The sequence below is a fragment of the Zosterops lateralis genome (assembly GCF_965231275.1).
Source record: "Zosterops lateralis genome assembly, chromosome: 16".
NCBI classification, from domain to species: Eukaryota; Metazoa; Chordata; class Aves; order Passeriformes; family Zosteropidae; genus Zosterops; species Zosterops lateralis.
The window spans coordinates 14,247,073-14,316,509 of record NC_139776.1 but is presented as its reverse complement, the minus strand read 5'-3'; the positions used below and the strand labels follow the sequence as shown (position 1 = coordinate 14,316,509).

General features: G+C 52.7%; 4 protein-coding genes across 5 annotated transcripts in view; 3 read left to right on the top strand and 1 right to left on the bottom strand.

Annotated features, from left to right (window-relative positions):
* SRSF6 (serine and arginine rich splicing factor 6) overlaps positions 1–53 on the top strand; it is a 4,681-nt gene extending 4,628 nt beyond the window's left edge. Inside the window, exon 6 of the mRNA XM_083873422.1 lies at positions 1–53. This exon is cut by the window's left edge and continues 1,452 nt beyond it. The gene's annotated coding sequence lies outside the window, so the exon portion shown is untranslated.
* A 13,549-nt stretch (positions 54–13,602) lies between these two features.
* L3MBTL1 (L3MBTL histone methyl-lysine binding protein 1) lies at positions 13,603–30,093 on the top strand (the record flags this gene model as incomplete). Of its 2 annotated transcripts, none has more annotated exons than XM_083873568.1 (21): positions 13,603–13,738; positions 15,803–16,026; positions 16,719–16,863; positions 17,001–17,139; positions 17,776–17,899; positions 18,499–18,586; positions 20,625–20,716; positions 21,327–21,431; positions 22,176–22,311; positions 22,774–22,865; positions 23,906–24,057; positions 24,143–24,219; positions 24,601–24,686; positions 25,240–25,350; positions 25,601–25,715; positions 25,973–26,072; positions 26,981–27,178; positions 27,468–27,514; positions 28,202–28,359; positions 28,986–29,048; positions 29,959–30,093. In XM_083873568.1, the coding sequence occupies 21 exons, from the start codon at positions 13,603–13,605 to the stop codon at positions 30,091–30,093; spliced, it is 2,523 nt and encodes an 840-aa protein (XP_083729694.1). The 2 variants fall into 2 exon arrangements, with proteins under 2 accessions (XP_083729694.1, XP_083729693.1); XM_083873567.1 differs by having other exon boundaries at positions 18,499–18,607; positions 22,765–22,865.
* Positions 30,094–34,996: 4,903 nt separating this feature from the next.
* On the bottom strand, positions 34,997–37,188 carry LOC310915977 (osteoclast-associated immunoglobulin-like receptor; the record flags this gene model as incomplete). Its single annotated transcript, XM_083873200.1, has 5 exons — positions 36,916–37,188; positions 36,790–36,825; positions 36,325–36,594; positions 35,813–36,094; positions 34,997–35,202 (listed from the first exon to the last, which is right to left on the bottom strand). Exons 1-5 carry the CDS (start codon positions 36,947–36,949, stop codon positions 34,997–34,999), a joined length of 828 nt encoding a protein of 275 aa, XP_083729326.1. The 5' UTR covers positions 36,950–37,188.
* A 5,232-nt stretch (positions 37,189–42,420) lies between these two features.
* LOC310916087 (sacsin-like) lies at positions 42,421–57,460 on the top strand (the record flags this gene model as incomplete). The annotated part of the gene is made up of 7 exons (XM_083873373.1): positions 42,421–42,443; positions 43,771–43,858; positions 44,045–44,147; positions 44,405–44,551; positions 44,922–46,254; positions 46,495–46,583; positions 47,063–57,460. 7 exons carry the CDS (start codon positions 42,421–42,423, stop codon positions 57,118–57,120), a joined length of 11,841 nt encoding a protein of 3,946 aa, XP_083729499.1. The 3' UTR covers positions 57,121–57,460.
* Between the last annotated feature and the right edge of the window lie 11,977 nt (positions 57,461–69,437).

Genomic DNA, 69,437 nt, shown 5'->3' with positions numbered 1-69,437 from the left:
CTCTTTATACAACGTGTAGTTTGACTTGTATAAAATTAAATTGGTGATTCAAACTCTTGTGTTCATTGCAGTGAAATGGGATTCTTGGTGTGCCTTGTGCTGGGGAAATCACAACTTGCCCTGCTTTTATGGGGAAAACTTCTTTGGCTTAGTGAGAGACTTGGTAGCTGTTTGTGTCCCAGTGTGTCACCTTGTCCTTTCTGCTGGGTGTGACAGCTGTACCTCTGGTCCCAAGTTACACACCTGCCCAGAGGAATTGGGTCAGCATGGGGCACGTGTGAAATGTGATTTGATACCAACTTGTCTATCCTGAAATTCCTTTAATGCTATAAACAATGCTCCTGAAATCCAGTTTCTCACCATTTCCTGATCATCTCTGAAAAGCTGCACTTTGCCTCTTGCAGGTGAGTATCCATGCTGGTGGCAGAGAGGTCCTAGGAAGAGTGGTCAGTTCTGAGCTCACGTTCCTGGAACCCGAACTGAAGTGGTTCCATGCCTAGTGTTGCCATAAGATCAGGTTATCTGCCTGGGTGCTGCAGTGTTATCTGCACCTAACCCTGGTGGTAATTTGTGATAAGGAGTGTTTGAGTTAAACTGGAGCTTTTTGCTGAGGGTGGTGTATTTTAGTATGAGTAGAAAAACTTAGAGTGTTGCAGGGTTGAATTTACTGCAGGATCTCAGATGGGAGGGGAGTACTTGGGGCTTCCTACAGAATTCAGACTGGGCAAAAAAAACCAGCTAAGTTTGTGTTTACAGCCTAAGATACACTTGAGTTAAACTGCTTTGGTTATACTTATGATCATGGAGTAGGTCAGACTTCAGAGGGAACTGCTCCTCTGTAAACTTTGCAGAGAACTCTGCTAAAATACATACCACACTCTTCTCAGGAGAAGGATTGAGCTTAGAGCTCAGCAGGTTGAAAAGTACACGTGTATTCCCAGTATGTGTCTGTGTGATACCAAGATTTTGACCATTACTTTTTTGCAGATACAATCCCTTCTTTCTAAAGCTGACCCCAATGCCAGCCCGAGGATGTCGTGGCCGCCCAGGCTGTGGGCACCCAGCAATGGGCAGCAATGCAGAATGATGGCTCCTAACCAGCTACACTCAGCTTTCTGAGCTGAGATTGCTGTGACAGTGTTTGTGTTCTGAGTCCTTATTCATGAATTACAGGGTGAGGCCAGATTGCATTTAACCAATTTACCTGTAACTCCTTTAAATATCCAGATTTCTTTCTGTGTTACCAAAGCCACATTGCCTGTCTCCTTTGGCTGGTGCCCTTCAATGTGCAAATGAAGCAGGGATTTCTTGGCATGACTCATCCTTCTGGATGGGTTTCCTCTGGAAAGCCAGGAGGATTTTGATAGTGCCAGATCCTGAGCCAGGCAGTGAAGTGAATGGCTTGTGATGGTGCTGTAAGGAACCAGCAAAACCCAAACACCCTCAACGTTCCATCTCTGTTAGCAGCACTTTCTGTGGGAGTGGAACACTGAGGTTGGTGTGTGTTCCTCATCACAAATGTGATTATTCCTGAGATCCCTTCTGGATGTGATGAAAGGGGTTGGATAAATCCCCATACAAGGGTAAAAGGCTACAGGACCTTCATGCTGGCTGCATGTGCTTTGCTTTGCCTTGCCTGCATTAGGAGCAATAGTTTGATGGGAAAATCACCTGGCATTGTCATAACTCGGTTTTTAACCTAACCCTGGAAACAACCTTTTGGGTATGTGTTTCAGAATTGGGCTACCTGATTTGTTTTGTTGGGTTTTTTGTGGATTTTTGGGGGATCTGGGTTGGTTGGTGGGGTTTTTTTTTTGTTTGTTTGTTTGGGGTTTTTTTGCATTTGGTATAATCAATATAAATTTGTCTTTTTAAAGACAAAAGAGAAACTTGCCTTCTCATCAAATGTGGGATGCAGGATTGACAAAATCAAAATGTCCTGTAGCAAATTGTGAAAGGTAAATCACCATTACCACTAGAAGTGAAATTTAGAATCTGGGACTGTATTTGCAGTCTGGTCCTGGCCTTTTCCTATATTTGAAAAAAAACATCCCTCCACATGTTTTAGTTTTTGACATAAATGCAAGCTTTGTCCTTAAATCATAGAATCACAGGCTGGTTTGGGCTGTAGGGACCTTAAAGATCATCCAGTCCCACCCACCACCATGGGCAGGGACACCAGCCCCCAGACCAGGTTGCTCCAAGCCTCCTCCAGCCTGGTCTTAGATACTTCCAGAGATGGGGCAGCCACAGTCTATTTAATTCACTTTTTATTTGATCCTACGTCAGGAAGGGTTGTGTTGCTCTGAGGAATAGCACAACTTCTGTGTCTGATGTACACTAAAATAAGTCTCTCACCTTGCAATATCACTGCTTGGAGAAGAGCTGAGGGACCCGAGTTAGTGACCCTTGTTTTTCCTACTATAACATTTCTACCTCTAAATTCCATGGTTTCAGACTCTGTTTACAATTGAGAGATGACTCTATCCCAATCCTGATTGTAGCTACTGTTAGATGAGCAATGGGGAGGGGCATTTAAAACAAGTCTTGGATTTCTTCTTCGCACATGAAATAACTTGAACTATTTCCAGTTTTTACTGAAGTCTAGTTTAGGTTGGCACTCTAACAGCCACAGAACAATTTCATACATCAAAGAGCAAAAGCTGAGAAAGCAGGAACTTGGCTGAGGAGCCTGGAAATCCCAACAAATAGCTGAGGTGCTGAGAATGTCTTTGAGAGGTGATGCAAACTCTGGGATCTTTTGAAAGATGCATCACTTGGATGCAGTTGGTGATAAAGTTCCTGCAACACCCTCAGTAACCTTTGCTGTGCCCTGGCTTTGTCAGGGCTGTTTAAAGCAAAGAGGAACATGTTACTTTTAAAGGTGAGAAGGACAATTAATACAAATACTGCTCTGTGTAGTGGCAGCAGTTTGGGAATTTTATCTATGTGTCCTTAGGATCATAATGGTTGCTTTTACACTTGATCAGCCCTTTCCACCCCTCTTTTTTTGCAGTTAGATGAAAAAGATGAAATAGCAGAATGTAAACTCAACTCTCACAGCTCCCTCACACGTTATTAGTTCGCTAAATGTGTGTGTAGGTGTCAGAGGGGAAGTTTCAGCTGTTTCATAATCCAGTAAAAATTTGCAATAAACTAACTGCTCTGAAGTGGCTCATGAACTTCCACCCTTTTAGCAACATCTGTCTTTACCAGGCTGGGTTGGAAGCACATAAGTGTGTTCCTGTGGGAGAAGGAATGGCAGAGCAGTTGATATGATCCACACCATGGAAGAAATGCTGACCACAGGAAGATGTCTGCAGATAAAATGCATGACTCAGGCTGTAGTTCACAGCAGCTTGTATGAGGACTCAAGTTTTGGGCATGATTCTGGGTGATTCTCTAACTCAAGGGCAACATCCTCTTGTTCACAGAAAGTGGCTTTTTCAGGGTTGTCTAATTTAGAAAATCTTAAACACTGTTTTTATTCATTTTAGAAGCAGACACTTAAGTCTTGCTCCAGTATGTCTCCTTTGGGTAAGAACTAAGTACAGTGATTTCAGTCCAAGGGACCAAAAACAGTGGAGGGAAAGCTGTAGATGACACCAGGGCTGGATGTGACAGCCTGTGCTAGTGTGTGGATGGAGTCGGGGAGTTATAGATTTATTACTGGTGTGTGCGGCTCCTGGAACAGGATCATCCTGTAAATGGAATAAGAAGTTAGTGCTGTTAAGCCAGCAGGTGTTCAGTGGCCTGGTGTCACCACAGTGCACAACTGCACCCAGGTGAGCTGCTGGGGGCAGAATGGGGTAAAGTGCGAAATGCTTTCCCCTGCACAGCTCTTGTGCTCCTTGTTCTGCTCAGCATCAGTACAAGGGGAAAATTACACAGCACAGTCCCTTGTTATCACAGTGGTGATAGGGATGCTGTGCAATTTACCTGGGGAGTGCTACAGCAGCTCCTGGTCTGCTCAGCTGTGGTTCAAACATGGATTAAGTGCTGACAGTAATGGGAGACACAAGAAAAGTATTTCTGAAAGAGCCTCTCCAATTACCTTTTCTGGGTCTATTTGCTGACAATTAAAACCAGTTACTCTGTGACACTGAAAGTGTAATCCACCGCTTGTCATCACTCAGGTGTCAGCTGTGTACATATGGCAGCCCAGACCAGAACTGTTCTGTGGTTCACACACAACATCGCCCTAGAAAGCATGAAACTGATACACAGCCTTGCAGTGACCTTCCCACTGTGGATGGCAGCAGCTTCCTCTTGCTTCATGTTTTATGAGGTCTCTGTCAGGCTTTTGGGACATGACTGTGGGTGAGGACAGGAGTGATAGGCACTACCATGTGTGCATGCTGCCATCCTGTGAATAGCAGGATGTTTTGGGGACGAATCCCAGCCGAGCAAGTCCAAGAGCAGCGCAGCCCTGCACACGTTTAGTCTCATGGGATTCCATTGCAGAATAAATTAAATCATAAAAGTATTACAAAGAGCTAAGCTTAAGTAAACAAAAGTTCACAGAATCCCAGATAGCTCAAGCTGGAAGTGTTCCGTAAGGATCATTGATTCCAAAACTCTGGTCCTGGCAGGACCACCTAAAATTCAACCATAGGGACTGAGTATTGTGCAGACACTCCCTGAACTTGGTGCTGTGACCACTTCCCTGGGGAGCCTGTTCCAGGCACTGAGTAGCCTCTGAGTGAGGAGCTTTTTCCTAATGTCCCATCAGAACTTCCCCTGAGGCAGCTTCATTCCATCTCCGCGGGTCCCATTTCTGGTCCCAGCAGGGGAAGATCAGCACTTGCCCCTAGGAGGAAGGTGCGGACAGCAATGGGGTCACCCCTCAGCCTTCTCTCCTCCCAGCTGAACGGGCCAAGTGGCCTCAGCTGCTCCTGCCAAGTCCTGCCCTGAGGACCTTTCACCACCCTGGTCCCCTCTCCTGGACACAGCTGCAGCCCTCAGATGTCCTTTGTGTGCTGAGAGGCCCAAACTGTCCCCAGCACTGGAAGTGAGGCTGCCCCAGTGCAGAGCAGAGCAGGACAGTCACTCCCCGATGTCCCCCAGGGCAGGGCTGGCCCTTGAGGCTGCCAAGGCACTGCTGGCTCCTGTTCCACTTGCCCTCAGGCAAAAGCCCCTGAGCCCCTTCCTCAGGACAGCTCCCCAGCCCCCGAGGTATAAGTTCAGATCCTTGCCCACAGAGATGGAAGTTGAGGCACAGAGAGGGAAATGGTCTGATGTTACATCAGCCAGAGGCTTCACTGGGAAGACAGGGCTGTTTCCTCTTTTTATATCTAATGTAGCTGTTCCCTAGGAATTCATCATTCTGAATTCCTGATTGTTTTTTACAGCAAGCTCAGCCAGGAACAGGGAACTGATGGGCTACTTTTGAAGTGACTGAATTTCACTCTGCTCCTGATTCAAATCTGTTTGACCTTCCCTCTGCAGCACAAAAGGATTGATATGAGAAAATCTTTTTCTACACTGGAGTTTTATTTGAAAATGAGGAAGAAGGCAGTAGCAGCAGAGGAAATATATTGTTACTTCCCCCCTGATTTGCACAATCTGTTGCTTCATCAGAGTCTGACTTAATATTTTTAATATGGTAAAAATTTTGGAGTATAAAACTCAATGTGGCAAGGAACTTGCAGATACACTAAAACTGTGAGGTTGTTCCTACAGTCTTCAAAGTGAGCAGGAACAGTCGGTGCCCTGGGCTCAGAGCAGCCAGAGCTGGCTATCAGGGTGAGCAGGCAGTCACCTCTCTCCAGTCCGCCCAAAACATATCAAGGATTCTTCTCAGAGACTTTTTGTACATTTGGCCCTTGTGCTTCCAGCCTCAGCTCCTTCCACTCTCACTTTCTGCAGGTTAGTGGGACAGACCTAGTGTGTCTGAAGACACTTCTTGTGTGGCCACAGAATACTGAAGGGTGGGCAGGTGAGCAACCCTGGGTTTGACCAGAGCCGTGTGTCCATCCTGCATTTCTTCTACAGGACCAGTCAGAGTCATCCTTTCACTTCCCAGGGATCTTGGGGATGTCTCTGGTCCCTCTTTGGGCCTGAGGTTGGAATGCTGGGGAGGTACCAAAACCAGACCAGGTCTGGGGAGCTGCTATGGTCTCCAGGGTGCCTTGGCTGCTGTGGGGGACACATCCCCATTGGTGTTGTCTGATTCCTCTCGGAGGGGTGTTTGGTTAATCACACAGTCTTAGAATGGTTTGATTGAGGGACCATAAAGGCTCATCTCATTCCACCCCTGGCAGGGACACCTTCCACTATCCCAGGTTGCTCCAAGCCCCATCCAGTCTGGCATTGGACACTTCCAGGGATCCAGGGGCAGCCACAGCTTCTCTGGGCAACCTGTGCCAGGGTTTCCTCATGCTCCCTGGGAACAATTCCTTCCCAATATCCCATCTATCCCTGCCCTCTGGCTGTGGGAAGCCATTCACTGTGTCCATCCCATGTCCCCAGTCCCTGTACAGCTCTCCTGGAGCCCCTTTAGGCACTGGCAGGGGCTCTGAACTCTCCCTGAAGCCTTCTCGTCTCCGGGTGAGCACCCCCAGCTCTCCCAGCCTGGCTCCAGAGCAGAGGGGCTCCAGCCCATCCATAGCACCCGTGCCTTAGTGCAGGAGCACGCTGTGGGTCTGTGCTGCCCCGTCCCGTCTAAGCCTGGCCCCGCGGCCCGGGGATGCCCGGCCGGTCCGGGGGCTCCCGGAGTTGCCATGACGACGCGCCCTTTCCCCGCAACCCCCCGAAAAGCTGCGGCGGGGTGAGCGCGGCCCTGCGGATGCGGCCCCGCGCGTTTCCACGGCGACGGCGCGGCTGAGCCGCCCCCTCCCCGCGCTCCCCGCGCACACTCGGACCGGCCCCGCGCCCCTCCCGCTCCGCGCCCCCCGCACCCCGGGCCGGGCCGGGCAGCGCCGCCGGGGCTCGGAGCAGCGCCCGCCCGGGTGCAGGTAAGGAGCGCGGCCGGGCGGCGCCGGCCCGGGCTCGCCGCGTCCCCGCCCGGCATCGCCGCATCCCGGTGCCCGCACGGGCGAGGCCCCGGCCGGGCGAACGGGGCCGGGCCCGGCGGCGGTGGGGAGAAGCGCCGACATTCCCGTGCCCGCGGCGGGGCCGAGCCGCGGAGGGGCCGGGGCTGCCCCGGAGGCGGCGGGGCCGGGACTGCGGGAGCCCCTCGCCGGCTCTGCCCGGGCCGCCGCACCCGCGCTGACCCCGAACGTCGCCGCGCTGCCGGCCCGGGCCGGGCTCGCGTCCCGCCGGCGCTGCGAGCTGCGAGGCGCTGCCCGGCCCCGTCCACAGGGACTCCGCCGCCCCGGCTGCCCCCGGGGAGCCGCTCCGGGGCGCGCCGAGCCTGGGAGCGCCCTGCGCCGGGGACGCTCGGCCGTGTTTCTTCGGGTGTTTCTCAAACACCGGGTGAGCAGGTGCTGTCCCGGAGCCTGCAGAGACGCCGCTGCAGCCCTGGACAGGGCCCTGCAGCGTGCGGGGCTTTAGTTCAGCCTAGCAGTGCACAAACAGCCCGGGCTGTGGACAGGGTGTTCCGCATGGTCCAGGACAGGTCCTGGATTGATTTCTTTACTAGTTATAAAAGAAAATAAAACACTGGACAGTTAGAAGTGTTTTGAGGTCAGTTATCCATCCTCTGTAGATGTTTCCATCTGCTTATAAGTGTGGAAAAATCTCCGAAGTGTGCAGGTCGGGATGGTGAGCAGGGCTGGAGGTCTCAGGGGGCAGTGGGAGGTGGCTGTGGCTGTCCCTGTGGTGCCCGTCAGAAGGGCCCGGGATTCAGGCTGCCTGCTGGCCTTGGCTCTCAGCTTGGGTGGTGACACCTTGACCCCTTTGGAGTGGCACATGGGATTGCTGGCAAGTGCTTGTCCTCCCCACCTGTGGGTCTAAGCCAATCCACAAGCCCAAAATCTGGTCCTGGTGACAGTGAAACCCCTGGGACAGCAGGTGACACCTAGCCTGAGTGTCTCTGCTTTGTCTGTGTCTGAACGTACAGCTGAAGGTGGTTTGCTGCTTTATTGCCCTTCTCCCTCTGATCTCCATTTTCACAGAATCTATTTGCTCTTTCAAAATGTGTAACATGAACAGCCTCTTACTGAACAGAAGGACATTTCATCTGGTTTTGAGATGTTGATAAATACCGTGGCCCACTCCAAACCTCACCATGCTGCACAAGAACCCAGGAGCAGAACTTTGTGGCCCCTGGTTTGTTCCAGAGGAGGCATTTGCTTGTGGCTTTGGAGCAGCAGTCAGATTTGGAAGGGAAGTGTGTGATTGTGCTTCTCCACTGGGCCACGTGCCTGTGCCAAGGGTGTTCCTGAGTGTTCCTGTGTGTATACAAAGCAAGTATTTCTGCAGTGCCATTAGTCTCCTAAACACCTGCCCTGGGCAATGCCAGAAGACAGGGGAAGATCCAAGGGAGCAGCTCTCAGCCCCGGAGGCCTCTGTTGTGCTCTGGTGTGCCTCTTGCAATTTTAGCAAGATCCCAGCTGGTGATCTTTCTTAAAGGCTCAATTTTGCCACTGGAGTTAATTAAAAGTCCATATCTCAGCTGATGGCAAGGATGGGGAAGTTCTCTGTTATGGCTGATGAAATTCCTGAAAAAAAATTTATAGAATCTCAGGCTGGATGAGGCTGGAGGCACCTCTGGAGGTCACCTTGCCCAGCCCCTGCTCCATCAGAGCCACCCAGAGCCAGCTGCCCAGGATGTGTCTAGGTGGCTTTTGAGTCCCTCCAGGAATGGAGACTTCACCACCTCCCTGGGCACCTGCACCAGAGCTCAGCCACCCTCCCAGTGCAGAAGTGTCTCCTGAGCTCGGAGGGCCCCTCCTGTGTATCACTTTGTGCCCGTGGCCCCTGGGGCTGTCCCTGGCCCTGTCCCCTCTGCAGCCTCCCCCCAGGTATTTATCCCCAGGGATGAGATGCCCTGAGCCTGCTCTGCTCTAGGCTGGGCAGTCCCAGCTCTCTCAGCCTCTCCTCATTGCAGAGATGCTCCAGTGCCTCCATCACCTTCATGGCCCTGTGCTGGACTCTGCCCAGTCTGTCCCTGTCTCCTGTACTGGGCAGCCCAGCACTCCAGGGCTGGCCTCACTGGTGTGGAGCAGAGGGGAAGGATCCCCTCCCTTCACCGGCTGTGTCACAGCTCCCAGTGCAGCCCAGGACGCTGTTCTGTGTTGCTCCAGGAGCACATTGCTAGCCCATGGGCATCCTGGTGTCCAGCAGGATCTTTCCTCCCAGCTGGGCAGCCCCCAGCATGTACCGGTGCAGGTTTTAGGAATATTTAAAATTCAGAGAGGCCACAAAGTGAATGCCCATTAATATTGTTTGAATTAGACTACTTTAGGCCAGTTCTGTGATGACCACAAACACCTCTTTTGAGCAGATCGTGCTGTATAAAGCACCACTGGGGCTGTGCAGTGGCTCCATGCTGGGAGCTCCTTTTCTCCATGCTTCTCTGTGGCCTGTTGCATGCAGCATGTTCCTCCTCTTCCCAAGGAGCAGATCATTCCCTGCCTCTGCCGTGCTTTGGTGAGAGGCTGAGTGTGAGGGTGTGTGTGAGGCTGTGGCAGAGCTGGAGGCTCCTGTGTACAGCAGCCCTAGAGATGCTCTGCAAGCCCCAGGGTCACTGCTCCAGAACGTGGCTGTGCCAACACCTAGTGATCCTGCTGGCTGAGCTAAACCTCTGTAGGCAGCAAGAGCCAGTGATCCTGGTTGCCTTAAAGTATGTGTTTTGTGGCCAGTGTGTGCTCAGGCTGGTGTCCCCAGCTCTCAGGTGCTCAGGATAGTCGGGCTCTGCACTGTGCTGGGTGAGGGGCTGTGCAGGGACCCCTTCTCTGTGTTTGTGCTTTGTTTCCTGAACCTGAAGATTTGTGTCTGACAGAGACACTGATCCTGCTGTCAGAACTGGTTGGAGTAGACTGATGGAGTCTGGCTGCAGACAGACTCCATGTGCACAGCCCTACCCTTACACAGCACAGGATTCCAGGAGCAAAGCAGGAGGGAGCAGAGCACTACCAGATGAGAATTGTCTGGAAAAATTCTGCCTTCCAGCCAGCACATTGTGGTGTTCTCTGGAGGGACCACGTGTATGTGTGTGCAGACAGGATTTCTTGGGGTGGTTTTCCTCCTTCCTGGCTTTTCCAGCCAGGGATCCTTGGCTGTCCCTCAGCAGAAGGCAGAAATGAGAAGTGGATGTGAGGAGTCCTTGTGGAATGGATGGGCAGCTGGCTGAAGAGTGGGGCTCACCTGCACCCTCTGTAAGATGTGGAGTTACGCCCAATACCAAGAAAAATGGAGAACTCAAGGCCTCACTGTTAAGGCCAAAACAGCTGAAACAGCTGCAGCTCCACTGTTGCTCTTTTAAAAGCTGGCTGGGGAGGGGTGGAGGGGGGTTTGAAGGCTGCTGAGCAGCCTGATTCTGCTTTGTCTGGGTGGGCAGAGCTTTATCAGATGTCACTGGGACATGTGTAGGCCAGAAGCTAAACAACAGCTTAAAAAAAAAAAAAAAAAAAAAAAAAAAAAAAAAAAAAAAAAAAAAAAAGCTTTTGTTCAATATCTCAGGCAATGAGCAGAACAAAGCATAGACTATCCCGAGCACAAGGATCCTGGTCCAACTCCTGGCCCTGCACAAACACTCCAGCAATCCCACCCCCTGCCTGAGAGCATTGTCCAAATGCTCCTGGAGCTCTCCAAGTCCTGAGGAGCCTGTTCAATGCCTGACCACCCTCTGGGGTTAAAACCTTTTCCTAACATACAAGGAAAATTGTGAGTTTGGCTTGCTAATTGTTGCGCTTATTTGCAGATTTTCATCCTGGTAGGTGGGATAAAGACCAGGCTGGGTAAAGCCCTGGGCAACCTGGTGTGATCCCAACCTGCTGGGAGCAGAAGGGTGAATTACAGGCCTCTCAAGGGTCCTGAGTTATCCTGTGATTATATGGGTGACTCCAGGGCTTACAGGAGACGCCCTGAAGGGATCTCTGGGGCAGTGGTACCTGCCTGGGCTCTGGCTCCAGGGGCTGATGCCACCAGAGTTCTCTGAGCTGTGAGTATCCCCTCCATGACATCTTTTCTGCTCCCAGGGAGGGTTATCCAAAGTGCCTTTCTCCTGCTGTGACAGGGGTGCTAGGGCAGGTCACAGCTGTGGCTCAGCCCCTTTTTCTCATGTGGCACTTCTGACCTGAGATACTTCACAGCAGGTTTTATATATGTTTTCCAGGGGGTTTTATGTTGGGATTTTAAAAACTATGAGCTGCAAACAACATCCGCAATCCTGTTTCTCAGTCCTCCGGGTGAGGATGGAGCTCTGCAGCCCAGGTATTTTGTCATGCCCACACCTGTGGGGCCCTAGTCCAGGAGCTGGGGGGTTATCCCAGGAATCCCGAGTTAAGAGTTTAACAGTGTGTGCTATGGTTAATGTGAGCAGTGTTGGTGGTAAATTGTTGTCTGATGCCATGGAAGCCCCTGACAAGAGGTGGGAGAGCCCTGGGAGCTGCTGAGTTTCAGCTGTGGCAAGAGTGTGCTTACAAGTTCACACCAACAGTGTTCTTGCTGCTCATGTATGGCCTTGAAATAGTTTTGGGCTTGGAATAAAACTTGTCCTCCATGTATGCTCAAAGGCAGGAGTTAGGACAAGGAGTTAGGGAAAGGTTTCCACCAGCAAAGCAGTTGTTTCAGCCAGAGGTGCTAGGGAAAGCACTCACACTGCTGGTGAGGGATGTATGAGGGGACAGGAGGCACAGTTTGTGGTAGAATGATGGCCCTGGTAAGGTTGTAGAGGACCTATATGATCACTGAGTCCAACAGTAGAGCAGGGCCGTGGGCTGGATGGGCTCCTCTGCCCAACCCTCTGAGCTCAGCTGCCCCAGTGCTGGGACATGCCCTTGGCTGCAGTGGGGCCTTTCCCAGGAAGCTGCTAGAGGAGGGGTTGTCTGGAGATTAAGGCCTAAATCTCAGTTGTTTAGCTTTTCCAGTTTAAAGACCAGCACCACAGTGTGTAATCCAAATTCATTCTGTTCACCCTGAACTCACAGGAGAACCAGTGTCCACAGCATCAGCCTAGCCCCCCAAAGATTTGGAGAGTGAACCACAATCACAGAATATCTCAAGCTGGAAGGGACACATAAGGACCATCAAGTCCAATTCCCTGCTCCTGGCATCCAAAACTAAACCATAGTGTTGACTACTGCTTGGCATTTCCTGTGCAAATATTTGCTTTTGTGTTTACATCAGAGAATGTGAGAAATTTGGGTGGAGCATCACGAACCTGAGCACTGGATCTAGTTATTTCTCTTCCTTTCAAGGCATTTCCAGTCCCAAGTTCTGTTGAATTTTATAAAAAAGGCTAAAGTTCCCACAAAATGAGGAATTGTCCTTGAAATATTGAAATATTTGACCCAATGATGAATCAAAGATTGACTGGATTTAAGTGCCAAAAAAAGCAGATAGATTCCTACTGGGTATTAGGAACACTGAAAGAGGTTGGCTGCTAAATTCTTTTTGGCTTTCACTTGGAGTCTGGTGTCCAGATTAGTTTTTCAGTTCCTTCAGTTATCCTGACACTTAACATTACTTTTCTGCACCTGGAGAGCCTGAAAGGTCTGTGCTGTTTGCCAGTGAGCATCAAGTGTTTCTGGTCACAAACCTGACAGAACTGGGAGAAGTAGACCTTCCCCTCAATGTGATCACACCATCCCACTCTGTGCCCTCTGATTGTAACACCTTTATCTGGATGTCTCAGGTTTTAAAATTTCAGACTGTCCTTTGTAGCCCAATTCTTAGCTAACCCTGCATCACTGAAATGAGTATCCTGTTTTCCACACGGATGTCTTCCCTTTTATTCAAATTGCATCAGCAGAGGCCAAGACAGGACCATGGTCCTCTCTGTAGCTCTGCCTCCATCCTGGCAGCAGGTGCTTTGGAGAGGGTGCTGCTGCAGTGGGGAGCCCCTGGGCCCATGGGTGGGGGGCTGGTCACAGCCAGTGAGGGCCAGTCGTACCCTGGAGGCCCTGACTCTTTGCTGCCTCCTTGAGATTCATGGCTAGACAGGTTGAGCATCACCAGTCCCATGAGAAACTCGGATGGGGTTCAGGGGACATCAAGTTGCCCCCACTCACACCCCCAGTAACTCCTGTCACTTGTGAAATTCTCTCTTGCAGCCAGTTAGAAGATTGAGGGTGACACTCAACAGGAGAACTGGAAGGTGCCCTGAAAGGAGCTCTGCCTGCTCCAGGGTGGGATTTGGCAGCCCTCAGTCACAGTCTGTTGGAGCACTGTAGGCCCCTGTGGGAGCCAGGCACAGCTTGTGGTGGATCTGTCGTGCTCGTACCATCTTATGGTGGTGTCAGGTGAGGAAAAACCTGCAGCATTTGCAGGCTCTGAGCTGGGACCTCACAAAAAGGGCTTTCATGGGCCATGTTGATGCCAGCTGTGACCTTCATGTGGTTTCAGTGGATCTTTAACACATCTTGCAGGGACTTCTGCTGGGAGAGACCATCCCATGCAGTCACTTTCTCGCTCCTGTGTTGTCTTTATACTGGTACTCAACTTGATTTCTTCCCTGCTGCCCTGCAGGGCCTCGCTGTGTGCCCAGGCAAGGCGATGGACAGCAGGGGGGAGATGGAGGTGGTGAGGAGCACCAAGGGCAGTGCTGCTGGGGAGGTCAGTGTCCACGTGGTCACCACCGAGAGCACTGTGCAGAGCACCCACCTGCCCACCACTGCCTTCATCATACCAGGTATGTGGGGCAGTCCCCTCCAGCTGCTGCCCCCCCCAGCCTCGATAGCCCACACTCCTTGTGTAGCTGTGCTCCTCCCAAACACTGGGAGGCAAAGCCAAGGTGCTGTTGCCATCTTGGAGGTTTTCTGTGGTTATCTCACATCACTTGGACTGTTTGTGGTCAATCAAATCTTCCTGAGCTTCAAACTGAAGCCCTGATGTGTGGGGCCCTGAACCAGAGCAGCACAGTGTGTTAGGTGCCTGCTCTGCAGGGCTGTGGGCTCCTGGGCTGCTGCATTAGCATGGAATCCCAGAACCAATAAGGTTCATTGAGTCCAAAACTCTGGTCCTGGCAGGACCACCTAAAATTCAACCATAGGGACTGAGTATTGTGCAGACACTCCCTGAACTTGGTGCTGTGACCACTTCCCTGGGGAGCCTGTTCCAGGCACTGAGTAGCCTCTGAGTGAGGAGCTTTTTCCTAATGTCCCATCAGAACTTCCCCTGAGGCAGCTTCATTCCATCTCCGCGGGTCCCATTTCTGGTCCCAGCAGGGGAAGATCAGCACTTGCCCCTAGGAGGAAGGTGCAGACAGCAATGGGGTCACCCCTCAGCCTTCTCTCCTCCCAGCTGAACGGGCCAAGTGGCCTCAGCTGCTCCTGCCAAGTCCTGCCCTGAGGACCTTTCACCACCCTGGTCCCCTCTCCTGGACACAGCTGCAGCCCTCAGATGTCCTTTGTGTGCTGAGAGGCCCAAACTGTCCCCAGCACTGGAAGTGAGGCTGCCCCAGTGCAGAGCAGAGCAGGACAGTCACTCCCCGATGTCCCCCAGGGCAGGGCTGGCCCTTGGGGCTGCCAAGGCACTGCTGGCTCCTGTTCCACTTGCCCTCAGGCGAAAGCCCCTGAGCCCCTTCCTCAGGACAGCTCTCCAGTCTTGTTCCCCAAGTCATACAATTGTTCAGGATTATCCCATCTCATGTGCAGAATCCAGGTCTTTCATTTCCTGCACATGATGATTAGATTGCCCAGCTCTCTGGTCTATCCAGATCTCTGTGTAAGGCCTCTCTACCCTCAAGGGTGTCCACAGCTCCTACTAATTAAGTGTCATTTATAAACTTACTTAATGGACATTTAATTACTTCATCCAGATAATTTATGAAAAATTTAGGAGCACTGGCCCTAAACCCTGCGGAACCCCACTGGTGGTAGCCACCAGCCTGACGTGCATCCAGTTCCTCTAAAGCATTGAGCCCAGCTGTAGGAGACCCATCATCCAGTTATTCACCCAATGGACAATGGGCTGGATGAGCTCTGTACTGGACACTTTGCCCAGAAGGATACTGTGAGAGGCAGTATCAAGTCTTTTCTGAAATCCTAAAACCCCACATCTATTGGCTTTGCTTGGTCAGCTTACTGGGGAGACCTCTCCATAAAGGGAAATTCAGTTGGTTAACCAGGACTTCCCCTTGTGAGCCTGTGTTGGCTGTAACCAATGACTGCGTTGTCTCTCCAGTGTTTTTCAGTAACTCCCAGAATAACCTTCTCCATAATTTTACCAGGCACTGTAGTGAGACTGACAGGCCTGTAATTATCAGGGTTGTCCTTACTCTTGAAAATTGGGGCAATTTTGTGTGCAGCTGACCAGTGTCATTTAGGAGGTGTTTGAGCATGGTTGTGTGTTAGGGGAGAACAGGGATGTTCTCTAGAAGCAGATCTCCCAGTTTTTCCTGGTGCCTCATTTCTCACTGCAGAGGGGCCCTTGGTTGGACAGTGTGTTCCTTTGAAATGCAACTAAACTGGAAATTGCAAACTCCTGTCACACTAGGGCACAGAAACAGTCTGAGATCAGGCTAAAGTAGAACCACTTGAATGTGGATAGTGTTGGTGCCAACCCCCAGCATGAGCCATTACTGGCTGCAGATTTTTTGCATCACTCTGCTTGCTTCGTGCTTTGGCCCACAGCAGAGCCCTCACCTGGGAGATCTTGTCCTCTGGGATTGTGGCCTGCCTTTGAGCCTTGTTTGCATCAGTGAAGTGTTCTGTGTATGCCTCTGGTTGTTTGTCTCCTTTCTTCCCTTCTCAAGCAAACGCCACTGCCATCAACCTCCCCACGAGCACCTTAGAGATCCAGCGATTCCCCCGGGAGCCCCAGAGAAGCACAGGGGCTGAGAGGCCAGAGAGGGGAGCAGGAAATGAGCCCATCACAGCTGCTGTCATTCCCCAGATCAGTGGGGTGCAGACCTGCAGCACAGTCCGTGTGCTGGAGTGGAAAGATGGGGTGGCAACTTTGCCTGGGAGTAACCTGCGGGTAAGTGTAGCCCTGGGCCACCAGGTTTGACCCCTTTGCCTCTCCCCACAGCTGCTTGTGCTTGTAAATCCCTCAGCCTGTGCCAAGCAGGGAGCACCAGGATGTGCCATGGCCTCTCTGCACCGCAGCTGAAGGATCCCTCAGCTGCTCCAGCACTTCTCCTGTCCCATCCCTATCTCCCTGCCATCCTGGGAGCTTAGCACAGAGCTGACAGAGGTGCCTGGGGGGCTGCAGCAGCTCTGCCCTGCACAAGGAGGCACAAGGTGCTACATGCTGTGCAGGACATCTTCCCTTCCAAACTGTGCTGTGGACTTGGCTCTGCCCAGGCTCCTGCCCTCACCCTGGGATGCTGCCTGTGCTCGTCTGGCAGCCTCAGGGGTGCCCTCAGTGCATGACAGCTTGCAGAAAATGCTCCGATTTCTCAGCTGCTGCTCAGCCTCAGGACACTTCATCCTCCAGCCACCCACCTCCCAGCTCCAGCTGGTGCTGGTGTCACCTGAGTGCCCAGCACAGGCTGCAGGCAGGGCACCTTCACAGGGCCTGGGGTGCTGTGCTCACCTTTGTCCTCAGAAGAGTTGTCCTCTTGTCAGACACACTGATGGCCAGACCATGTCCCTCACTTTCAGACCAACCACCCAGTTCCATGTCTGTCCTGTTTAACTCTTCCCTTGTTTTTTTGTTCAACTATACAGTTCCGGATAAATGAGTATGGGACGCTGAAGGTGGTGAGTGCTGATAAGATGCCTCCTGTGGAAGCTGTGAAGGAGGGTCACACAGAGGAAGATGGGGACTCCGAGGGGGCACCCCCCAGCAGAGACAATCCTACTGTGGCTCAGGGTAAGGGCACCGTGGTGGCACTTATAGGGTGGGTAGCACCATCCGGCAGATGCTGTCTGGTGTCTCCACGGGGGAGGCAAATGTCTCCTATGTCTGCCGTCCTTCCTTGTGCCTCACTGCCTCTCCTCTTGCCGCAGACGTGCCGGAGCAGCCCCCGCTGCCGGCGGCAGAAGGGCTGTGCCACTGCGATACCTGCGGCCGCAGACACGTGTGGGACGGGGCCCGGGAAGGCAGGGGCTTCTGCAGCGAGCACTGCCACCAGCAGTTCAAAGAGAGGTAAAGGAAGGGGAGTCTGTGCCCTGCAGAGCCGGATCCATCCCTCTGCCCTCCCTCCCTGCCCTGCTCCACGTGCTCCAGCAAGGGATGTGATCGCCTCTGGCTGATGCTGGGGGTCCCGTGTGTGCTGCTTGTTTCTGGAGGCAGGCTGGGGGAAGGAAAACTTCCCAAGGGAACAGCAGGAAGCACGGGAGCTCCTGCCCAATTTGTGGCCTCGTAGACATGTATCTGCTGGAGCAGGAGGTTGCTGCAGTGGGGGCATCCAGGCTGAGCAGCAGTGGAAGGCTACAGGTCACAGGGGCATTTCCAGCCCTACTTCTGACCAGTGTGTGACTCTCAGGAGTTGTTTTCCAGCATCTCTATTGCATCTTAGAGCCCTGCTACTAAACTAGATCCCTTTTGATCTATCCCTGGGTTCAGGTTTCTGACACCCAAGTGTGTAAGGGTGATTCTGGCCTGTCCCTGGCTCTAACTCTTGGCAACTTGTGTGCATACAACCGTCAGGAGTGGTGGGGGCATGTGTGAGTAAGAAATGGGGGACAGTGATTGTCCAGCAGGCCCTCTCTTACTGACACCCTAGGCAGTGTCACCGTGCTGCCCTGGCTGCAGTGCTTGGCCCTCCCTCCCTCTGTGCAGGTCTGTCATCGTGGAAAACTCTGCCAGCAGCACCAATGCCACTGAAATCCTCAAGCCTGTGAAGAAACGAAAGAGGAAGGACTATCAAAGCCCCTCAGAGGAGGAATATGAATCTGAGCAAATGGTAGGACAGAGACAGGGAGGGGGTGTGTGCAGCCAGTGTCCTGGGGCTGGGGGCCAGCCCTGTGTGCACAGATCCCATCATGCTGCTCAGGGCTCTGTCAGCTGCAGGTGAAACGGGAAATGGGTTGGCCAAAATGCCAAAAAGACTTCAATGTGTGGAGATGAGGGCTCCTAGCTCTGGGATGGTTGCTTGGCATGTGGAGCACTGAGGCCTGGGCAGTGCCAGACTGGGCTGTAGAACTGAGCATTCTCAGTTGCTCTCTTGAGTCTGGGCCACCAAAGTAAGAGTTGAAGTAGGGGCGTGTCTGTCTGTGTGCTGCATGTCCTGGGGAAGGGAGAGACTGACCAGGCAAAGAAGATCTGCTTGCCAGCCCTGACTGTACCAGGTCCAGTCTAGGTGTGACTGCTGCCTGTCAGCACCAAGTCCCTGCAAGCTCCCATCATCAGATTCTCTGGCAGCCTATTTCTGGGCCAGGCACTGGTCAAACCATGGACCTCATGGAGGTGCATTATTACCCTGGACACCAGTGTGAGGGTACAACACACAGCCAAAAACATCTGTGTGGACCTGGGTTCTGTTTTGTCTGCTCTCATGTCTAGGAGGAAAAGCAGGAAGAGATGAAAAGCTCTGTGGAAGACTCTGCCATGAGCAATCTGGAGGCTGAGGCGTGGAATGGGAACCAGCACGGTACGGAGGGCATGGTGGGCTGTGGGGTGAGCACTCCTGATGGGACTGGGGGGGTCCCACTACAGGGCTGGTCCCTTTTGGTGCTCCTGCAGGGTTAAACACCCACTACAATGCACTGGCATGTGGTCCTGAAGGCTTGTGAGCTCCTCTGCTTGCTTGATCCTGCTCTCTCTTTCTTTCCGTTTCTCTTCTTTCCTCTCTTTCTCTCCATGGGAAGAGGGCACCCCTACAGACACAGCACTGGCCCGTGCTGGGCAGAGCTTCCTGTCCCTCTCCTTGGGAGCTCAGTTTGTAACTGGCTCATGGACACTGTGTTTGCTCCCAGGGACACTGTCCTGAGCAAGAACAGGACTGCACCACATGTGGCTTTGCCCTCCCTTGGGATGGGCTCATGACGAGCTTCCCTTGTGGCACCAGGAGCTCACAGGTTTGGGAGCTGCTCTTGTAGGTGCAGTGCTACTGAAGCCATGTGATGTGTCTCATCCCATGGGGATCTCAGGACTGTATCAGAGATCTCAAAAGCAGAGCCGTCGACATGGAGGGAAAGGAGACAAGCTATGGGATGCAGTGTTTGCTTGGTTGGTTTTTCCCTGCAGTGTCAAGGAAAACTTTGAGAAATACTGAAAATAAACATTTATGGGAAACCTTTTGTCTTTGAGTACTGAAGGTCATACTCAAAATAATTTTAAAATTAAACTGTTCCAACTTCATACTCCTCTCATAGCCAAGTGCAGGGACAGTGGCAGGGGCCAGGTGTCATTAACCTCTGATGTTACACTGAGTTAGCCACCATTAAAAAGGAATCTCGGATCTCATACCTGCTTCTCACTCTGAGCCCTGAGCATGTAACCTTCCCTGCTGCATACAAGTAAGCAGTGATGAGCTTTATTACTTCAGCGTTTTATTTTCTCTTGTTTTAGAAGTACTTCAGCAAACAAAGTACACACCTGGATGCCTCAGTGCAGCAGTCAGTGTATGCTCTGACTCTTGGTGTATTTGCCCCAGAAGTGCAGAACTTGTACTCACAGATTCCCCAGGCATTCCTGGCACTTTTTCTATATCCTAATGAATAGTAAAAGTGTTCTGCACTCTGAAGTGTCAACACAGCGAGGTTAATCACCTTGCTCACTGAAGTTCAGCTTTAATTTCTTCCTTAAGTTTCTGTTTTTTTCCATCTCCTCTTCCTCGAAGCCCAAAGGAGGAAGGAGTGGGTCTGTTTTTCCCCTGCATTTGTGGCCTGTCCTACCTGAGGCTGTCTGCCATGACTGACCTGTAGCTGGGAATTCCTCAGCAATGGAATAGGCACAGCACCTCTGGAGTCCATTCAGCTGCTGCAAATTAGGGAGACAAAGAAGCTGGAGAGCAAGAGACTTGGATTGTGTCTCATAGGTCTTGGGCAAGGCCTTTGTGGCCTTCTCAAAGGCATAAAGGGTCACCTCCCTGCTTATGAAGAGACAATGCTGTCTTTTTTGTCATGTGGGCAAATATATCTCTATGGCATCAGAGTGGCCTTGCTGTGTCATGGGAGCTCATGTGGCTTTCTCAGAGCAGAGAATGGCAGAGCTGGGATGTGAACCTGCTGCTGCTTTGACTGTCTAGGAGCCCCTTGCAGCTGGGAATGATTCCCAGACCTCTGCATGGATCCTACTGGCTGCCCCAAAACCATCATGTGTGGACATAGCAGATGTTCTGGCTGGAGGAGGGTCTGGTTGCACAGGTGTCCTGATGGCTCATCCCTCACACTCCCTGGAATCCCAGACTTGTTGGAAGGAGCCTTAAAGCCCATCTGGTTCCACCCCCTGTCATGGGCAGGGACACCTTCCACTGGCCCAGGTGCCTTACTAGGACGTGGCTCCGGACATTTGGGTCATGGGGGCTCCTGACTCTGCCCCTCGTTGTGCAGCTGGCCAGGTTTGCTGGAGAAAGGGCTCTGGTAGGATGGTGCTGAGCTTTGCAGGGCTGCAGGAGCCTGTGTGAGAGCGGGGTGGGGCTGGAGCAGCCCCTCAGCAGCGTTTGTGTGCGTTTGTGCTGCGCTCAGGTGCCAGTGAGGAGAAGAAAGAAGGCTGGTCCTGGGCGTCCTACTTGGAGGAGCAGAAAGCTGTCGCTGCCCCTTTAGATCTCTTCCAGGATGTGAGTTGGGATTTTCCTGTCTTTTCCCCTCTTTCATCTTGTCTTTTCTTTCCCTTTTTTTTTCCCCACCCCTCCTCCTTCTCCTCTCTTCCCTTCTCCTTCTCCTCTCTTCCTTCCTTCCCTGTTTTGTGGGACTCTGAGCTATAGCCAAGCTCGTTGTCAGCTGGAAGTGACTGGGCAGCCTCCAGTTCTGATTTGCCTAGAGTCCACTCCCCAGCAGGGGGCTGCCCCCCTTCTCAAACACCCCACCTTTGCCTAGGACACTGCTGTGACTCTGACAGGGTAGTGGAGCCTTTCCAGCCCTTCCTGGAAGCCAGTTGGGCTCTTCTGAGGCTGTGCTGCAAACAAGCGGGGCTGTGCCCCACTCCCTCAGCTGCAGCTTTTACCCCAGGGACATCTTGTCTTGCCAATAGCAAGAGATGTAAATCCATAAGGAGGTGAAACAACTGAGTTTTTTCTATGGGAAAAAAGAATTTGGATGACAACATAACTTGTGGCCCACAATCTCTTGGTCCCAGCAGCTCCCATTGCCTGGTGGTTGCTCCCCTGGTGGGTTGTAGACCCAACTCCCTGTGTTGGTTTTACATTGTAGTTTAATTTTTGTTTCCAGTACCAAGTAGCTTCCCAGCACAAGAATGGCTTTAAAGTGGGGATGAAGCTGGAGGGGATCGACCCACAACACCCATCTATGTACTTCATCCTGACAGTGGCTGAGGTAAGGAGCCTCCAGTGCCCCTGTTCCTTGGTTCCTCCTGGCTCCCGCTCAGCCAGAGGCTCTGGGGAGGTGCTGCCAGCTGGCTCCTGGAGGAGACAGAGCTTGTCACTGCAGGAGATGAGCTGCTGCTTCAGCACCTCAGGGAGACAAGCAGGGAGTTCCCTGGCAGCTTGGAGGGCCAGGACACAGCACTGTGGAGCTGTGTTGGTCTCTCCATCACCCTGACACAGCATGGGGGGAGGATTGTGGTGAGGGCAACAGCTTATGTCCCTAAGACAGGTCTGAGCCTTTCAGAGGAAGGGTGTGGAGGCATCCCACTGCTCTTTCTTGTGTCCATGCAGATCCACTTTCCACTCAGCCACATGGCAGCCAAACCAGCCTTGCCTCGCAGAGCTCCTCAGGCAGCCAGTGTGGCATTAGCCAAAATCCCTGCACCAGCATCTTTCTGGGCTGCAGAAAAGGAAGTCTTTGCACTTGCTGGATCCAGCATGATGCCCCACCATGGCTTTAATGTACCAGCCTAAATGCACGTGTGGTGGTCTTGCACTGACCTTGTTCCATACTAGACACCCTTTGGGACTGGTTTGTGCCTCAGTTTGGGCACTGGCTGGTGATTGACGTTTGGCTTCCCAATGCTGAGCTGGTGTGTGGGAGGGGCAGGGACAGGAGCAGGGCAGGGCTGCTGACGCAGGGACAGCAGCAGGTCTCCATGGCCCTTTCCTTCTCCTCCCTCCCTGCTGGCAGGTGTGTGGTTACCGGATGCGTCTCCACTTTGATGGCTACTCCGAGTGCCACGACTTCTGGCTGAATGCTGACTCCCCTGACATCCACCCTGCTGGCTGGTTTGAGGAGACGGGGCACAAACTCCAGCCCCCCAAAGGTAAGGAGTTAATTTGTCTCGGGTGGTGGGTTCTGCTGAAGGAGGGGGATGAAGAGTGGGCCAGATGTAGAGCTTGATGTGGGAACAGGGTGGCTCCGTGGGGCCAGGGAGGGATGCTGCTGTACTGGGGGAGTTCCACATGACAACATTTCAGGCACCCATCTCTGCCTGCTCACATTTTGGGGCAAAGCCCTGTTGCTCTGGATCTCCCAGTGCCACCAGCTGTGCCCCAGGGCAGGCAGGACTGGAGGAGGAGGTTTGCTCTGGATTTCCACTCCACTGCTCATGTTTCCTCACATCACTTCAAAACCATCCATCAGCCCTCAGCCATGGGCTTTGGGCATCCCAGGGCTGCTGTAGATCCTGCCTGCCTGCACCAGGATATGCTGGCAGGATGACAGTGGGTCAGGGATGGCCAAGCTCACCTTCACAGCTCTCATTTCTCTTCCTGAGGGGTTGTAGGTTATAAGGAAGAAGAATTCAGCTGGACAAACTACCTGAAGTTAACAAAGGCTCAGGCAGCTCCTAAGCACCTCTTCATGGTCCGAAACACCGTGAGTAGCAGCATTTCCTTCCTGCCAGAGCCTACAGGTTCAGGTGTTTCTCTTCCCCTCCAGCTGAGCAAAATGCTTCCACCAGCACTGGGCTTTGCTCTGTCCATCCCACACCCCTCAAGCCCACAGTGCTTAAGAGCCAGGAGCATGTGGCACACTTTGCTGCTCAGGATCTGTAGCTTGGACACTCATTTGATATGCCCAGAATTGGCATTGGTCTGATTCTGTTTCATCCAGGTTGATCTCATGGATTAAATCAATTAAATTTAATTAAACAGTTAAATCTGTTACAGGAGTACTGGTGAGGAGAAGCAACTACTACACTCAAAAAGTATTTGGCTAAAAATACATCACTGAATGTTTCATAAGTATAATTCCTTTTTTTTCTGTTTTGTGTCTTTGTTGTTTCTGTGTCTGCCTATTTTTTTCACATGGAAGCTTGGGTAAGGAAAGTGGGAATATAGGAGAATGAAAATGCTGATCATTCCTTTGTCAGCTGCAGAGGAAACTCATCCTGCAGGCAAACCAGCCTCCCCAAGTTATTTATTGTGTCTAAACCCTGCTGTTCATTGCTGCAACAACCCCACCAGTGTGTGTGATGCAGTGTTTTGCACAGAATCTGGATCCAAGAAATAAATGCAAGGAAGGGAGAAGGGCCCCATCCCAGCACCTCCTGCCATGCCTGAGGCATTGGTCACTGCTGACTGTGACCACAAACAAGTGTTTTGGGACAAAATCAGAACTAGTGTCAGTTGGAGGGATTTTTTTCTCTTGGAATTTGCTGCTTATAGAAGATCCTTTTGAAGATCACTTTTCCTTTCTTTATGTGGCCCAGCTGAGTTACTTGCCTCCTTCCTCTTTCCTTGCTCAGCAGCACACTGTCCATCTGGTAGTGAGTGGTCCCATGCCTGTCTGGAGGCCAGAGTGGGTCTGGTTTGGGGAGGGTTTGGGCAGGTGCCTCCTTGCAGCAGGCATAGGAACTGGTGAGGAAGGAGCTGGGGCTGCAGCTCTGAAAAAGCCCTGCCCCTCTCTCCTGTCAGCAGGAGGCTTCCCCAGGCTTCAAGGTGGGCATGAAGCTGGAAGCCGTGGACCGCATGAACCCTTCCCTGATCTGTGTTGCCACAGTGACTGATGTGGTGGACAATCGTTTTCTGGTGCACTTTGACAACTGGGATGACACTTATGACTACTGGTGAGTGCATAGACGCTCTTGGGGGACCAGTGGGGAGGAGACACCCACAGAGGGCCCTGTGTAAGAGCTTGGGTATGTTTTCTAGGTGTGATCCCAGCAGTCCATACATCCACCCAGTTGGATGGTGTCATGAGCACGGCAAACCCCTCACACCTCCTCAAGGTGGGTCAGGATCAGTCAGGTGCAGCCTGGGAGTGCATTCCCTTGGGAACAGGCTTCCCAGGGTGGTGTGGGGGTCCTGGGGGCACAAACCTCCTGCCAAGGCTCCTGTACACATGTTCAGGTGCAGCATGGTGCTTGTGTTGGGCCAAATCTCCACTCAGATATGAGAAGGATCCCAGCTGTCTATGAACACCCAGCTGTTTCTTCTTCCTTGTACTGTGGGTTTCATGGTCCATGAGAAAATAGCAGCACTTCTGCTGTCTCTCAGGTTCCTGTATGCCTGGCACAGACTTGATTTGCCCTCAAAGGCAGTGGGGTATTCCAGGGTACTTTCTGACTTCCTGCAGGTATGTCTCACCTTCTGCATCTTCCCTCTTCCAGATTATCCTGATCCTGACAACTTCACCTGGGAAAAGTACTTGAAAGAAACTGGAGCATCTGCTGTCCCAGCTTGGGCCTTTAAAGTGGTGAGTGCCACATCATCTACTCCATCTCACCTGGGCAGGAATTTGGGTTTTCTTCATTGTCAGGTCTTTGCTTTTGTGACAAGTCCAGTGATGTTCTGTATTCTCCTGCCACAGGTCTAGGCTTTGGATCTACACTCAGGGTTCAGAGGTCAGGGCCATCCTGGGCAAATAGCTCAAAATTGGGAAAAAAGAGGAGTATGACTGTGCCCTCAGCTAAACAGGAGCTGAGTGATGGGAAATAATTTAGGTTTTCTTGATTAGTTTTTGTCTCAAACTGTACCACCAGCAGCCATATTCAGCCAAGCATGGTTGCAATATAGATCCCCAAAACATGTCTCTTATAGACCTCCTTCCCTAGGGCACATCTTGTTAAAGACAGCTCAAATGCAGGGAGCCTGTTCCCACTTTCTGTTGCCACTGTGAGCTGGGATGGCTCTTCCCTGGCCAGGCCAGGGCTGGGAGCTGGGCTTGAGGAGGATTCAGTGCTGGGAAAGCTGCTGACGGGGCAGGAGCCTGAAGCAGGGCCCTGCTCCCCCTGACTGGGCTCTTCCAGCGCCCGCCCCACGGCTTCCTGGTCAACATGAAGCTGGAGGCAGTGGACAGGAGGACTCCTTCCTTCATCCGAGTGGCCAGTGTGGAGGACGTGGAAGATCACAGGATAAAGGTGAGTGCTGAAGCATCAGTGCTGAGCCTGTGTCCAGATACTGTGCTAGCTCACTACTGCCCTTCCCAGCTCACTGGCAGTGCTCTGCAGAAGCACAGTGTGCACAGGTGGGTAGGTCCCAGTGCCTGGCTCCAGCCTTGTGCTCACCTTCACCTCTACCCCGCTGCTTGCTCTCAACTTGGAGGGCTCCAGAGCTCCTCAGAGAGGTGTGCTGGCATTTGAAGGGTGACCCCTCTACTTCCTTTCCCAGGTCCATTTTGATGGCTGGAGCCACGTGTATGATTTCTGGATTGATGCAGATCATCCAGACATCCACCCCATGGGCTGGTGCTCAAAAACGGGACACCCATTGCAGCCTCCTCTCAGTAAGTGCTGCCCCTGTGTCAGCTCCTCCCCACAGGGCACCAGCATGCCAGACACCTCTGTCACTGCCACCTGCCCATGGCACAGAAATGGGAGGGCAGGTTCTGGCTGAGAATGGGCGGGGAGAAGGGGCCACTCCATGGGTTTGTCAGTTGGAAAAGCCCTCCCTGTTGGGTGCAGGCAGAGACCCCAGAGCCCTGGCTCTGCCTGAGCTTGCAGCCTTGACAGCCTTCCTCCTGTTCCTCTCCTCTGGCTGCAGGGCCAAAGGAACCAGCCTCCTCTGCCCATGGGGGCTGCCCAAGCCTGGGCTGCAAGAGCATCCCTCACTCCAAGAGCTCCAAGTACAGCTTTCACCACAGGTGAGCTCCCTGGCATGGCCTGGAGGGGCACAGCTTCTTCCCTGCTGGGCCGGGTCAGCTCTTCCTGGGCTCCTCCTCACCTGCTACTCCCACCAGCATCCAGCCCTTCTCTGCACTCCCCCCACATCTGGCTCTGCCCCCTGCTCCCCCAGGCCAGGCCCTGGGGCAGCACCAGGACCCCAGCTGGAGTAACCCCTGTGAGCCCCTCCTGTGCCTGTCCTGCAGCCCCAGAGCCCCTGAAGGTGTCCTGTGTGTCCACTTGCCATGGGCACCTGTGGGCTACAGAGAGCACAGTGCGGATGCTGTTCACTGACACCAGCTGTGAGGATGCTGTTCCCACCATCCCTCTTTGGATGCCTTTCCCTGCCAGGCTTTGAGCTGGGAAGTCCCAAGAAGGAGTCACTTGAGGGACCTTTTCCAGGGGAAACCAGGATGGGTCTAGTGCCAAGCCCAGCACTAGGCTGGTGTCAGGAGGAGACAGTATGGTGGAGTTCCCATAAGGATGGGGAGGGCAGGTCTGGCTCCCAGGGGTTTCTCTGCTGGCCACGCTCCTGGCACACACTCACTGCTCACTCACACACTCACTGAGGCTGGGCTGGATGCCAGTGGGGGCAGGGGAAGATGGAGACTCTGAGAGCCCTGATGAAGTGCTCGATCAGCACACTGGTGCCTTGCCCAGGATTGCAGGGATGCCAGAGGGCCAAGGTTTGTACCTGGAGGGACTGACTGTGCCCTGCCCCTGCCCCCAGCAGCCTGGCCTCGGGAATTCTCTCAGCCCATCTTTCCTCTGCCTTCCATGGCCAGGGCAGTGGCTGCCCATGCTTGGGGGCAGAAGAGTGGCCCTGCTGGCTCATCCTCCGGTGCTGCTCCAAGCTGGGCCCAACGCTTGTGTCCCCTCTGTTCTCTAGGAAGTGCCCCACACCGGGCTGCGATGGGTCAGGCCATGTGACGGGGAGGTTCACGGCCCATTACTGCCTCTCAGGGTGCCCACTTGCAGAGAAGAACCAGGGCAGGCTGAAGGCCGACTTGTCTGACACCGAGGCCTCCAGTCGCAAGAGGAGCCCGATGGGTTTCCCTCAGCGAAAGAAATCTCGGCACCACGGGAGGTAGGGGCATGGCCAGCGCGCCCTGTGCGGGGAGGGCCCCTGTGCCACCACTACCCACCCTGGCAGGGGTCACCAGGCTGCAGAGGCTCCTTGGCCTCCGTCCTGCCAGCTCTGCCAGGCATCTCTCTCCCTTTTTCTTCCCATGGTTTCTGCCTCTGGCTGTCAACCCTTTGGGTCAGGGTCCACGGGGTCCCTGCTCCCACTGCCAAGGCGTTCCTCTGGGCACTGGGGAGGAGGGCCCTGGGGCCAGTCCCAGCCCAGCTGGACATCAGTCTTCCTGTCTCTTTAGAGGGAGACCTCCAAAGTACCGGAAGATCCAGCAGGAAGACTTCCAGAGTAAGTGCCATCCTCTGCCATGGTGCAGGGCAAGGCTGGAGGAGCTGGGCTGGGTGGGGGTGCTGGGGGCAGGTGTCCCTTGGCTCACACAGGGCTGCCCCAGTGAGGGGCTTGTGCTCAGCTGCCAGAACTGACCGTTGATAAGGGACATCCCAGCCTTGTGCCAGGGCTCACAAAGCTCCCTCAGTTTGGCTCTGGGAATCTTTGAGTGCTTTAGGGCATGGAATTAGGATCCTCTCTATGGCAGTGTATTTTCTGTGGTGCTTTGTCCTTATCAGACAGGGATAGTGGGAAGTTGTGCCCCCAAATTTCAGTGTGGTTGTGAAGTGCCCAAATTATTGCTGCCACACGGAAACTGATGCTGGACACTTGGCTTGGCATTTAGTTCTGATGCCTGACAGAAACAGATGCCTGATGTGTATTCCACTCAGCATCCCTTTCACCATGGGCCATCCTGCCACCTACCCCACCGCTGGGGGTGAGTGGAAAAGGAATGATTAAAGATCATGAGAACAAGGCAAAGCCAAGCTTGTCTCAGCTTCTTACCTCAGCATCCCTAATCCCACCTAAGTGAACACTTGGATACACTGACACCCTGTTGACTCAAGGGACAGCCACTAGCTCTTGATACCTGCATGGGATGTTCTTGTCCTTTACCTGGTATTATATGTTGTGCTTTATCCCCAGCTATTTCTTCAGACAATATGCACCAGTCCCTCTTCATGTCCGCCCTGTCCGCCCACCCCGACCGCTCCCTGTCCCTGTGCTGGGAGCAGCACTGCAAGCTGCTGCCGGGGGTGGCTGGCATCACAGCAGCCACGGTGGCCAAGTGGACCATTGATGAGGTGAGGTGCTTTGGGTGGCTCCGTGCTGGCCCCTGATGTGCTGGTGTGGCTGGGAGTGCCCTGCCTGGCTGTACACACACACCAGGCACTTCAGCAGCCACGTCCCTGGGCTAGCAAGGAGGGGTCTGCTGGACACGTTGTCACCTTTGTTCACTTTCTTGGGCAGCTGTGGTGACCCTTGTTAAGGCCTGAGTAGGTAGAGGAGCTCTGGCACCAGCCTCAGCAGCCCCTGCCTGCTCTCAGCCACTGGCACAGGCTGCCAAGGGCAGTGGTGGAGTCACCATCCCTGGAAGTGTTTGAAAGGTGTGTGGATGTGGCACCTGGGGACATGGCTTAATGAGTGGTGGCCTTGGCAGTGCTGGTCAGTGGTTGGCCTCGATGATCTCAGAGGGCTCTGACAATCGTAATGATCCCCTGATGTTTCCATTACCCTGCTGGGTCTCCCACAGGCCAGTGCCTGTGCCTGGGGCCAGCGGTGGGCTCTGGCATGGGAGGGCAAAGCAACTGCAGCCTCTGCCCCAAGAGCCCCGTGGCACCTTGCAGGGCTTAAAATGTGAGGATGTGGGCTCACGGGGGTCTCCAGCCAGAAACATTGCTGTCTTGACATTTCTCTCATTTATTCCAAGGTTTTTAGCTTTGTGCAGACACTGACGGGTTGTGAGGACCAAGCCAAGCTCTTCAAGGATGAGGTGAGAAGGGCTGGTGGTTGAGAGCAGATGGTCAAGGACAGACAGTTGTTTGCCACCAGGGCTAGGAGGAATTGGCCAGTGGCCTTCCTGCAGTGGCTTGCTGCTGGATGCTGAGGGCACATCCAGCACCTGGCAGGGGCCCTGCCCTGCAGCCCCACTGCATGGGAGTGTGCAGCTGTCTGGCTGTGCCCATACAGGGCAGGAGGGCAGCTGCTGACCCCCAGGGAGCTGTGCTGCCCTGTTCCCCCAGCATGGGGGACAGAGGCACCCTCTGAGGGGATGCGGATGCGAGGCAGGAGGAGGATGGTGCTGCAGCCTTAAGAGCATCATTGCCCCCTGAGGGGAGCTGCTCCTCCTCACCCTTTCATCTTTCCCCCTCTGCCCCTCACCAGCAGAGCAGTCATGTGGCACTGCTGCCTGTCAGGGTTGGCGTGTTTAGACCCTCTGTGGGCAGATGTGGTGGGGGTGCCTCTGACACCCGGGGCTGACCCTGGGCACTCTGGGTACAGCCACTGTCACAGCCTGTCCTGGAATGGCCCCTGTGCTTTAAGGATGCTCAGGCAAGCAAAGCTGGGCCGGGGCAGTGTCCATGGGTGCTGGTCCCTGGAGCAGGGAATGGATGGCTGCTTGCCCAGAGCAGGTTGTGGGGCTCCAGCACAGAATCCCAACCTGGCTGCAGTGTGAGCTCCTGGGATGGCCCCTGGAAGGGCCTTTCCCCCTCTGCCCTGTTTCTGGGCACATGAGCTGCCAGCTGGGGATTCCCTGGGGCAGTGTGGGAGTGCTGTGGGTGGCCCCTGCCCTGCTGTCTAGGGTCATCTGTGGCTTCTGCTCAGGTTGTGCTGGTGCTGGCTGTCCCTAGGGGTACCAGTCCAGGTTTGCAGTGAGTGTTTTGTCCTGCTCTCCTCCCCAGATGATCGATGGTGAGGCGTTCCTCTTGCTGACACAGGCTGACATCGTCAAGATTATGAGTGTCAAGCTGGGCCCGGCACTCAAGATCTACAATGCCATCCTCATGTTCAAGAACGCTGATGACACCTTAAAGTGACTTTTCTTGGCCCAACCGGGACCCTCCCTCATCACTGGTGCTGCCAAACTGTCTGGTCAGGACAGAGGTTCCCACAGCTGACCGCAGCTTGTCACACCCTGCTTGTGTCCTCCCAGATGCCACATACCCACTCTCCCACCAGTCCATCTCCTATCCTCTTCCTTCCCCGCTGCCCTCTGCAGTGCTGGGCCCAGGCTGCCCCAGCCCTCGGGGCAGTTGCAGGGAAGGAGGGTGGACATGGCACTGGCCCATCTTAGCACCACAGCTGCCCCCACGTCCTGCTGTGCCTGCCCTGGGTCAGGGGTGCTGAGGGCCAGGGGAGCACTGTGGAGGCTGTGACAGTGGGGGGCTGACACCTGCTCGAGTCACCCAGGCAGGGGAAGGGACTGACTGCCTGCATTCATGCTCACACCCACTTACAGGCTGCCCTTGCCTTTGCTCAGCAGCTGAGAGAGATTTGGGGTTTTTCCCTCTGTGTGATCCTCTGGGGGTACTTGTGCTAAGACCATTTCCAAGGGACATTCTTGAGGAGCTTCTGCTCATTTTGCCTTTTTCTCTGAATTCTTTTGACTTCCCCTTTATAAGACCAGTTGACTGCTTTGCCCCTGCAGTGCACTGCAAACCAGTGGCCACCTCTTCCTCTTCAGGAAGCAGCTGTCCTGGCTGCTGCTCTGCTCATGACCAGCACCTGTGCTTTATTCCTCTGCATTCCCTGGAATGCAGCAGCCCCAGGGCCCTGCCAGGCCAGAACTGGCTGGATGCAGAAAAGGCTCCATTTCTTCTTGTGCTTCAGACTGTTTTGTCCAGCTCTTCTCTGGGAGAAGGGATGCTTGGATAACTTGTTCCCCTTGCAGATATTAAAGAGTCCTCTACAAAGGAAGTTGGGCCCTCTTTGGTCCTTGTATTAGGATCAGGGCCCTCTCTAGAGTGGAGACAGCTGCCAAGAAGCATCCATTGCTCCAATAGGCAGATCCACAGTCACTTCTGAAGGTGTTCTTGAGTTGGCTGAGTCAATTCTGCCAAGCTGCCTTCTCCACCCTCTGCCCTCACAGGGCACCCTGGTTTTGTCTGAAGAGCAGGATCCTCTGCTGTCCCTGGATCTCTTACCTGCAGAGCTAAAAGAAATCCAGCACTTAGCTGGTTTGTTTCTGTCCTTTTCAGAACATAGCACCTTTCCAACAGGGCCACAAGCAGTTTGGGAATGCTCATGTAACTCTGTCCCTTGTAATGGAGGAGGGACCAAAGGGCTGCTGAGCCAGAAAAGCCAACATTCCTGGGGGTCCTGGAAGAGTCCCAGCATCTTCTGATAGGCCCCTGTGCCTCCTGGCAGTCCCCACACTGCTCTCCAGGGTCCATCACCCTGGCACACCTGATGTGGGAGCTGTTGGAGCAGGGGGTGGCCGTGCAGTGCTGGAGGATGGCCACCTGCCCAGGGACCCAGTCCTAGGTCTGCTTCCTTTCCCATTCCCAACAATGACATACAAGTAAAACAATTTCCTCCCTTTCCCAGTGCCCAAAGACAGGGATGCAGAGATGTGAGCAAGTGCACCACCAATGTGTGCTGGAGCAGCACTGCTTTGAGAGCCCCTGTCACATCTGGGTCAACCTGTTTGAGGCTTCCCATGGAAATGTAGCATTTTGACTCTGATATTGAATATTTGGGGTCATGTTTGACCTGCTCTTGCTTGTTCTTCATGCAGGACTTGCAACTTGTCCATGTCTTTGTTTTGTCATTGCTTGGGTTTGATTTAGGCAGCTTTCCCTCTCCTTTCCTTTTTTGTGTCCTTGCATCTCTTCAAGGACTGCAGCTGTGGAGAGAGGGAGTGGGAATGAAAAGCTGTGTCCCTGGGTCCCAGAGTCACTCCCCGAGCCACCCTTCATCTGCAGGAAGTGGTGTGGACGTTGGTCTCTTCAGCTGATGGAGAGCCATCTTTCTGGGCCACTGTGTCCTGGGGGAGAAGAGGAGGAGCCCTGGTACCTTCAGCCCAGGCTGTGAATGGTGCTGAGACTTTTCTAGGTGTGATCTGGAATGAAAAGGCTCCCTCATACTGGACATAGCCCTTGAGCTTGCAAGAACCCAACTTAGGGAAGCATCCTATTTTCATCTGCTGTATTCCCACATCTGAAGTCGTTCCTCTTGCTGGGGAAGGGACAGAGCACCATCCCAGGGTGCTGGGAGAGGAGCTACTACCCAGGCATCAGATCTGAAACTACTCTGAAGGAGGAAGAGCCTTGTGTCTCACAGGAGTGCCTGGGAGAGCAGAGGTGGTAAGGAGCTCAGAAGATGCTGCTGAAGGGGAAGAGGAGCCATGAGCCAAGCCCTGGTTCCCCCCAGGGCTGGGTACAACCAGCACCACTGGCTCTTGCTCTGCTGTTGGGTGCAGCCAGGTCGTGCCCTGCCTGGTCACCAGGCACACAGGCAGAGGGGCATCCCCACACTGTGCCAGCCACTGCACCGCCTGCCTTGGGCTCTCCTCACCTCCATCTTAAAACCAGACATGACCTGGACCAGACTGCCAGGGTGCTGCCCCTCATCTGGGGGCTCTGGCTGCAAAGCTGGAGCCCAGGTCCCCAGTGGGTCTGAGCTCTGTGCTGGCAGCAGCTGTCAGGAGCAGGAGTCCCCCTGGAAGGGTGATGGAGAAGGGAGGCTGTGTCACACACCTGCTGAATTGAGCATTGCTTTCTCAGCCTCTCAGGCTGATGTACCTGTTGGGGTATGAGGCTGCTGGATTTGTCTGGGTGAGGGAGTTACAGGGTCTGTATGTGGTCAAGGGCTATTTACTGTTAAAACTTATAACCTTCTGTGTCCTTTAAAACCAAACCCAAAGCATTGTGTACATGTGGATGGGTGATTGTGGGAGTACCATGATGCCATTCCCCTGCTGTTGGTGTGTTGCTGTTTTAGGGTGGGGGTCTCTGGGGCTGTGGAGGCAGCAGACGCCCATCCCAGGGTCTTGTGTGATGTGTCTACTGTGAGCAGTTTTCCCTGGTCCCAGCAGGGAGGCCAAGAGAAGGAAGGTTTGCTGCACCCCTGGTCTTGGTAGGTGCTCCATCCCCAGAGAGCACTGAGTGGGAGTCCCCCCTCAGGGACTGTCAAGGACAGCTGTGACCAAGGCAGAAACACAAAAGTTTTCTGTCCTTCCCCTGTTGCCTGACCAGTTCAGGGGTGTTCACTGCCATGTCACTAAGAAGCCAGAGAGGACAGTGGGCTGGGTCTGGCCCACAGATTCCCCTCTGGGGCCTTTTCAAGAGATGTGACTGCAGCCAGCATTTCTAAGTCAATGAAGAATTCTTCAAGTCAAATGGTTTTTTCTGAGTGGAAGTCCCCAGTTCTCTGTTCCTGGCAGGGCTTAGCTGGAGCCATGGGAGAAAGTCCCACTACGTGCTCCAGCCTCAGCTATGGAGTGTCTTCTGGAGGGGCTGGTCTGTGGCTGACTCTGGGTGCATGGGAGCAGTTGGAGCCTCTTGGGAAACTGTTTCCTCCTCCTTATGGAGGACTGGGAGCACTAGGACAGTGCAAGCCAAGGTCTCCATTTCCATGAGAGCAGCCAGCCTGGAGCTCAGCAGGGAGGGCAGCTGTGCCTGCTCCACCAGAGCATAGCTGCCTGCCCTCACCTTCCTCTGCTGCTTTCCATGGTGATCACAAGAAGAGAAAAGCACCCTCCAAATGGTCTAGGAGGGCTGGGGGCTTAGGGCAGCTGTTGCCCACAGGGGCACATCTGGGCCCGTGGGTGCAATTGAGGGTGTTGGAGGAGGGAGCCAGGAGAGGGATGTGACTTTGCCACTTGGGTTCTTCACTCCTCATCCTCCAGAGGAGGATGCAGGGAGGAAAAGACAGGAGGGCTGCAGCTTGGCTCCTTTCTTCCAGCCCAGCCCTTCCCTCTGGGGCCTGAGGCTTGCTCATCCTTGGAGGGGGGAATGGGGACCATATTGTGGAGGGAGTGTGATTATGATAACAAAAGCTTTTTTGCACTTTCATTAATTTTGCACTCTTTCTTAATTTCTTTTTTTCTGTGTTTTTGATATCAGCACCTCCTCTCTGTGTTTTCATAATGAAAATCCTTCTGTTCTAGCCAATGCAGCTATTCTGGAACTGTGTGTCCTGAATGTACAGAGATTTAAAGGTTCTATATATATAAATTTATAGTGGTACAAAAGTAAATTTATATATATAGATGATGGTGTGATGTGTTTTGTCAGTGTTTTAAAATAATAAATGAATGTGAGCAACAGAGGCCTGTGAAGCAGGAGTGGTCACTGTGCTGCAGGACCGGTCACTGCACTGTGGGAGTAGTCACTGCAGGGCTGGAGCAGTCACTGTGCTGCAAGGCAGTGGGAGCAATCACTGTGCAGTGGGGTAGCAAGAGGAGTCACTGTGTGCTGGGAGAGGTCAGTGCACCCATCACTGCATGGGGAGCAGTCACTGCATGGCCAGTGTGGTCACTGTGCAGAGGGTGAGTGGTCAGTGGAATGGTCAGTGCACAGCAGGAGCAGGCACAACACAGCTGGAGCGGTTGCTGCATGGCAGGAGTGGTCAGCAGAGTGGTCAGTCCAGTGGTCACTGCAGCAGGAGCAGTCACTGCAGCAGTCACTCTGTGGCCGGGGATCAGTGCAGTGATAACTGTGCAGCCAGAATAGCAGTCAGTGCAGCAGTCAGTGCAGTGGTCAGTGCAGCAATCACTGCAGTGGTCAGTGCAGCGGTCAGTGTAGTCGTCAGTGCAGCAATCATTGTGCAGCCAGAAGAACAGTGGAACGGTCAGTGCAGCGGTCACCGCGGGGTGACCCGGTGTGTTCCCGGGTGTTCCACCGCCCGCCCGCCCCACGGGACTCCCGAGGCAGCCGAGAGCGGGACAGGGACCGCGATTGGTACAGAAATCGGGACAAGGACGGCGATACGCACGGTTTATTTATCCCAGCGCGGGTTGCTGGAGGGGAATAACCGCGGCGGTCCCGCGGCGGTGCCCGGCGGGGCAGCGCTGCCTGCGGGGAGCAGGCGGCTCCTCCAGCCGCGGCAGCAGCGGCTCCGCGCCGCCTCAGCCGTGATGAGCCCCAGCAGGAGCAGGAGCCCGGCCGCCAGCGCCAGGCGCACGGTGTTGCACAGCGTGTAATCTGCAGGGGCAGAAGGGACTGTCACTGGGGAGGAACCCACAGCGAGATCCCAGTCCTCCCATGGGTGCAAGCAGGGGATCCGAGGGGACACGCAGGGCAAGGGGACACCCCAGGGAGGTCTTGGGCTAAATAGACACAAAGGGAAATTCATAGGGAGCAAAGGAAGCCCCGAGGGGGGGCCCAGCTGCACCTTCCACATCCCTGTCTCCTGGGACACCCCCTACCTGTGACCCCGCCCAGTGGCAACAAAGATGGGAAGGAGGGAAGAAACATGGAGCTGGCCTTCAGATGCCACTGAGATGGTGACACTGAGCTGTGACAAGATACATGACTGTCCCTGGGGCTGGGAGGAGCAGGGAGAGGTGTTCTCTGACTCTTATCCCCACCTGTCAGCACAGCAATCCTGTATCTATAGGGTCTCTAGGTCATCTGTAGGGTCTCTGAGGAGCTGGCCAGTCTCAAACACAGCTGAAGGAAGCTGGTACTCTCTGCTTCACAGCTGGAACCCATCTTCTTATAGCTGCTTTCCTGCCCTTTCTAGCCTCCACCCAGGATGTGACAGATTGCAGGGAGGAAGGGTAGAGCAGGACGTGGCTGGGGGATGTCTCACCTCTCACCACCAAGTCCAGGGTGTTGCTGACAGCAGACCATTCTCTGGAGGCATTCAGGGTGGAGCACTGGCAGCTGTAGCGGCCGCTGTCACCTTTCTGCACATGGGAGAGGTTGTAGTCACCTTGTTCCCTTGAGAGTAGCTGGGCTCGGGTGTGGCCCTCCAGGTACAGGTAACAGACGGTGCTGGGATGTGCGGAGGTGCAGCGGAACATCACGTCAGCTCCAGCAGTCACCTCGTGCCCAGGCAGGACAGAGAGGTCGGGTCTGGGCAGACGGAGCTCTGTGGGGACAGGAGAGGGAATGAGAAGGTGCAGAAGGCTTTGACGTGGTGCCAGGAGCACCAGGATCCCTGTGAAGCCACCAACTGGCTCAGGCAGAGGTAAAAATGGTCCCCACCTCTCCAAGCCAGGGAAGAAGAGAAAAACTCTGCCCATCGTGGAATGGCCACGAACATCCCGGTGTGCCCTGGGGCATATGACCCCACAAGAGAGGAAACAGCACATCCCTCACCTTCCACAGAGATTTCTAGTTCATTGCTTCGAGCCAGCACAGTGCCTCCCTCCAGGTAATGGCAGATGTAGGCACCTCTATCGTTGTTGGTGGCATTAGAGATGGAGAACTCGGCCCTGCTGCCACTCAGCTCCAGGGTATGGAGCCGGCGGCTGCCCTTGTACAGCATGAAGCTCCCATAGCTGCACTGGCAAATACAGCAGATGGTGGTGGAGCCTCCTGGTGGGATGACTCCAGGTGGCTTCTGAAAGATGGAGATTGTGCGGGCACCTGCACAGGGAGAGAGATGCTGCCAGACAGACAAGGAGCCCCCAGCTCCTGCTCTGCTATGAGCCCAAGGCTGCCACCAGGCCCCATCTCCACACAAAGGTGAGTTTTGTTCCAGGGGCCTGTGGAAGAGCCCTGGGAGATGGGTGGGCGCAGAAATGTGTCCAACCTCCCCATTCACCTCCTCAAGATACTCACTCAGTGTAGCCTCACTCTGTGCCACCAGCCAAGCGCCTGCAAGAGAAGCAGCTGTGTAACATCTCTGTGAAGCGTCTGGACACGTCCTGTCGCCCTCTGGGAATCCCCACAGTCTCTGGCACTCACCGAAGGCCAGCACATGGGTCACAGGCAGCATCATATCCCTCCTGGCTCCCTCTCTATTTGGCTCAAGGGCTTCTTCAGAGAAAGGCTTTGGCCAGAGGCACTGAGCAGTTGTGTGGCTTCTTGTGGCTCCTCGCTGCCACAAGCCACCTTCTGCTCCACAGCTTGGGTTCCTGCAGCACAACTGCAGGGCTGGGATGGTTGAACTGGAACCACAATGTCCCAGTCACATGCCCAGGGCTGGGCCCCTGTGACAACTTAGGATCCTGCAGACCTTGGGGGAAAGGCTATCAGGACTTTTTGTTTCTCTTTCTTAGGTCCGGTCACTTGATGGGGAAATGGCATCTTCTCTGTCTTATGAAATAGGAGGCTGTTTTGCAACCACAAACCCACAAGTTTGGTGTCTCAACAGAATGAAATAGAAGAGAAGGAACTAGACTTCCTTTTTGGCTTTCTCAGGGGCAGTTGTGTCTTTCTGGCCTACAGTGTCTGTCATTGCAGGAGGGACAGCAATACCTCCTACCTGTAGGTCTGGGTGCACCCCACTGGGTTGGTCCCACTCCTCATCCATCCAAACCCCTCCAGTCCCACACTGGAGCATGGAGATGGTCCTTACTCCAGACAGCTGCTCCCTTCCACCCCACACCTGGAGCCAGGTGCACCTCAGCTGCACCTTCTCTGGGTTAGTCAGTGGTGTAGACAGAGCTCCCTTTGCCAATAATGAAGGGCTAATGACACAGGGGAAGTCACTTGCACCTCTGGACATGGGAGAAGGGAACGGATGGATTCTGGCACTGGGGCTGTGTGGGACTTGTGGCAGCTTGTCCAGAGGTCCTGCTCTGAAGGTGGCAGTGGTTTTGGCTCCCTGCCCTCCTGTGAGCTGCAGGCAGTATATCCTGCCCCCTCTGTGTCTGCAACCTCTGCCACATCTGGCCCCTGCAGGAAAAACAGGAAAGGCTCAGGGCTGGGTCGGTGGGGCTTATATGGGTGTAAACCAGGGGAAAAAGGCAAAGCTGGACTTCTTCCAGACCCTTATCTACCCTTTTCTCTCTTGCCCTTGCAGCCTTTTTGGTCTCCCTTGGAGATTCCATGGGCAAGGAGAAGTTTTGGCAGGAGGGTGCCCTATGGCCTCTTCCTTGTTCTGGGCACCTCCTCTGGCTCTCACTCCTGTTGAATCACCCTTTACCTCCTGCAGCCTCAACTGATTCCTGGCATCGATGCCTTAGTATTTTAGCTTTTATATTTTTCATATATTTCTAACCCTATATTTTCTAATTTAGTGTACAACTCTAAACTCCAAATACAGTATCAGCTACTGCTTTCCCATTTTAGTCAGACAAAACAATTCCTCTCTAGACCTGAGAAACAAGGACACCTCACTGTCTCAAAACCTGAGACATGTAAACAAAAGTGAATTTGGGGTGGAGCAAACTTGGAGTAAATGACTTCATTACCTGAAGCTGTAATTGGAAGATTAACCCCCAATATGTAAGTGGACCAAACTTATAAAAATTATGGAAGTATGAAAACCTGTGACCCATCATCCATTTTGGGTGTAGCCCCTCGGGTGACTTTGTCTGCCCAAAATTTACCTTAAGGCCCTTCAATAAACATAACTGCTTATTATTTCCTTGATTTTATCTGGCCTCTGTTTTTAGGTAGCCCCAAGAAGGCATCAGCATCTCCTTGGAGAGCATCCTTTCAGGCCCATTTGTCTCCAAAGCCCCCACTGGGCACACCAAACTGCTCTGGGCTCACCAGTGCCCTGTGGAGAACCAGCCCTGGCTGTTCTGTGCCTCTGGCTAGGCTCACACCATCCAGGATGATGTTGGTGGCATCACTGTGGGCCCATCCATGGGCACCTCCATGGGCCCATTGGAATCCTTGCTCCTCTCTCCAGAGCCTCTTGCACATCCCTCAGTCTGAGACCGACCTCTGGGTACATCCAGAGCATGGGACCATGGGAAGAGCTTTCCTCCTCTATTGCCACTCCTAGGAGTTGCCTGATCCATCAGTTGCCTGAGAAAGAGAGCAGGCTGCTACAGCTCCAAGCCCAGGTCCAAGCAGTTGTGGAGCCTACAGAGGACAGGTGGAGTCACACAGATCTGGACAGGCACACAGGGCCTCCCACAAACAGCACCAACAGGATGTGCCTCTTATTGTATCCCTGCAAGCACATTTGAGATTAAATATCAAAAGCTTTAATGAACAATGTACTGTCAGATTCCTACCACCATAAATGGTTCTTTTGGGGGTATGGAAAGATGTGGCTGGAGACAATTCTTAATATCCACTTAAGCAGCTCTGAAGAACTCCCCTGTGATCTGAGTTTCACCCCCAGCTACAGCTACACCTCCCTCTACTGCCCAAAGACGGCTCCTCAGCAACTGCATTGCCGACGAGACAAGGCTGCTGCGCGTCTTACCTCATCAGCAAGTGAAATGTCACCGTCTGACAGGAATCACTATCCCCAGCATTCCTGATCCCAGCCAGTTTAGCCCTTTCCACCATTGAATGTTCTCACCTTAGAGTCACAGAATATGCTGACTTGGAAGGGACCCATCAGGATCATTGAGGCAAACCCCTGGCTACAGTGCAAATATGTGAAACAGTAGGTTCTTTTTTGGCCCTGAAAGAAACCGTTCCTTCCCCAGCTTAATTCTGCAGCCTCAGGTCACTGCTTAGAGCAGAAGTATGTCCATACTAGCGAAAACCAGGGAAGGATAAAGAAATACAAGCTGTTTCCAAACCATGCAAATATCACAAGAAAACACCCCTGCTGCTGAAATCCAGCAACTGTTGCATTGCTCCCAGTCAGCCAAGCAGACTCCAGCAATGATCTTCTACCTGTTCACTACTGGGATCATCATGTTTGGGACACCTGAGTCCATGGCTCCCGATAGCCCTGCAGGCCTTGGCTGTTGCTTCCTGCCTGGATTCTCCCTGTCTGTCAGTGGAGGTCTTAACTACAAACTCTAAACACATGCAGACGCATCTTCAGACAAGCTAAGCAGGCACCAAACTCTCTGCCTGCCTATTTACACAACCACCACCTGAGCGTGCAGCTGTGTCTTCCAGTGTTGAGGCCAGAGAGCAGCCAGAACAAGTCTGAAGCATACTTCCCAGGAAAGGTGGCTTTAGAAATGTCAGGGCAGACTTCACATCGTTCTAGACCTGCCTCTGCTGAAGAGAAGCAGCAAACTCGGACTCCCAAGGCAAGCAGTATCAACCCACAGTTCACCAAAGTACACCCAAAAATTCAACACCGTGCAATGTTGCTATAATTTGTGCCACAGACATTTTTAGATTTTAACTATTAAGCTAAGCCACAAATGGATTTTTACCTGTCACACAAATTTTAGACTTTTGGTAGAAAAACCCAAATATTTGGAAAAATAATGCTATTCAAGATTTGTTCCAGTTGTTTTTTTTTTATTTCTTTGATTCGATCAAGATATGATTGTTGTTCAAGAAGACAAATGGGAAGAAATTCTTAAGATTAAATTTTAAAAAGATTTTATGTAAAATATATTTTTGTCTTCTTTTTTTGATTATTTTTCACACTTTAAACAAGGTGTTAATTCAAATACTGTGATTAAAACATCATCTTGGATTATAAAATAGTAAAATATTCTTCTTGAAAATATCAACAGGAAAACATTTTTTCCACCTGAGCTGTTTCAGATTAGTTCAGAATAACAACTGATTTTTTCTTACAAGTGGGTTTTATCGGTTTTTCAGTGAACCTGCATTTTCCAAAAGAGAAAAAAAAAATATATTGTCAGACTTGTTTTGGACTCTGCTTCCCTTTCTTATGATCTGCCTATTTTTGTCTTTATTTTCAGTTTCAATTTTTCAAATTTTGCCTTAATTCTGAGAGCCAAGATGCTGGAGAATAAATGTTAAATTAGATCCCTCCCTCCCTGTCTCTCATCTCCGAACACTGGTGCTTGTCCTGGCCATGCTACATCCAGAGAGAACTACATGGAAGACTTTGTTCCAGACATGTAGAACTGTTCCAAACAGCCCAGGAGGTGCCTCAGCTTGCTCTGTCCACCTCTCAGCCCAGCACATGAGAAAAAAACAGGGAAGGGAAGGGTCAGTTTTATTGCACCTATCAAGGTGCATTTTATGTATCTTCTGTTGTGGTATAATCCCAGACAACAACTGAGCCCCACACATGATCTCTGGTGGGACAGCAGAGAGAATCAAATGGTCAAAGTGAAAAAAAAAAACAAAAAACCCTTGTGGTTTGAGATAAAGCTGTTTAATAAGGGAAACAAAAGATGTACATGCAAACAAAGCAAGGGATTCATTCCCCACTTCCCACTGGCAGGTTCAGCCACCCCAGGACAGCCTGGCTCCATCACAGTAACTGACTTGAGAAGACAAACGCCATCACCTGATGCCACCAACATCATCCCTCTTCTCTCTCCCCCAGCATTCCCTGTGAGGACAATGCCACTCTGTGGCACAGCAGCAGCGGTGTGTCCCACTGTCCCCCGGCTGGCCAGTGCTCCTGGCACCAGTGCAGGACCCATCTCCATCCCTGCAGAGGGGGAACATGGAGCAGAGACCCATGGCTATATGCATTCCCACCACAGCTCTGAGGGTCACAGGGATTAGGGTCTTGGAGGAGTGTGAATCTGCCTGGAGAGGGGTTGAAGGCATGGAGTACTGACCTGCTTGCCATTGCACTCAGGAGCAAGGTGAAAGAAGAAAGAGGTGAGGAGGATTCCCTGCAGAGGTGTCTCACTGCATCCCCTGAATTTGTCCTGCATTTGCCTCAAGTCACCGTGTCCTACAGGTTCCTTCTTCACACATTCCAAGTGGTCTCACATCTTTGTGGTCTTTTTGCCTGCAGTCTGCAGTCCAAGTAGCCTCAATCTGGTGCCCTTATGATGTCGTGTGGTCCTCACATGGTCTGTAACAGTCCATGGGGCTGAAATTTGTCTTATGTGATCTATACAGTGATCTCCATATGGTCCCATGATCCATTTGATACAGCCCCTCCATCCAGGACAGTTCAGGTGTTTCTGCAGGCGAGTCTTAGGCAGGAGACCAGGCCCTCATGGCCCTGGACCCAAAGCAATATCCCCACACTACATCCCTGTATATTCACACACTACATCCCTGTAGCCATATCCCCATGTATTCCCATACCCCATCCACGTTTCCACATTCCCATATCCCTGCCCCATAGCCAAGTTCCTGATCCCGTCCCGCCGCCGCCTTTCATGTCTCCAGGCTCCTCCCTCGCCGCTATTTTTGGTTGATAAAAGCACATTTCCCCGTCTATGCGAGTGTAACGGGGAATCGAAACTGTCGGCGCGGGGGGCGGGACCAAGGGGGCGGAGCAGGGGGTTCACCAGAGCGCCAGGCACCGGGAGCGCGTTGCGGCGGCGGCGGCAGCTCCGGGCAGCGGGCACTGGACGGCAGCGGGCACCGGGCTCCGGGCAGCAGCAGCAGCTCCGGGCAGCGCGCAGGGGTCTCCCCGCAGTGCCCATCATGGCCCTCAAGCAGCCAAACGCGTGAGTGGGTCTGGGGGTGTCACTGCAGGTTTATGGGGGGACACAGGGCATGGCTGGGGCGTTCTGGGGGCCACGGGGGGCTGTTGGTGGGGTGGGGGACACAAGGGGTGGTGGAGAGAACTGAAGGGTGACAGAGAGGTGGGGACTGTGCTGGTCAGGGCTCACAGGGAGGGGGGTTTGGGGACTGCTGGATGTCTTGGTTTTGACTGGGAGAGAGAGAATTTTCTGCCCAGAAGCGGCTCCAGCGCTGCATTTTATAAAACCCTTCCTGGTGTGTATGGTCCCGTAGGAATGTTCATCCTCCCTGGCTCTGGGCTAAGGTTATCCTTCGGTTGTGGTTGGTACCACCGGGCTGTGGTACGAGAGAACGGCTGGAGCTGAATCCAATCTGCCGGCTGTGCTCAGCGTTGCCGTTCCCGCTGGGCTTCGGGAGCCATCCAGTGGGAACTGTCAATAATTACACCTTGAGGCTTTTCTCCTGCGAGAGCTAAGCCATGAGACAAATATTACAGCAGGTGGCCTTGCCTTTCACCTTTCCTTTTGCCTTTCCTTTCGCCTTCCCTTCCCTTTCTCAACACTCTGTGGTTGCCCAAACCCTCAGGAGAGTTTAACCTCTGCCCACAGCTCCTCTCACAAAGCCACTTCCTGTTCCCAGTGAGGGATAATCAAAAAGAAAAGGTAAAACCTCTGAACTGACAAAAGAACAGTTTAATAATTGAAAAAAAACTAAATAAATTGATATTACTGCTGCTACTAATACTAATGAGAGGGAGAGAGAATGGAATAAAACCCAAGAGAAACCAGCAATGCCCAATAGTTGCCCATCACCCACTGACCAGTGCCCCACCCATCCCCCAGCAGTGATTGGTGGCTCCTGGCCAACCTTCTCCCAGTGTCTGTACTGGGCAAGAAGTTCTGTGGTCCAGATTTCCCTCTGGCCAGTTTGGGTCGGGTCTCCTGGCCATGCTCCACCCCTGGTGGCAGAGTATGGGACACTGAAAAATCCTTGACTGGGCTCCAACTCAAACAGTGTGCAACCAACATTGTTCTCATGCTAAATCCTGAACACAGCCCTAGATACATACCTGGGAAGAAAATTAACTCTAACCCAGCCAACATCAGGGCACTGGAGCATCCCAGGAAGAGATGGGGGTTTGGGGAAGCGTGGTTGTCATCCTTGGAGGTGATTGTTTCAGTGGGTCCTGGAAGGAGATGGGGCTCTTGACCCTCTCCAAGGAGACACACATCCTGCGGGATCCAAGGAGGACATGGCGATCCTGGTTATGGAGCCTCTCCCACACCTTCTCTCCCTCTCTCTGCTTTACAGAGAGACCTTCTGCCAGCGGCCACCCAGCTTCCTTGACTACCTGCACAGCATCTTGCAGAAGTATCCAGATGGAGGGCAGATCCTCAAGGTCAGACCCCCAGGAAACCCACCTGTGTGGGATCTCTTGCCCAGTGGGGCAGAGTTACCGCAGGCAGTGGGGCTGGTCCCTGTCCAGCACCAGCCCCAGGACCTTGGCACCTAGCTGGGAGAGAGGGTCAATGCTCTTCTCAGGGCCTGGGGGCTCACGTGGCCGGGCCCTGTTCCCTAATTCCAGGAGCTGGTGCAGAATGCAGATGATGCTGGTGCTAAAGAGGTCGTGTTTGTGTCTGACGAGCGGGAATTCGACATCACCGGAGGGGGACTGGAAGGCACCCAGGGTGAGAGGCACTGTGGGCACAGGGAGAAACCGGATGAAGCCCTGGGGTGGCACTGTCTGCTGCTGGGAGGAACTGGGGGAACTGGAACTGGTGAGAGGTTCTGGGATATGCTGGGGGCACTGAGAGTACTGGGAGGACTCAGTGAAACTGATGAGAGTTTTGTGGGACTGGAATCTTGTGGGAACACTGAGTGCAAATGTCAAATTCTCCCTCCATGTCCAATTCCCCCCTAACCCATGGATGGTGCCAACCACCAGGCCCAGCTCTCTTGGCCTACAATGATGCTGTGATGTCGCCCCGGGACTGGACAGGCATTCAGCGCCCAGGGGTGTCACACAAGCGGGAGGATCCCCGCACCGTGGGGCGCTTCGGCTTGGGCTTCACCTCTGTCTACCACCTCACCGGTGAGTGGCACTGGGAGCCTCAGCTGGGACTGAACTGGGAATGGGGGTTTTACTGGAGGCACTGAGCTACAGGTGCTGGGGAGAACTGAGGGACACTGGGGTGTACAAAATGGAGGGCTGTGTCCAAAGTGAGGAAACCTGAAGCATGGGGAAGTTGGGAGGAGGCTGGCTGGCAATGGAGGGCAGGGTTAGGGGGACAAACTGAGGGAGGACTGGTGAATTGGGATTAAGTTTTGAATTGTGGGAGGTACCGTGAGGATAAACTTGGGGCCACTGGGTGGGAATTTGGAGGATTGATGGGTTGGGTTGATCTGGGAAGGCATTCGTGTCTGTGTTATCTCTGTGGCTTCCATGGTTCCCATGTCTCCAGATCTGCCAGGTGTGCTGAGCCCCCCATACTTGGGGGTGCTGGACCCGGAATGCCAGGTGCTGCCTGGTGCTGGCAAGCGCTGGGACCTCTCTGAAGCCCAGGACCTTCCTGGCCTTTTCGAGCCTTTCTGGGCAGGGCTGGAAGCTGTGGGACAACACCGTGCCTCAGCCCAGGGCACCCTCTTCCGCTTCCCCCTTCGCCGGCAACCCTCAGAAATTGCTGCAGGGGTCTCCAATCCTAAGCGCATCTGCAACCTTATCCAGACCTTCCTCACAGAGGCCCCTCTTGCCCTCCTCTTCCTCCGCCATGTCCGCCGTGTGGCCCTGCACCGTGTGGCTCCTGACGGGGTCCAGACACTCATGGGAACACTTGTGGCATCCCCTCGACCTCTCCCTGTCCCAGTGCCATCGGGGGATGAGGGGCTGAGTCTGGCGTGGTGCCTGGTGGCCCTGAACGGAGATGGGGTGGGTGCTGGGAGTGAGTGGCTGGTGGCCACGGGTAGGGCCACTGAGGGGCCAGTCATGGCTCTGGGCACAGGGCTGGGGTGCTGTCCTGAGCTGAGCCTGGCACACCCCCTCCACGGGGCCTGCCAAGGGCGGCTCTGCTGCTTCCTGCCACTGCCAGCCACTGATGAGACGGCCACTGGGCTGCCCGTCCATGCCAGTGCTCCCTTTGCCCTCTCCGATGATCGCCGCCACCTGCGCTGGCCCCAGGAGGGCGAGAAGGGTGAGGAAGATGCCCGCTGGAATGCTCTTCTGCTGCTGGACCTCCTGCCCCGGGTCTACAGCCACTTGGCCACCGTGGCCGTGGCTCTGCCTGGTGCAGATGCCTACAGCCTGTGGCCAGACCCCGAGCGCACACCAAGCTCCGGCCGGATCCACAGCCTGGTGAGCCGTGTGTGCCAGGAGCTGGTGACTGCCCCCATCCTGGTGCCAGCCGCAGAGGGGGCGGCGGCGCGGCTGCGGGCACCCAAGGCTGTGCTGCTGCCAGAGGCCGTGGGCGATGTGGCGACACGGAGGGTGGTCCAGGCCTTGCTGGTGGCAGCCGGGGAGCCGGTGGCCGAGGTCCCACCCCACGTGTGGAGGGCGCTGACTTTGGGGATGCCGAAGGGTCTGCGGGAGGCCACGGCGGGACACGTGCGGGAGGTGCTGCGGCACCACGGGGCCGCAGAACTCCCGGCTGCCGGCCGCCTCTCCCTGCTGCGATACGTGGCCGGGGATGGGTGCCACGCTGAGCTCCGGGGCCTCTCCCTCCTGCCCCGCGCCGACGGAACATTCGTGGCCTTTGGAACTGCATCAGGCATTGTCTACGTGGACACACCCGACTGCCCCAGGTGAGCTCCGGCCCCCAGCAGCTCCGTTCCGTGCAGAGTGGGCAAGACAGCCCAGGTGCCCACAGTTACAGCTCTCACTCTTGAATTGGGAAGGGGAGCCACGGCCAAAGCTGGGTATTTGGGCTCCTCACTGCCCTCCTTCTCTCACCTGGTGTCACCAAGTGGGAGCTGAGGCAGGTGCCCAGAAAGCTGCTCCCCATTACCCCTCTAGTCCCCCAGCACCTCTGTTTGTCCCTACAGGGAGCTCCTGCCTGGTTTGGCTGGGTCCTTCCTGCCTTCAGACCTGGAGCCAGATTTGGACAGCCTCCTACGAGGCATTGCCAAGAAGGGTAAGAGATGGGGGTTTCTGGGCCACCTTTAGGTCCCCTGGTTGCCCCACCTAAACCCCAACATCCCTAGGCAGCCTTGTACACCTTAGAGTTCCTCTGCAGCATCAGTGTCTCCCTGTACCTCCCTGTCTCTCTGGGGATCCATGTCCTTGCTGTTCTTCCCTCATTCCCCTGTCTTCTCTGTGCTCCCTCAGATACTGGGTCTCTCTGTGTCCTGCATTTGAAGACCTCTGTGCTTCCCAGTAATGGTCCCCCTAACACCTTTTTACCTCCCACATCTCTTTCTTATATCCCCACCCATCTGGGGTTTCTGGGTTCTCTGTGTTCCTGTTAAGGGTATCCACTCTCCCTCCAGAGCCCAGGGCCTCCCATATCCCATATGGGGCCTACACATCCCCTGCAGGTTCTTTCGCCCCATTCCTGGGTCCCCCTGCCAGGTCCCACGTGTTTCTAGTTCAGCCTCTGCCTCCTGTACACAGGTCTCTTCCCCAACCTGGTTCTGCTGGATCCAGCCGTGACTGTACAGACCCTGCGCTTGGCTCTGCCCCCCACCTGGACATCCCAGTCTTCAACCCTGGTGACCTGGTGCCCGGCCCAAGGCCCTCCCCAGCCCCCAGCCTCCTGGTTCCCAGCCCTGTGGCAATTCCTGGCCCACCATGTGGAAGATCTGGGCCCTCTGGAGGGGCTCCCTCTCATATCCTTGTCCTCACTGGATGCCCCCAGTGTCCATCTTGCTCCACTGATACCTGAATCCAGTCTTATCTTCCAGGCATGGGAGGACCAGCTCCTGCCACTTACTGTGGCCTCTGTGCTGGAGTTCCTGGGTTGTCCTGTGGTGCCACCAGGCACGTGGCACCGCTCCCTGTCCCGGTATGTCCTGCCTCCATCCCCCCTCAACGCCCTGCGGGCCCTGGGCAGACAGGGGGCTGCAGCAGTGGCCTCCCGCATGGCCTCACTGCCTGACGCAGATGTGGTCGCCCTCCGGCTCTACCTGGCAGATGTCCCATCCCTGACAAAGCAGGACATGGCCACCCTGGCTGCTCTGCCCCTCTTTCTGCCACTGCCCTGCTTGGCCACCCCACAGCCCACGGAGCTGGTGCCAGCTCGTGCCATCCCAGTGCTGGAGCCAGAGCTGGAGCTGCCCCGAGATGTGGTGCTGCCGGAGGCTGTGCTGCGGTGCCGGGATGAAGTTGACCGGCGGCTACTCGGGAGGCTCAAGAAGCCCCTCATCAGTGCAGCCCATGTGATGCTGACTGCCGTCAGAGCTGTGGCCCAAGGCGCATATGCAGGGCGCGCGGCTGAGACACAGGCTCTGCTGCTCTGGATACTGCAGCATGGAGACGTTGTCTTTGCACATAGCCGCCCGCTCCAGCAGGCCTGCAGCGAGCTGGCTTTCCTGGAGACCCCTGGCGGCCCTGTACGCCCACGAGACCTCTACGACCCCTGCGACAGCACCTTGCAGGCACTGCTGGGACCTGAGCGCTTTCCTCCTGCCGCCTTCCACAATCCATCTGTCCTCCGTGCCTTGAGGGCCGTGGGCTTGCGGCATGGTGAGGGATGCCTGCTGCCCTCAGACATCCTGGCAGCTGCAGCAAAAGTCAGCCAGGGCGGCACAGCAGCTCTGGCCAGGGCTGAGGCACTGATCACAGTCTGCAACCACCCCAAGTCACTGGACGCCTTCAGCGCTGCAGAGCTCGGGCAGCTCCAGGCCCTGCCGTGGGTACCTCGCCTCAAGTGCACAGGAGAGCCCAGGCAGCCCTTCCTGCCCCCCAAGGAGCTGCGATCCACACAGTACCAATCCCTGGTGGGGCATGCTATGCCCCTGACTGACGCCTTTGTACCAGAGGCAGAGAAGAAGCTGGGGCTGAGCCAGACTCCACCACCAGAGAGAGTGTGGGAGCAGCTGAGAAAGCTGGCAGGGCACAGAGACATGGATGAGGTGGGTCCTGCTCTCCAACCCATCTACTGGCACATGCAGGAAAACCTGAAGGCCTTTGGGACTGCCCTGGATGGTGCTGTTGTGTGGACTGGGTCTGGGTTTGTCCTGCCATGTGATGCTGTGCTGGGCTATCCTGAGAAGCTGGAGCTGGGGATGCTGGTGCCCCGTGTGCCCCCTGACTTCCTGCCCTACAGTTGCCTCTTCAGGGCTTGGGGGGTGGCAGAGGGGGTAAGTGAGGAGAGGGCGGTGTCAGCCCTGTGCTGCCTGGGGCAGGACATAGACAGGCGCAGCTCCAGAGCGGGCACTGCCACAGAGTTGCAGGTGGTTATAGCTGTCCTGGAGTGGCTGAAGAGACAGGGCCACCAGGGCCAGGGCACCGTGCCAGTTCCTGTGAGGATTCCGCAGGGCTCAGGCTTTGCCCTCCGTCCAGCTGCCTCTGCCGTGTACCTGGACATGGAGCTGGAGGAAGAAGAGGATATTCAGGAGGTGGTGCACGAGGCAGTGCCTTCCAGCATAGCCATATTCCTGGGCACGGAGCTGCTCAGTACACGGGTGCTGGGCCCGGAGCCATTCACAGCCTGTGGCCCCTCGGAGCCCATCACCCTCCGCCTCCGCAACATCCTCCGGGAGTACGGTGAGGAGAGTGACCTCTTCACAGAGATGGTCCAGAACGCAGAGGATGCCGGCGCTACCATGTGCCGCTTCCTCCTGGACCTGCGGTGCTGCAGAAAGGCCACCTCTGGGCTGCTAGACCCAGGCATGGCTGCCTGCCATGGCCCAGCCCTCTGGGCCTACAACAACGCCCTGTTCACAGAGGATGACCTCCAGAACATCACCCGGGTTGGGGCTGCCACAAAGGAGGGCCAGGCAGGCCGGATTGGGCGCTTTGGGCTGGGCTTCAGCTCTGTCTACCGTGTCACGGATGTGCCAGCAGTGCTGAGTGGGGAGACACTACTCATCTTTGATCCCAATGGCACCCATCTGGGCAAGCACATCCCCAGGGCTGGCTCCCCTGGCATCCGCCTGGACTTCTCCAGCCGACCACGTATTCTCCGTGTCTTTGCTGAGCAGTTCCAGCCCTACCATGGTATCTTTGGGTGCTGCCTGCCTGAGCCGGGACCCTTTCCAGGGAGCCTTTTCCGCTTGCCTTTTCGCACTGAAGAGGAAGCTGTGACATCACAGATTTGTTCTGAGGCCTTTGATACAGAGCGCATCCAATCCCTTGGGACTGCTTTCCTTGGCTCTAACCGCCTCCTGCTGCTCTTTCTGAAGAAGGTGAGGGAGCTGTCCCTGGAGATGCTGCCAGACACAGCCACCTCTGCAGAGGATACCACGCCTCTGGTGACACTGCAGAGAAAGGAGATCCGAGATTTGGGGGCCCCTGGGGATCCCCAAAGTTGGGCAGCCATCGAGCAGCTCTCAGCCTGTGAGAAGGAATCCAGTACCATGTGGCACTATCTGGTTTTGGTGTGTCAGGGTGATGGGGTGTTGCTGGAACTGTTTCACCAGAACACACAGGCAGGACTCCATCCTCCAGCTCCCATGGCTGGTGTGGCCCTTCCCCTTGCCCCTACTGAAGATGGCAAGTGGGTGCCACATCTGGATGCTGAGAAGGGGCAAGTTTTCTGTCACCTTCCCATGCCGGTCATCTCAGGGCTGCCAGTCCACCTGCATGGGGCCTTCAGCATCCTCTCAAATCGCAAAGGGCTGTGGGACACAGCAGAGCAAGGCAAGTGGAACCGAGTGCTGCTCCACAATGCTGTGCCGATGGCCTGGCTCCAGGCACTGGACCATCTTCGTGCCATGCACGAGGCAGGCGAGTTGAAGAACTATGAGTATCATCTCTTCTGGCCAGACATTAGCACTGCCCGTTACCCCTTTACAGAGGCTGTGACTGGTTTCTACCAGGCTGTGGCAGCCAGGAGGGGCCTCAGGCTCTTTTCTGATGGCCACTCTTGGTGCTCGCTGCAGGACGCCCGCTTCCTGCACCAGGCTGTGGAGAGACACCCTAAGCTAGGTACTGTGGCACAGCGAGTCTTTGCCACCACCGTGCCCCCTCCGCTTTTGGCTGTGGCCTTGCCTGGGAAGGTGCAGGAGGGCCTCGGGAAGGCACTGGATGCTGCAACCTATGATTGGAACCGCTTTCTCTGTGAGCTTGTGCTTCCCAACTTGAAAAACCTCCCTGCTGTTGATCAGAACCTGCTTGTTCTGCATGCACTGGATATATCTCATGAGGATGTGGACAAAGTGCTGCAGACAGTGCCTTGCATCCCTGTCACCCCTCATGGCCACCTGCAGCTCATCAATCGCCTGGTGCATCCCAGAGGCCGTGCTGCCCCTTTATACAACCCTGAGGATGGGCGCTTCCCCACTGGGAATGCATTCCTTTCCCTGGAGAGACTAAGCCACCTGGAGAATCTGGGCATGGTGAAGAACACCGTGGACCTGCCAGAGCTGCTGGAAAGGGCAAAGACCGTGCAGCTTGTCTGGACCAAGAATCGTGCCCAGGGCTGCCAGAGGGCTGCCTGCGTCCTTGAGTTACTTGAGGATGCAGTGAAGAAGAGAGCAGACAATACCCTGCAGGCCGCATTCAAGACTGTGCCCTTCCTCCCTGCTGCATTGCCCACTGGTGACCATGTGCTGCTGCCAGCTGCCCAGCTCTACCATCACCTCCATGACCCGCTAGTGGGACTCATCTGCCCTATCTTGGCTCCTAAAGTGCTGGGGAAAGACTTCAGCCTCTCTAAGGAGGTAGCATCCTTCTTGGGGCTGGACCAGCAGATACCATCAGCTCGAGTCCTTGAGCAGCTGCAGGCACTCAGCCATAGCTCCAACAGTCTCCCTTTGGAGACACTGCAGAACAACACCAACTGCTGCTACAAGTACCTGGACATGCTGCTCCAGGAACATCGCTCCAGCTGGGATGAGGTGGCTTCTGCAGTGGCCAAAGGGGAATTCTTAATCTTGGTGGGCTCCCGTTTTGTGCCAGTCACAGCTGTGGCTGAGACACTGTCATTTGAGGCCGTCCCATACCTTCATCAGCTCCAAGAGCAGTACAAGCCCTACAGGAAGCTCTGGGAGTGTGTAGGGCTGCGCCACACGTTCACCTGGGATGATTATGCCCAAGTGCTCTGCACTCTGGCAGAGACACATGCAGGAGAGCCGCTGCCTGCCACAGAGCTGGATCTGGCCCTGCGGCTGGTGTCTTGTGGCTTGATGGAAGATGGCAACCAGCCAGATGCCTGCCAGACCCAGAAACTCTTTCTGCCTGATGAGGAGGGCATTTTGCGCCCACGAGACAAACTCTACTTCAATGATTCAGCGTGGATGCCGTTGGACAGAAATGTCCTGCTATGCCACAAACAGCTGTCCCGAGAGGCAGCCCTGCGCTGTGGGGTGGCCACCACACGCCACCGAGCACTGGAGAGGAGTGAACTCATCACTGATCACCTGAGCCTCTGGGCACAGCCATTTGGTGCCCATGAAGATTTGCCAACACGGCTGAAGAACATCTTGAAGGAGTACTCAGCATCCGCTCCTGACATGGTGAAGGAGGTGCTCCAGAATGCGGATGATGCTGGTGCGGGGCTTGTGCACTTCGTGTGGGACCGCCGGCAGCACCCAGCCAAGGCCACTTTTAGTGAGAAATGGAACATCCTGCAGGGCCCTGCCCTCTGCATCTACAATGACCGCCCCTTCCAGCAGCAGGACATAGAAGGCATTCAGCGTCTGGGGGTGGGTGCCAAGCAAGACCGGCAGGATGTCACAGGCAAATATGGCCTTGGCTTCAACACTGTCTACCACTTTACTGACTGCCCAGCCTTCCTGACCGGAGACAGTACCCTGTGTGTCTCTGATCCTCATCTCTACTACATGCCCACAGCCACAACCGAGAAGCCTGGTAGCATGTTTGCTGTCAACACTGAATTCAAGAGGAATTTTCCAGACATTTATGACACCTTCCTACCATCTTTCTTCAACCTGAAAGAGGGTGTCCTTTTCCGGCTGCCACTCCGCACTGCAGCTGGGGCTCTTGAGTCCAGGGTGTCTGACATGGTTGTGCGAGACCAAGACCTCGAGAACATGGAAGAAACACTGGCTAAAGAAGGTGAGGAATTGGTTCTCTTCCTCCGGCACGTCCACACTGTGGTCTTCTCCACAATCCCCCCAGGTGGGAAAAAGTTGGTGGAGAAGCTGCGGGTGACCACAGAGCTCACGGGTAGTGATGCAGAGCTGAGACGGGATTTTCAAGCAAGATTAAGCCAAGCCATGGATGGGAACAGCCCCACCCCTCTCTCCTATACCATGAAAATCAAAAATAGCAGGGTGGAGACCACAAGTGTGTGGAGGGTGATCTCCCAAATTGGGGTGCAAGGCGGGGCTGAGGAGTCTCCCATGTTTAAATCGCTGCCCTGTGGGGCTGTGGCTGCCCGCCTGGAGCCTCTGAACCGAGTCACAGGCAGAGCCTTCTGCACCCTCCCACTGCCCTTGATCACTGGGCTGCCTGTGCACATCAACGCCAACTTCTCTGTGGATGCAGCTAGGCGCAGTCTCCGCTGGGACAAAGGCTGCCCAGAGGCAACCTGGAATGACTTTTTGCTCCAGAGCTTGGTGGTTCCACTATACTGTGACTTTCTCACCAGGCAGTGGAAAGCCCTGGAGCCAGAAGAGCTCCAGTATAGATCCCTGGAATTCTGCCAGTGGTACCTGAGCTCCAACTTCCTCCAGTTTTTCCCTAGTGTGAAAAGAGTGCTACCTATCTTTCAGAACATGGTGAGAGAGGTCTACAAGCACCTCAGTCATGCACGCCTGCCCCTGGTGCCTGTGTACCACAAGGAGTCACCTTGCAGCAGGGTGACAATAACCTGGGCATCTCTGGGTGGAGGGGATATGCTAACAGAACCGTACTTCCTCAAGGAGATGCCTGACCCAAAAATGCAGGAAGTGCTGCAGCAACTGAACGTGAAACTGGTTCCGGCATTCACCCACCTGCAGCAGATCTATGAGGAGCTCATTGAAGCCCAGGTGAATGCTGTTGTCTTAGAGCCAGACTCTCTCCGGGGCTTCCTCAAGGCCCTGGCTCTGCCTGTGCCCTGCAAGCTGACTGAGACACCCCTGAGGACCCCAGAGAGCTGCTCTCAACTGCTGAATTACTTAAGAGGGAGCAGGCAATCCCAAGGTACTCATAAGGATAGGGACGAGACAGAACTGGAAGGCCTGCCCTTGCTGGTCACAGAAGATGGTTTTCTGCACGCTTTCAGCGTCCACCATCCTGTCTTCAAGAATTCCTATGCCTACCTCTTCCCCAAGCACAGTCACCGTTTTGCTCAAAAGTGTATTCCTGCATGGATACCATCTTGCTTTGTGAAGGAGCTTGGCCTCCCAGAGGCCACACCACTCATCCAGGAGGCATTGAGTCAGTTGGAGTGGACCCCAGAGGGTCAAAAATGGCTCAAAGGGCTGTGGACCTTCTTTGTCGATGTGGTCCCCACCAAGACTTCAGACATGAACATGGAGTCATTAATGGATCATCTCCAGGATATGGCAGTGCTGCCTGTTCAGGGGAGTAAGAAAGACTCAAAGCACCTACTGCCACTGTCCTCTCTCTGCAGGGTTCTTTTTGAGTGCCACTCTGAAGTGGAAAAGGTGCTGCACAAACTGGGCATCCCTGTACTCCAGCAGTTCTTTCTGCCCTATGTTGCCCGGCGTTGGCTGAAGCAAAGGGCACTGCAGATCACAGATCCCAGGGCTGTAGTGGCCCATCTGGCAGGCAGAAGAGCTGATCTCTGCTGGGGGGATTTAGGGGACCAGGATGTGACAGCTCTGCTGAGCTTTGTCCAGGGAAAGCTGGATTCATGTGCACTGGAGCAGCTCCGGCACCTGCCTCTCTTCCGGAAGTTTGGAGGGGGCTATGTAGCTGTGGCTCCCTACAGCAAGGTGCTGCTGCTCTGCAGGCAGTTTCTGCAAGTGCCCTTGCGTGCCCAAGCCCTGTATGACCTGGACAAAGACATGCTGCTTCTCACACCAAGTCTGATCCCTGAACGGCTGGCCAAGGATTTGAAGTGGACGTTTACAGATGACCAAAAGCTCTTCATGACTGTGGTGCTTCCCCGGCTGTCCCAGCTCACACGGCAAAACCTCATGGAAGCTTTACGCTTGTTCTTTGTTGTGCAACCCATCTGTGACACTGAGAGCAAGAAGGCCATTGTGGAAGCTTTTCAGAAGGTGGCCTTTATACCAGATGCCCATGGAACACTGTGCCGGGCCTCCTACTTCTACTTTGACAGGCCCTCCTTCCGCACCCTGCGGCTCCAAAATCGCTTTGTGCCTGAATCTTTCTTTAAGGAGCTAAATCCAAACTGGGATGCTGTGGGTTTCCTCCTTGAGGTAGGTGTCTGCACCAACCTCTCTGTAGAGGATTTTGTGGCACTGGCAGAGGAGATAGAGCATGAAGCCACTCAGGCTACCTGCCATGCTGCAGAACTGCTGGAGCGACAGCAGGTGATGCTCCAGCAACTTGCAATCCTGTTGAAAAATCCTGAGTCAGAGGGTTTCCTGAGAAAAATTGCCTCAATCCAATTCCTGCCTCCACTGCATATCCCCACAAACCTGATGAACCTCCACCCTCCTTTTGCAAACTGCACTAAGGCTGTTGCTCTGAAAGGCAGTGTTTCCTACCAGGAAAATGTGGCTGAGCTGCTGTGGACATCAGCCACCATCCTGCCAAAATCCCTTGACCTTGAGGAGAGGTCCCTGAAGGCTATGGGAGTCCTTGTAGAGATACCCACTGCTCTGGTGGTGGCCAACCTGGAGCATGTGTGCAGGGCAGCCTGCTCGACACAACTGCAGATTAGCACACGGGCCAGTGTGCTCCATAGCATGTACAGCTTCCTGCAGACCCATCTGAATGAGGTGGATGCAGAGCACCTTGCTGAGCTGCCCATGGTGCTGGCCAAGTCAGGGGACATGGGCAGGCCACGGCAGGTGGTGACATCACTCCCAGACAAGGCTGACTTTTACCCCTACCTACTCACACCTCACCCCCATGTAGCTGCCTTTGGAGATCTCCTGCAACGCCTTGGTGTCGTCCTGGTCCCCACAGTGAGTCACTACAGCCATGTGCTGGCCCAAATCTATCAGGAGAGCCGGGGCAGTGGGAGCCTTACCAGTCGCCAGAAGAAGACAGTCCGCCTGGCCACACGGCATTTCTTCCAGCTGCTGCAGGAGGAGCCGGAGCCCCCCGATTGCTCTGCTGTGGCTGAGCTGTACCTGCTGAGCACTGCTGACTGCCTGGAGCTGTCCCACAGACTGTACTTCAATGACTGCATGCCCTCAGAGGCTGCTCGGGCCCTGGAGAAGACCTTTGTGTTCATGGCTGCACTGCCAGTGTCTGGGTGTAATGTCAGGTGGCTGCTGCAAAGACTGCCACCCCACCTGCGGCCACAGGTACTCTCAGAGGTGACAGAGCAGCATCTGGAGGAGGGTGGTCCACAGCCGTGTCACTATGGCTCTCAGTGCACTGTGCAGAGGCGTCTGCAGACCCTGCTAGTATCTCCAAGGTTTAGGCTAGGGCTGGAGTCCCTGCTGCAGTGGCAGAACCCCAAGGCTATGACAGGAATGGAGGGGGATGGGGGCTTTGCATTGGAGCAGCTGAAGGTGCAGTGCTGCAAGGACATCCGCACTGTGCTGGTGCATGGTGGGGCAAAGGTGGAGGGCAGCTCCCAGTCACAGGTTATCCATGTGTGCCTGTCTGATGGTGCCCAGCGGCTCCTCTACATCCGACACACAGAGATGGTGCTGAACCGGCACCAGCTGAGGGTTGTGGAGACGCTGGCACAGGAGATCAATAACATCCTGGGTGGACAGCTGGAGGCACGCGCTTTGTCCGTGCTGCGTGAAATGCTGGTCTGCCAGGAGCCACAGGAAGTGGCCTCGGTTCTGGAGGAGAACCACGTGGCACTGGTGGATGCTGCACCAGAGCTGGAGAAGAGGCTGCAGGAGGAGGCTATGGCAGAAGAGGGGCCATGGAAGGATCCCAGCCTGGCAACCTTGAGGCGTGGTGTCGGGCAGCCAAAGGTGTGGCTGCAGCTTGGGGTCCAAAACAAACCTGCAAGTGCCACCTGGCACCACAGACAAGGAGGTTGTGGCTCCTGGCTGAGCCATGAGGAGCTCATGGCCCTGACTCCATCCATCCCCGAGGCCCTGCGTTGGCTGCGTCAGGCCATGAGGGACCTGCAGGCAGCTCAGAATGACATCCAGCACTGCTGCCCCAACTGGGTGCTCTTCAAAGTGCACCAGGCCCTGGAGAAGGCTCTGGTGGCAGCTGTACTTTGCCGTGGTGAAGCTTTTGAGGGCCATGGGGGGCTGATGGGTATGGCCCAAAGGCTGGAGGCGGAGGAGCCAGAGCTGAGGGGCCTCGTCCTGGACGTGCAGACGTTGTGTGAACACGCCATGGACAGCAAGGCCACACAGTACCCAAGTTACCATCCCTTCCCTACGATCCCCAGTGACGCCTTCCCCAGTGTGGATGAAGAGGTGGTCCTGAAGCAGGCACAAAAAGTGCTGATGACACTGAAGAAGCATGTGGGTGGAGAGTGAGGAGGTCCTTACTGAGGGACACGGCACCTGGGCCAGGGGACCACTGGGAGCCCATCAGAGACCCACCATGGACCTGTTGTGCACGCACCGTGGACTTGCCACAGACCTGCCACAGGCAATTCCAGTGTCCAGCCCTGGTAGGGGAGTTTTGGTGGCAGATGATGGCCCAGACCACTGAATATCACAGTGTAGCCTGTGCCATGGGCATGTTTTGAGTGTCCTGTAAATAAAGTGCAAAATAAATGCTGCAGTGCTGGTAGATCCTTCACTGATAGTGGAATCAGGGACATAAAGAAGTTATGGGCAATAGGTATGTGTCATGGTTTGAAAGCAAAATGAGTGAGAGGCTCCAAGTCAGAAATACAATTTCATAAGAAGAAAGGTAAAAAGGTAAAAATAAAATAAAATAAATGCAATAACACAAAGGACCACTGACAGAGTCAGAACACAACCTGAGCAGGGTGGTGGAAGCAGTCCAGGTGAGGTGGTCTTCCTGAAGCAGTGATCCTGTTGAAAGGTCTGGTAGCTCTGGTCCTCTGGGAATCCAGTGGGTAAGGGCTGCTTGTACTGTCCCAAATCCCAAATTATATCCAGGTGAGAATGCTTGGCTCCTCCCCCTGGGCAGAGCATCTCACAGTGGGATGATGAGTTGTGAAGTGGGTCCTTGATGGCCCATTAAACAGAGATAACTCCTGGAGGGAATTATCTGTGAGTCCTGGGCAAGGCGTTGATGGACCATTAACAGAAGACAGCCCAAAGGCAGGGGGCCTGGGAAAACATTGCCCCACTTGGTTTAACAGTTCATGAAGATGGTGATAGAATAAATACTTTGTGTACATTCTACACTACAACCCAAGACAGTATGGAAGGTGGAGGTAGTGATGAAGGGGTTTGGAGAACTGTGGTGGGTCAATTTTGGCTAGTCAGATGCCCACTGAGCCACCCCATCACTTCCCCTCTTTGACTGAAAAGGAGGAGAAAATGTGATAAAAATCCCATGGGTCAGGGAGATCACTCACCAATTGCTATCACAGTCAAAACAGACTCACCTTGGGGGAATTAATTTATTTTATAACCAATTAAACAGAGTATAAATAAGAACAAACCTGAAAACACCTCTGTTACCGCTGCCCTTAGGGGGGCAACACGTTGCGACGTGGATGTGGATCCTCACAGAGGACAGCAGGCAGCAGCAGCGTGAAACATGGAAGGCTCTTTATTATCTGACTCCAATAGCTTATATACATTTTGTACAGAGGGCCAAGATTGGCCCAAGGAGGTTACAACCTCCTGACTCCATTGGTCAATATGACTATCCGTCAAATTCTCCTCTCAGAGAACAACTATCCAAAACATACTGATAAATTCTAAGAATACAATATTGTTTACATGAAGCAGCGTGAGAAAGCTGCTGCAAAGACTCAAACACTTGAAAGCAAGAAATGCAGGGGTGACACACCTCCTCTTACCCTCTCTTTTTCCCAGGCTCAGCTTCACTCCCAACTCTTTCACCTTCTCCCCTTGAGCACTGTGTGAGATAGGGAATGTGGATTGCTGTCAGCTTATTGCGCTTGTCTCTGCTGCTCCTTTCTCCTCACAGTTTCCCTTCTCCATGGGAGACAGTCTTACACCAACTTTTCCAATCTGGGTCCTTCCCACAGGCTACAGTTCTCTAAGAATTGCTCCCACAAGGTTCCGTTCCTTAGGGTACAGTCCTTCATGAACAGGCTGCTCCAGTGTCCTGCCAACTCCTTGTCCCTGTTTAGGGCAAATTTGGGAGGAAACTTCTGAATAGGGTCTCTCTGGGAAGCAAACCCAAACAGCTCCTTTCCCAACCGGTCCGGAGAAAGTTTCTTCAGGGAAAAGTGGAAAAAAAACCTAGTTATTTAACAAAGTGCCCACAAGCACAAAGAATGGATAACATGAAACAATAAAACCTCTCACTGCTCTGAAATGAAATGGCAAATTTGGAAAGTCCTTGCTGTAGCTCAACTCTCCCAGTCTCTTATCATTCCCCAGGCACTGGGGAATGCCAAGGTCCAGGCCCTGGTGGGCCGCAGGTGTGAGCTCTTGGTGTCTCTCTGGGTTTTTTAGTTTAGGACAGGTTTAAACAGTTCTAAGAAAAAGAAAAAAGCAAATCAACAGTTCAGGAAGCTTCTCTGCCTCAGCTAGCTAAACTAAAAGCACAGAGATCTCTGTCCCACTGTCTGTCCGTGCCTCAGACGAACAGTCCAGGAGCAGGAATGCGGAGGAGTGAACGTTGTCTCTGAAAATAAACTGCACACTTCTCCTTCTTTGTCTCCTTCTCCCTGCTTTGGTCTCAGAACCATTCTTAAAGGTATAGGACATAATATCTAACACAAACAGAACAGACAATTGGGGATACAAGCACCATAGAGCCATCCTAATGCTAGGACACTCCTGCATGGACTTCTCTCCACAGAGTATAGCCCCTGCCGGGAGCCCACTTGAGCGTGGGCTCCTCCCAGGCTGCAGCTCCCTTCAGGGCATCCCCACCTGCTGTGCTATGGGGTCCTTCATGGGGTGCAGTGGGGATCTGCTTCTCTACTCACCTCCACAGGCTGTGGGTTAACATCCTCCCACCTGTGGGCTGCATCACGGGCTGCAGGGGAATCTGGGCCAGCACCTCCTCCTTCCCCAGCCTTGGTGCCTGCAGGGCTGTTGCTCTCACATCTCCCTCCTCCCTTCCAGCTGCTGTTGCCCAGCAGTGTTTACCCCTTTTTTAATACCTCATCACAGAGGCCCTCCCAGCATCACTGGTTGGCTCAGCCTTAGCCAGTGGTGGGTCCATCCAGGAGCATTCTGGACCGCCCCACACAGAGCCAGCTCTGCCCCACATGGGGGCAGCTGCAGGTGTCTCCTCACAGAGGGTCCCCCTGCAGGCCCCTGCTACCCAGACCTGGCTGTGTGTAGTGGTTTTACGTTCTGTCTCTGTTTGCCAAATTTATTGTAGTGGTGTAAATATCTTTTCTGCTGTGGGATAGGATTAGGAAGAAAAGGCAGGCAGGCCCAACTTAAAGGTAAACATGTTAATTAACACACACTAAAAGAAGAAAATAGGAATCAAAATGAAACTTTTAAAACACTCTCCCTCACCCACAAACTGTACACTTTCCCACAAACAACATAAAGAGACAAAACCTGTGATTTTCAGTTAGTTTCACCATTTGAAAATAATATTTCATAAATTCTTTAGGAAAAGGAATCTCTATTAGTTTGCCATGGAATTTCTTCCCACTGACAACCTAGAACAGTTCTCTTGTGGGTTTTAACTGTTACAAAAACACCTCCTCAGGTAAAAGTCTGCTTCTGTGAACTCCCCTCCCATTAGCAGTTTCACAAGCTGCTTATGGGCCATGGACTCAAGCATACTGCATACTGAGGTGTCACTTTTCAAAGATTTACAACTCCAAAGGCAGAGGATTCTTAATCTCAGGGAATAGAGATGTCTTATCACTTCTTCACTGGCACAGAGTGCCATCTCTCATCAGTTCTCACCTCTCTCTGTTCAAGCATCTCATGGGATCACAAGAATCACAAATTTTAATTCAATATTGCTCAGTCCATCACAGACACCTTTGCTAAAATCCACAAATCTAAACAATCGTCTCCCCAAATGCATATTTTTCCCATGATTTAAAGGGATAATCTACATATATAGAGTTCAATACCATGGCTTGATAAGAGAAATTCAGCTTAAAATGGCAAACTCCTCAATCTCTCCTCCCAAAAGTCCCTCCCAAAAAGTCTTTCTGCTTTCTCTTCAATGGCTTCATGCTGTGTCTTTTCTATGTTCATTCTGTCCCTTTTCTTCTTACTCAAAAGGAGGATTAGAGTTTTTAAAAAGTCTCATCTGTGTCAGGAAAGAGTTAAATCGTGCCCAGACTCTCTCTCTCTCAAGCTGCAGCTCACAGTGTTAGATTTCAAGGCCACAGTGGGGGGGAGAAGAGCTGAAAGGTCGGAACTCAGAGCGGCCAGGCAGTCAGGAATCATTAATGCTATAAAATGCCTCCTGCCCACCCCCTCGGTGACAATTGGGGTGGGCCTGGCCCAACCCAGCCCCCGTAGCTGCTATCAGGGTGTAGAAAATAAAGTTTCAAAGAGTTAATGAGGTGTTTGAATGTTAGGTTACATAGTTGTTTGTTAAAATGTTTCACGAGTTATGTAAGTTACTATGGAAGCCTCTGACGGCCAAGTATCACCCCGCTGCTCCCTTCATACCCATGATGTCAGAAGATTACATCACCTCTGATGTAAAACATGAGTCCTATAAGCCTAGCTTCTGGTGGAAGTTAAATTGGCCAACAAAAACCCCTAAAAACAACAAGCCCTAGTACTGACAAGAATCTAAACAACATCTTTGGATGAAGAAAGCAGTAAGGAACACAAGCCATCATTTTACCTCATTGTCATGACTGAACAAAACTTGACCAGCATGGCACCCCTGGACTAAGAGTCAGCAGCAGAGATCTTCCTGGAGACTCTTGTGAGGTGAGAAGACCCAGGTCTGCCACACAGGGACGCTGAGCGACAGAACTGAGTGCCTCCTCCTCCAAGTTGTCTCGGGAGCAGCGTTGGTGTGTGCCAAGCCCTCTCCCCAGGCTGTTCTTTTAATAAAGGTTGAAAACACTCTGGAGCTGGTCTCCTGGCCTATTTATAACAGCTTGGGGACTCATCCGGGATAGGCCACACCTGAAGAGGACCACGAAGGACGAGATGGCCACTTGCCCTAACGGGCCTCCAGGACAGCTGGCCCCATCTGGACAGCAGCAGCCTGGGACAGAGGCGCCACAGAGGAGCTCTGGTAAGTAGAAGCTGGTGGCAGGAGTAGGAGGTGAGCGAAAGGAGTGTGAGTGAGACAGAGGCTGGCAGCTTGGACCCCTGACGTGAGTGAGAACCTCTTAGTACCGTGGTTCTGGACTCCCATAAGGGGCCAGCCAGGAATGGAGTGAAGCGAGAGGAGCAGAGTGCAAGAGGAGTCTCCTAGGGGGATAAGGTGGGCCCCCCCTCCAGGCGTGTGGAGGAATAGAAAGGTGTGAGTGGCACGTAAAAGGGCTCCCTCAAGGCTTGGCAAGTGGACCTCAGGGCGAGCTGGGGTTAAGAGACCAGGGTGGTTGGAAGGGTATTGGAGAGTTGGCACACAAACCCCAAAGGGACTTCGGGCGCGTGAAGCTTTGGGGAGGTGTGAGTCATGTGTATTTTGGGTGCCCTGTCACCAACAGCATTGACTGAGCTTGGTTTTGACCCTAATCCCCTTAGGGAGGGACATCAGTGTCAGGTGTTTAGTTGTTGCAGTCTGAGGGAGGGCTGTAAACCCACTAGGGATCTATGGTATCTGGGATAGACCCTAAAAGAGAGTGGGGAGTCCAGGCCAGTGGGCGAGGCAACTAACCCCATAAATAACCCTTCTGCTCAGACCATTCCCACAGGGGAGTGGCCAAGCCCAGGCCGGGTGGAAAACAGAAGTGGGGGGCCTATTTGAGTCACTTTTTAGGGTGAGGGGAGCTAGTGCTTTGGGCCAAAGAAGAGTGTAGTGGAATGAAAGTATTTTCCTACTTTCTTTAAAATCCCCCCCATTAAGAGTAAAAATGAAAGGGTAAAAGTGAATGTTCGAGGCCCAAGGAGAGCGCAGTGTGAGAGTGTGGTGTTGGCAGCATTTTGGTTTTTTAAAGTGTACTACAAATAGGCCCTGGCAGAGAGTTTTTGTAAGGCTTTCTGTTACTCTGTAAAAAACAAACAAGAAAGCAACGGTTCCAGAGCTGAGGTCATCTGTAGGGCCCGACTGTCTGTTGGAAAAGGCTGGAGACAGATAGGGGAGCCTCGTGTTCTGGTGCTAAGGGCTCCTGGCGTCGTGGAGTCTCAAGGAAGTGAGGCACAGGAGTCGGGTGGGACCTATTTAGGCCCAACAGGTCCAGCAGTCCAATTGTTGTGAAAGGGATGCAGTGTGTGGAGTGAGAGTTCTGGGCCCAGACAGAGAGAGAATGGTGTGAGAAAGAAGGTGTAGTGTGAAAGAGCTTTCCTTGGGTTTTTTTTTTTTCAATAAAGAAAGATTCCCCTCCCCAAGAGTGAAGCTGAAGTGGTTGTAAGTGCCTAGTAAGAAGAAGCGAGAAGAATTATTATTGTGTTGCCCATTGGTATTTTTGAATAAGGAGCATATTAGAATTTGTTTTTAAAGAAGATAGTATAGGTTGGAAAAAAAGGGGGGTAAAGGAGTTTAAGTTGTTTACTTCCTGTGTTGCCCGTCAGTCAATTTCAGTTTGGGTAGAGGCACCTTAGAGTTTGTTTAGAGATCCATTAAAGAAGAATATGGGGAACTGCAGCAGTAGGAAAGTAAGGTCCCCAGGGAAAAATAAGAAAAAAGCCAAAAATATTCCTCTTGATAGTCCCTTAGGTAAACTACTGAGTGATTGGGATAACCTAGAGATAACAAAAGGTCTAGATAAAATAAGGATGGTACGTTATTGTAGAAAAGTATGGCCAGAAATAAACATACAAGGTGAATGGCCATGGTATGGTACACAAGATGGATGGCTGTGTACCCAGTTACATCAATATATATGTATACAAGGAGATGTAGATGCAGAACAAATACAGTATATCACGTGTTGGCTAAAGTATGCCTCTGAAGAAGAGGATACGAAAGTTTATAAGCTAAAAGAGAAAAAGCAAGACAGTGAAAGGAAGGAGAAAGAAGGTACAAAGGAAGCTAATAAAAACTGGGATCCCCTTGAAAATCTGCCCCCTCCTACCTTTGCTGTTCCTCAAATCCCTCCTCCAATTCCCCCTACTGTAGACCCAACCACACCTCCTCTTCCTGCAATGTCTTCTCTACTTCCTCCACTCCCACCGACTATTCCTCTACCCCCCCCAACCCAGCCATATCTCCACCACTTTCCTCTCTCCCAGCTACCATTCCTTTATCACCCCCTAACCCAGTCATACCTTTATTACCTTCTCCCCAAGCATCTCTTCACCTGTCACCCATATGCCCATCCCAGGTCCCACGACAAACCTCTAATATGCTTATCAGACAGCATGAGGTTAGTCAGTGTCCTGGGTTGCAGTGTAGGATGAACACAAAGTATTTATTCTATCACCATCTTCATGAACTGTTGAAACCAGGTGGGCTAGTGTTTTCCCAAGCCCCCTGCCTTTTCTGCTAATGGCCCATTAACGTCTTTGGGGTGATTTCTGCTAATGACTTTTGGGGTGTCTTCTGCTAATGACCCATGAGTCACAGGCAACTCCCTCCAGGGGTTATCTCTGTTAATGGGCCATCAAGGACCCATTTCACACTTCTCATGGTATTGTGAGATGCTCTGCCCAGGGGGAGGAGCCAAGCATTCTCACCTGGATGTAAGCTGGGATTTGGGACAGTGCAAGCAGCACTTACCCACTGGATTCCCAGAGGACCAGAGCTCCCAGACCTTTCAACAGGATCACTGCTTCAGGAAGACGACCTCACCTGGACTGCTTCCACCACCCTGCTCAGGTTGTATTCTGACCCTGTCAGTGATTCTTTGTGTTATTGCATTTATTTTATTTTATTTTTACCTTTTTACCTTTCTTCTCATTAAATTATATCTCTGACTTGGAGCCTCTCACTCGTTTTGCTTTCAAACCACAACAGTCAGGCAGTGTCTCAAAATCTCACACCCAAAAAGGAGGCAGATCACCCAATTTTCCTTATAGATGATAGACCCTGTGATAACACTGGATCTAAAGTGCCCAAAGTAGAAAAACCCTTCTCTCTTAGGGAAGTTCCAATGGATGGAGTAGCAGGTGGTATTGGCTTTGTGAACACTCCCCTAACTGCCTCAGAGGTTTAAAGGTTTAAATTCCTTTAAAAAGGAATTAGGCAATTTAGTGGAAGACCCAGTAGGAATTGCCAATCAAGTAGATAAATTTTTAGGCCCTAGTATTTATACTTGGGGAGAATTAAATTCCATCCTTAACATTTTAGTCTCCCCTGAAGAAACTAGATTGATAAGAACAGCAGGAATAAGAATTTGGGAGTGAGAAAACTGGCTTGGTCCCCCCGGAGACTATAAAATGCCCTTAGTAGAACCAGGGTGGAACCCTAACCAAGAGGAAGGTAGAGAAAACATGAGAGATTACAGGTCCTTAATGATTCGAGGAATTAAAGAATCAGTTCCCAGAGGGATTAATATTAAACTGCGCTTGGATGGTACTTAAGAAAAAGATGAAACGCCTGCAACCTGGCTTAACCGAATAAAAAGAAACTTCCAACTTTATTCTAATGTAGATCCGGATAGTCCAGAAGGGCAGATCCTCCTGAAAGTACAGTTTGTGACAAAATCCTGGCCAGATATCAGGCGAAAACTAGAGAAAATGGAGGACTGGCAAGAGAAGAGTATTAATGAACTATGAAAAGAAGCTTTGAGATTATACCTAAGAAGAGAGGAAGAAAAAGCAAGAACTAAAGCCAGAATTATGGTTGCAGTAGCCAGGGAGAGTGTGGGAGCTAACAACAGGGGACCAGATTCAGGAGAGCTACCTAATAAGAATGAGAAACCCATTAGACCAAGAGGGGCTGAAGGTTCATTTAGCAATAAGTATTGCTATTATTGTGGAGAAAAAGGGCATATAAAGAAAAGATTTTGCAAGAAATTTCAACTGGACAAATGCATGGCCCGAGAGCAGGACAAACTGAGCGGGAACCTAAGAAAAGATTATTAGGGGTGTCAAGGGCTCTATATTGTGGGGGACCTCACGAACCATCAAGAGGAGCCCTTAGTAAATTTTGAAATAGGTCCTCAAAATGATGAATTTGAGTTCTTAGTAGACACTGGAGCGGGTAAGTCATGTGTAGCAAAAACACCATCAAGGATGACCATTAGTAAGAAGGTCTGCCAAGGACGGAGGGCAAAAGGAGAAACATTTGGGGCCCAAGTTATAGAAAATGTGGAAATTAAAGGAAATTCAAGGGAATGTATAGCTAATTTTATTTACATTCCCAAATTAGGATGTAATTTATTAGGATGAGATTTACAGGTAAAACTGGGAATTGGAGTAATCCCAAGAGAAGGTAAAATGGTAGTGCAGATGATGGTTTTAACAGCAAAGGACTTAGATGAAATCAACCCAAATGTATGGGCAGGAGAGGGGAAACTTAGTTATTTAAATAATTCCACCAGTAAAAATAGAGATGCAAAAAGACGTTTCTCCTGTTCAAGTAAAGTGCTATCCAATCTCCCCAGAAAGGAAAAAAGGACTGGCACCTGTGATTAACCAGCTATTAAAAGAGGATATTCTAGAACCGTACACGTCTCCTCATAACATGCCTATAACAGCAGTAAGGAAAGCTGATGGGAAATATCAATTAGTACAAGATTTAAGGGAGATTAATTAAGAGGACAATTGCACGACACTCAGTAGTCCAAAACCCACATACCCTCTTAAGTCAAATACCAAAAGACCATAAGTGGTTCTCAGTTATTGATTTAAAGGATGCTTTCTGGGCATGTCCTCTAGCTGAGGAGTGTCAAGATTGGTTCACATTCGAATGGGAGAACACGGAAAAGAAAACAACGATTAATGTGGACATGTCTCCCCCAAGGATTCAGTCCCCAAATCTCTTTGAGTAGGCATTGGAAGAACTCCTAGAACAGTTTACCTCTGTGAATGAAGTCCAAATTTTACAATATGTAGATGACCTATTAGTATCAGGAGAGGAACAAAATTAAGTTAGAAATACTAGCATAAAGCTTCTAAATTTTCTAGGAGAAAAAGGCTTAAAAGTATCAAAAGAAAAATTACAATTTGTAGAACCAGAAGTAACTTACTTAGGACATATAATTGGCCAAGGATATAAAAAATTAAGCCCTGAAAGGATTTCAGGAATTCTATCCATCCCTGCCCCAAAGACCAAGAGGGATATTAGAAATTTGCTAGGACTCTTTGGTATTGCAAATTATGGATTGATCGATACACTCAAAGTGTTAAATTCCTGTATGATGAATTAGTAGATTCAGAACCTGTAAATTGGACCCCAGATAATGAAGAACAAATTCAGGACTTAAAGACTAAATTGTCCTCTGCCCCCGTACTAAGTTTACCAGACCTTAAGAAAGGATTTGACCTGTTTGTAAACACAGAAGAAGGAGTAGCTTATGGGGTCCTTATACAGAATTGCGGAGGATTTAAGAAACCTGTAGCCTATCTTTCTAAGTTACTGGACCCAGTGGCTAGAGGATGGCCTACTTGTGTGCAGGTAATAGCAGCTACTGCCACCCTACTAGAAGATACTCAAGAGACTTTCTTTAAAAGGAAAAATCCAAGTCCACACACCACATGACGTAAAAACAGTATTGAGCCAAAAAGCCCCACAATGGTTAACTGACTCCCGAATACTAAAGTATGAAATAATCCTGATGAATACTGAGAGTCTCAAATTAGCTAGCTCAAAGTGCTTAAACCCAGCTCAGTTCCTCATGGGAGAGCCATCCACAGATCTAGAGCATAATTGCCTAGAAACCATTGAAATTAAAAGATTAAAGTAAGAGAGGACTTAGAAGATGAACCTCTCCCAGAGGAGAAGATTTTATTTATAGATGGGTCTTCATGAGTAGTAGAGGGTGAACAAATTTCAGAATATGCAATTATAGATGGAGAAAACATGCAGATTAAAGAAAAAGGGAAGTTACCATCAGTTTGGTCTGTCCAATGCTGTGAGATCTATGCATTAAAAAGAGGACTGGACTTACTAGAGGGAGATAAGGGAACCATCTATACAGACTCGCAGTACACATTTGGGATTGTTCATACATTTGGTAAAATATACGAGGAAAGAGGATATCTTAATTCTAAAGAGAAAAACTTAGTACATGAAGGGCTAATAAAGTCAGTATTGGAATTCTTAAAGAAGCTGACAGGAATAGCAGTAGTACACATAAAAGGGCATCAGAAAGGAGATACTCTTGAAATAAAAGGAAACCAATTGGCAGAAGGTGGCAAAGGAGGTAGCTTTAAAACCAGGAAGCCCAGTAAAAAATTTCCAAATAAGGGAAACACCTAATGAAGAAAAAGGGGAGATTAGACCAGTCTTTGTGGAGAAAGAATTAAGAGAGTTAGAAAGAATAGGAGGACAGCAGAAGGAAGATGGAGAATGGTGGACCCCTGACGGACGCCAAATTTTAAATAAAGCGCTAGCTCAAAAATTTATTCTGATTTACATGAATTAACTCACTGGTTCATACAAGGCTTATGTGACCACTTTTTAAGAAATCTTATGTGTATTGGAGTATATGACCTAGCAAAAGCAGTCACCAAAGGATGTCTAACTTGCCAAAGAATTAATCAAAATGTAATGAGGAAAATACCATCTGGTGGGAGAGAGCTGGCTATGCGGCCTTTTCAAAATGTACAAGTGGATTTTACCGAAATGACCACTGTTCAAGGGTATAAACATCTATTAGTAATTGTAGACCACCTAACACATTGGGTAGAAGCATTCCCCACCAGAAATGAAACAGCACAAGTGGTCATAAAAGTCATCCTCAAAAATATCATCCCTTGATACGGGTTAATAAACAACATTGATTCAGACCGAGGTCCACATTTCACTGCCAAAATTTTGCAGTGAGTGATTGAAGCCCTGGGAATGAAATGGAGACTACGTCCCCCATGGCACCCCCAAAGTTCCGGAAGGGTAGAAAGAATGAACAAGACCATCAAAAATGTATTAACTAAACTTGTGACTGAAACTCAAATGAATTGGCTCAGATGTCTACCCCTAGCATTATTGAGAATTAGAGCAAGACCTAGATCAGATATAAGGGTCTCCCCTTATGAGATGATGTTTGGACTCCCCTTTTTAATAACTCCTTACAGTACTGGAATCTATTCAGAAGGCGAAGCAGCCACCCAAAAATACTCAAAGACCATAGGCAGCACCCTAGAAGATCTCAGGAAAAAGGGTTATCTCCCCCAAATGTCTCCTTTAGACACCAAACTACATAACATCAATCCAGGAGATTGGGTATTAGCTAAATCATGGAATGTTGCACTGCTAATATCTAAATTTGAAGGTCCTTTCCAGGTACTACTCACCACCAATACTGCCATACGAACTCAAGAAAAAGGGTGGTCCCACATAACCAGAGTTAAAGGACCTGTATCATCTCTAACTGAAAGACCAAAACCAATTGCAGCTGAATCATCTAACGCGTGGACTGCAACCCGACATCCTGACTGCCTAAAGCTAACTCTTCGGAAAAAGTTCAAGAGTATTTTGTAAAAGTTCCATGGTGATGTTTGTTCAAGTTGACTCCCCA